General features: G+C 37.4%; 2 protein-coding genes across 5 annotated transcripts in view; both read right to left on the bottom strand.

Moving 5' to 3' along the window:
• Window positions 1-14,927: 14,927 nt before the first annotated feature.
• npr3 (natriuretic peptide receptor 3) lies at window positions 14,928-56,872 on the bottom strand. Of its 2 annotated transcripts, XM_062025390.1 has the most exons (8): window positions 56,101-56,872; window positions 44,027-44,149; window positions 41,705-41,880; window positions 33,289-33,424; window positions 28,234-28,328; window positions 27,171-27,288; window positions 25,852-25,936; window positions 14,928-16,998 (listed from the first exon to the last, which is right to left on the bottom strand). In XM_062025390.1, exons 1-8 carry the CDS (start codon window positions 56,783-56,785, stop codon window positions 16,887-16,889), a joined length of 1,530 nt encoding a protein of 509 aa, XP_061881374.1. In that variant the 5' UTR covers window positions 56,786-56,872; the 3' UTR covers window positions 14,928-16,886. The 2 variants fall into 2 exon arrangements, with proteins under 2 accessions (XP_061881374.1, XP_061881375.1); XM_062025391.1 differs by lacking the exon at window positions 44,027-44,149.
• Window positions 56,873-69,826: 12,954 nt separating this feature from the next.
• pdzd2 (PDZ domain containing 2) overlaps window positions 69,827-72,089 on the bottom strand; it is a 138,322-nt gene continuing 136,059 nt past the window's right edge. For all 3 annotated transcript variants that reach the window (XM_062025386.1, XM_062025387.1, XM_062025388.1), the window contains one exon: window positions 69,827-70,656. In XM_062025386.1, coding sequence (XP_061881370.1) covers window positions 70,490-70,656 — 167 coding nt within the window. In that variant the 3' untranslated portion in view covers window positions 69,827-70,489. The remainder of the gene's footprint in view (window positions 70,657-72,089) is intronic.

Below are 72,089 nucleotides of genomic sequence, written 5' to 3'. Positions count from 1 at the left end.
GTGTGTGCAAGTAATAACAACATGCAATATGTGGCTGGACTGGCATGCTGTATGTAAATGCTGTAGAGGACAATTACTGCAGTGCCATTAGGGCACGCCCTTTATTTAGTAGTTAGAGTCTAAATAGGATTTTTGTTTACCCTGGGAGTTATCTAGGAGAGACACTGAGTTCCAGAAGTCTCCTGGGAAAATCGGGGAGTCGGCATGTATGTAGCTGAGCCGCATCAGAGTGGTCAAGGAGCCGCATGCGGCTCCGGAGCCGCGGGTTGCCGACCCCTGGCCTAAAGGGTGAAGCAGTACACTGTCAACACCGTTTACGGTGGGGATGGTGTGCTGCTGACCTTGACTGTAGAAGTTGTGGATCGGTGGAGGGAATACTTCGAAGACCTCAATCCCACCTACATGTCTTCTTTTGAGGAAGCAGTGCCTGGGGAATCTCTTATTTCTGGGGCTGACGTTGCCAAGGTAGTTAAATAGCTCCTTGGTGGCAAGGCCCCGCGGGTGGATGAGATCTGTCCCGAGTTCCTGAAGGATCTGGATGCTGTAGGGCTGTCTTAGTTGACAGGACTTTGCAACATTGCGTAAATCAGACATCAGCGGCGGTACTTCTGGATTGGCAGGTGGTTCGGCGGTTGCTCTATTTAAAAAGGGGAACCGGAGAGTGTGCTCAAACTATCGTGGGATCACACTCCTCAGCCTTCCCGAAAAGGTCTATTCAGGTCTACTGGAGAGGAGGCTATGACGGATAGTCGAACCTCGGATTCAGTGTGGTTTTCGTCCTGGTCGTGGAACTGTGGACCAGCGCTATACTCTCGGCAGGGTCCTTGAGGGTGCAAGGGAGTTTGCCCAACCAGTCAACATGTGCTTTGTGAACTTGGAGAAGGCATTTGACTGTGTCCCTCGGGAAGTCCTGTGAGAAGTGCTCAGAGAGTATGGGGTATCGGACCGTCTGATTGTGGGGGCCCGCTCCCTGTATGATCGGCAGTAAGTCGGACCCGTTTCCAGTGAGGGTTGGACTTGGCCAGGGCTGCCCTTTGTCATCGATTCTGTTCATAAATCTTATGGACAGAATTTCTAGGGGATCCGGTTTGGTGGCTGCAGGATTAGGTCTCTGCTTTTTGCAGATGATGTGGTCCTGATGGCTTCATGTGGCCAGGATCTGAAGTGACTGCGATGAGAATCAGCATCTGCATTTCTGAGTCCATGGTCCTTGCATGGAAAAGTGTGGAGTGCCATCTTCGCTTTGGGGAGGAGATCTTGCCCCAATTGAAGGAGTTCAAGTATTCACGATTGAGGGAAGTGTGGATCGTGAGATCGACAGGCGAATCGGTGTGGCTTCTGCAGTAATGCGGACCCTGTACTGATTCGTCGTGGTGAAGAAGGAGCTGAGCCGGAAGGCTAAGATCTCAATTTACCGGCTGATCTATGTCCCTATCCTCAACTATGGTCATGATCTTTGGGTTATGACCGAAAAGGACAAGATCACGGGTACAATCAGCAGAAATTAGTTTCCTCCGTCAGGGGGCGGGGCTCTCCCTTAAAGATAAGGTGAGGAGCTCTGTCATCCGGGAGGAGCTCAAAGTAAAACTGCTGCTCCTCCACATGAAGGAGCTAGATGAGGTGGTTTAGACATCTGGTCAGGATGCCTCCCTGAGGAGGTGTTCAGGGCACGTACGATCGGTAGGAGCCCACAGGGAAGACCCAGGCCAGCCGGTAGACTATGTCCCACTTTCATTCAGACAACCCGTCGATTACGATCGACCCCTCGATCTTTGGGATCCTAACGGTCGATCGCGAAAATATTAGGGGGAAAAAAAGTATTAATATGACATCAGTGACCAACAGACCCGCAGACACAAATTTGAACTCTTGCGACAGGAAGCATACGAGACTCCGTGAACATTGCTCCAAAGTACGGATTTTGTGTTGATTTATTGTGCAGACAAAAGTAAACATTGACAGTAATATATGACAAAATAGGGCGGCAGCTAAAGAAGGACTTCTCCGTTTATCCCCTCTTTTACCACGCAGGAAACACCTGCCAGGTGAACAGCTGATTTTTACTACTTATGTCCCGGCAAGAAATCTGCGTTCAAAGAACTCCGCCTTATTCGTGATTCATAGAGCGTAAGACGACCATGTGACTCGCGCCCCATATGTCACCATAGGATGAGAAAATATACCACAGTACTCTGACTATAGTGGCCATAAATTGTTGGCTTCTACAGCTTCTTTGTATACACACACACACACACACACACATATATATATATATATATATATATATATATATATATATATATATATATATATATATATACCGTTCAAAAGTTTGAGGTCACCCAAAGAATTTTGTGGAATAGCCTTCATGTCTAAGAACAAGAATAGACTGTCGCGTTTCAGATGAAAGTTCTCTTTTTCTGGCCATTTTGAGCGTTTAATTGACCCCACAAATGTGATGCTCCAGAAACTCAATCTGCTCAAAGGAAGGTCAGTTTTGTAGCTTCTGTAACGAGCTAAACTGTTTTCAGATGTGTGAACATGATTGCACAAGGGTTTTCTAATCATCAATTAGCCTTCTGAGCCAATGAGCAAACACAATGTACCATTAGAACACTGGAGTGATAGTTGCTGGAAATGGGCCTCTATACACCTATGTAGATATTGCACCAAAAACCAGACATTTGCAGCCAGAATAGTCATTTACCACATTAGCAATGTATAGAGTGTATTTCTTTAAAGTTAAGACTAGTTTAAAGTTATCTTCATTGAAAAGTACAGTGCTTTTCCTTCAAAAATAAGGACATTTCAATGTGACCCCAAACTTTTGAACGGTAGTGTATATATATTAGTTGATGCGGGGTTAAATCTTGCTTTGGTTTTTGGCTGAGACCAGGGATCTGGGGCTGGAACAGGTTGGTGACCAGTGCATTGGCAGATGATTCAAAGAGGGCAAAAGAAATCAGTGGGGTGATTGCTACTTTTCTTACTGTCGACCCTTTTCTGACACTTGAGCCGCGCTACAAGATTCCTTCAGCGATACTGTAGTTCCTGTTTTGTACAACAAGACAAAAGCCCAATGAGAGACAGCAGTTTCCGTATCGCACTCACTGTTAATGCACCACAGAAGATGGCTGATTGATCAGATGCGATTATTTTATTTATTTATTTTTACACGCCGTTTTTGCTTGAGGGCAAGTATAAAGCTGCACCAGATACATTTAATTTAATTAAACTGCAGGCACATGATCTTTCCGTCTATTGTCGGTAATCCGTCTTTCATCTCTGTAAAAATAAAAATATTTTCTGTTTTTCTTCGCTTTTCCCGACCTACAATGTGTGTTAAAATTTTGATCCGTCTCTGCCATTAACTACTATTTTCCCATAATGAGTACGGTTTTTGATAATCCAGTGGTAAGCTTCATAATGCGCCACACATTTTCAATGGGAGACAGGTCTGGACTACAGGCAGGCCAGTCTAGTACCCGCACTCTTTTACTATGAAATTTCCAAAAACATTTTCAAATGTGGACTCGTCAGACCACAGAACACTTTTCCACTTTGCATCAGTCCATCTAAGATGAGCTTTGGGCCCAGCGAAGCCGGCTGTGTTTCTGGGTGTTGTTGATAAATGGCTTTGGCTTTGCATAGTAGAGTGTTAACTTGCACTTACAGATGTAGCGACCAACTGTAGTTACTGACAGTGGTTTTCTGAAGTGTTCCTGAGCCCATGTGGTGATATCCTTTACACACTGATGTCGCTTTTTGATGCAGTACCACCTGAGGGATCGAAGGTCACGGGCTTAGCTGCTTACGTGCAGTGATTTCTCCAGATTCTCTGAATCTTTTGATGATATTATGGACCGTAGATGGTGAAATCCCTAAATTCCTTGCAATAGCTGGTTGAGAAATGTTGTTCTTAAACTGTTGGACAATTTGCTCACGCATTTGTTGACAAAGTGGTGACCCTCGCCCCATCCTTGTTTGTGAATGACTGAGCATTTCATGGAATCTACTTTTATACCCAATCATGGCACCCACCTGTTCCCAATTTGCCTGTTCACCTGTGGGATGTTCCAAATAAGTGTTTGATGAGCATTCCTCAACTTTCTCAGTCTTTTTTGCCACTTGTGCCAGCTTTTTTGAAACATGTTGCAGGCATCAAATTCCAAATAAGCTAATATTTACAACAACAAAAAAAGTTTCTCAGTTCAAACATTAAATATCTTGTCTTTGCAGTCTATTCAATTGAATATAAGTTGAAAAGGATTTGCAAATCATTGTATTCTGTTTTTATTTACTATTTACACAACGTGACAACTTCACTGGTTTTGTATGTATGTATGCATATAAGAATGTGTATGTATGTATATATATATATATATATATATATATATATATATATATATATATATATATATATATATATATATATATATATATATATATATATATATATATATATATATATATATATATGTGTGTGTGTGTGTGTGTGTGTGTGTGTATACTTTAAGGAAAATATTAAGACATTAAAATAAACATATTTATTAGTTATATTTTGTGAATGGGACAACTAAAGTGTGGACATACTGTATATACAAATTATTTTTTAAAAGTTTAATTAACAATAAATACAAATAATTAACTGTTGGGGAAAAAAATATGATTAAAAAAATAACATAGAGAAAACATTTATTTACATAAATAAAATCTTGAATATCTTTTTTAAGTGGATAATATATGCCTTTTTGTTTGTGTCCAGACATTCGTGACTGCGCGTGCGTGTTTGGGTGTGTGTGTGTGTGTGTGTGTGTGTGTGTGTGTGTGTGTGTGTGTGTTTTATATGAACATTCTTCTAGTTTATGTAAACAACAATCTTCCTTACACTTTCAGAGTGTTACTGTAAAAGTAAACACGCATACACAGACACACGCACACACACACACACTCACACACACTTACAAACAGTGTGAGTGACGCACTTAACTTCCTGTTCCAGCTGCTCTTCTGCTAAGTAAAGTTCACAAGTTGTCTGCAAAGAAAAGACCTGATGTTTACTGCAAGTCAGCAAAATCATTGTTGACTTTTCCCACACTTGTACTCACTACTTCTACTACATACACTGTGTACTACTACTTGTACTTCTACTACATACACTGTGTACTACTACTTGTACTTCTACTACATACACTGTGTACTACTACTTGTACTTCTACTACATACTCTGTGTACTACTACTTGTACTTCTACTAAATACTCTGTGTACTACTACTTGTACTTCTACTACATACTCTGTCTACTACTACTACTTGTACTTCTACTACATACTCTGTCTACTACTACTACTACTTGTACTTCTACTACATACTCTGTCCACTACTACTTGTATTTCTACTACATACTCTGTCTACTACTACTTGTACTTCTACTACATACTTTTTTTACTACTCATTTTCTTCTACTACTTTTTTTTTTTTTACTATCTTCCACTTCTACTACTTATTTTTTACTACTTTCTTTCTTTACTTGTACTACTTATTTTTTTGGCACTAACTTTCTCCTACGACTACTTTTTTTACTACTCATTTTCTTCTACTACTTTTTTTTTTACTATCTTCCACTGCTACTACTTTTTTTTTACTACTTTCTTTCTTTACTTTTACAAATTTTTTTGGTACTAACTTTCTCCTACTACTACTTTTTTTACTACTCATTTTCTTCTACTTCTGCTAAATTCTTAAACACATTTTCCACATATACATAGCAAAGTAATACATTGTGGTACTTGACACACGCTACAGTTAGTATTATGGCATGCTAACATTAGAATGCTGGATTTTATTGGTATTTTTGCCAATTTAGCAGGTGTACACTTTGCTGTCATATATTTTGGTATTTCACTATCACAATGCTGTTAGCCTGCTGACTTTTTTTGTTCAGCTCATTTCCCTCATATTTGTTGTTACTTGATGCTATCTGGTCAGCATGCTAATAACTGTTAGCATTTCAGTTAGCAATTCAAAATTCACACCAAATTTCTCCGGAAATTGCGTTTTGCAGTTCTTTGAAAGAAGTGCATACATTGTACTGCTTTTGGAGGTGCAAACTACAAAAATGGCCGCTGCATCCTTTTGGTTTGTCAGTCTTGGGCCCTCAGTGGGAAAAGTTTCAAGTAGAGATGTCAGCCGATAAATGCTTTAAAAAATTTAATATCGGAAATGATCGTTATCGTTTTTTTTATTTTCGGTATCGTTATTTTTATTTTATTTTTTTTAATTAAATCAACATAAAAAACACATTTACACTCATTCACACAAAAGGGTTGTTTCTTTCTGTTATTAATATTCTGGTTCCTACATTATATATCAATATATATCAATACAGTCTGCAAGGGATACAGTCCGTAAGCACACATGATTGTGCGTGCTGCTGCTCCACTAATAGTACTAACCTTTAACAGTTAATTTTACTCATTTTCATTAATTACTAGTTTCTATGTAACTGTTTTTATATTGTTTTACTTTGTTTTTTATTCAAGAAAATGTTTTTAATTTATTTATCTTGGTTTTTTTTTTGTTTTTTTTTTTTAAAAGGACATTATCTTCACCATACCTGGTTGTCCAAATTAGGCATAATAATGTGTTAATTCCACGACTGTATATATCGGTATCGGTTGATATCGGTATCGGTAATTAAGAGTTAGACTATATCGGAATATCGGATATCGGCAAAAAAGCCATTATCGGACATCCCTAGTTCCAAGGATCCAAAACATTTGCAGTTGTTAATGTGCTGTAAATATTGTGTGGGTGAAAAGTACAAGTATTTGCAGTACTTGACTGTGTACACACTTCCTGCAGCCCGACCACGTTTCCTCTGCGAGCTTGTTGAAAGTTCCTTTTGTGCGCGGCTAAATGACATTCCTGTTGTCAGAGTAACTAATCAGCAAGTAACCCGGTGAGTATTATTGCACGGTTGCCATGGCAACCGCCGGTGCGGAGGCTCCGCGGCTGAAAACACCTCCTAAAAGTCCACAATGGGCACTTTCCCGTAGCGAGTGCTTATGAGCACAGTAAAAATGCAGGAGATCAAACACTTTGACACCCTGGCTGTACTGCAGTACTATTTGCCACTACTTCAATAGGGAACTTGGTAGTGTTGCACCGATACTACTTCTTCACATCCAATACGATACCAATACTGGAGCCTTGATTATTGGCTGATACCGAAATCATCCATCCATCCATCCATTTTCCACTGCTCCGATACAATATCATCGGGCATCGTAAATATGATATTTATTTATGAACCATTATTATTTATTATTTAGTAGTGGGGAATTAACTCATGCTGTCTTTAAGTTGAAGTGGAGTGGATTTTTTAATTTAAAATTTTTTTTTTTTTTTAATGGTGACACTTAGTAGTCACGATGACTCATGACATTAAGATCATGATGCAGTAAGTTGAACGATGCGGAAACGTTAGTTACTGGATACTTTCTAATATAGCTTGGAGACTTTGTATGTGTAAGTAATATGTAACTATAAGTAATACTTGTTTATATTGATAAATGTCACCTTTTGTTGTTCTGTCATTATTACCTACTCGTGCGCTATTGTGTGCTTAGCTGTTGTGTAGCTGCTAGCTCCTAGTAGCCTATAGCCTAGCATGTTTACCTTTTGTAAATGACTTTAATAAAATAGAAGAAATTGAGTGTTTATTGGAGGACATTTAGATATTAAATAGCTGTCCAGCTTTGCACAAGTAAACACTCTGCTTGTGTCGCACATGATATCACACACAAGTAAACACGCTGCAGGACTGCTTGTATCGCACATGATATCACACACAAGTAAACACTCTGCTTGTATCACACATGATTTCACACACAAGTAAACACTCTGCTTGTATCACACATGATATCACACACAAGTAAACACTCTGCAGAACTGCTTGTTTCGCACATGATATCACACACAAGTAAACACTCTGCAGGACCGCTTGGATCGCACATGATATCTCACACACAAGTAAACACTCTGCTTGTATCACACATGATATCACACACAAGTAAACACTCTGCAGGACTGCTTGTATCGCACATGATATCACACACAAGTAAACACGCTGCAGGAATGCTTGGATCGCACATGATATCTCACACACAAGTAAACACTGCTTGTATCACACATGATTTCACACACAAGTAAACATTCTGCTTGTATCACACATGATATCACACACAAGTAAACACTCTGCAGGACTGCTTGTATCGCACATGATATCACACACAAGTAAACACGCTGCAGGAATGCTTGGATCGCACATAATATCTCACACTCAAGTAAACCCTCTGCTTATATCACACATGATTTCACACACAAGTAAACACTCTGCTTGTATCACACACGATATCACACACAAGTAAACATGATGCAGGACTGCTTGTATCGCACATGATACCACACAAGTAAACATGCTGCAGGAGTGCTTGTATCGCACATGGTATCACACACAAGTAAACACTCTGTTTGTATCGCACATGATACCACACACAAGTAAAGACGCTGCAGGACTGCTTGTATCACACATGATATCACACACAAGTAAACATGCTGCAGGACTGCTTGTATCGCACATGATATCACACAAGTACACACGCTGCAGGACTGCTTGTATCGCACATGAAATCACGCGCAAGTAAACACTCTGCAGGACCTCTTGGATCGCACATGATATCACACACAAGTAAACACGCTGCAGGGCCGCTTGTATCGCACATGATATCACACACAAGTAAACACTGCTTGTATTGCACATGATATCACACACAAGTAAACACTGCTTGTATCGCACATGATATCACACACAAGTAAACACTCTGCTTGTATCGCACATGATATCACACACGTAAACACACTGCAGGACTGCTTGTATCACACATGATATCACACACAAGTAAACACTGTTTGTATCGCACATGATATCACACACAAGTAAACACTCTGCTTGTATCGCACATGATATCACACACAAGTAAACAGTCTGCTTGTATCGCACATGATATCACACGCAAGTAAATACTCTGCAGGACCGCTTGGATCGCACATGATATCACACACAAGTAAACACGCTGCAGGACTGCTTGTATCGTACATGATATCACACACAAGTAAACATGCTGCAGGACTGTTTGTATCGCACATGATATCACACACAAGTAAACACGCTGCAGGACTGCTTGTATCACACATGATATCACACAAGTAAACACGCTGCAGGGCTGCTTGTGTCGCACATGATATCTCACACACAAGTAAAGACTCTGCTTGTATCACACATGATATCACACACAAGTAAACACTCTACTTGTATCGCACATGATATCACACACAAGTAAACACGCTGCAGGACTGCTTGTATTGCACATGATATCACACACAAGTAAACACGCTGCAGGACTGCTTGTATTGCACATGATATCACACACAAGTAAACACTCTGCAGGACTGCTTGTATCGTGTGTACTATGTATTAGTACTATGTACTAGTACACAGTACTAGTACACAGGAGTACTAATGAAGGTGTTGAAGTTCGAGTTGGATGTTTAGTTAGTAGAAGTGTGTTGATGAGAAAAGTGTCCACCAGGAGATGAAAAGTTGATTGCAATGACGTCAGAGAGATTGTTGTGATGAAAAGTTGACACTTTGTTAGTAAACAAAGAATGTTTCCTTTCAGTGCTTCCTTCCCTCCTCTCATTAGCTCCTTCACCTCATTAGTTCCTTCCTCTCGTTAGTACCTTCCTCTCGTTAGTTCCTTCACCTCACACACGACCTTCTTGTCTGCTCACACACAACCTGGCTACAAACATTACAACATTTCCCTCAACTCATCAAGTTTGCAAACATAAAAGATCCTTCATGACTTCTTCTTCTCCTTTCCGTGCCGATTTTATTTTACAGAGAGAAAGTTCTACATGTTTGACTTTTCTTAAACTGCACTTTTTTGGAATTGCGTCTGTCCTTGACAATACTCAGGTCAAACAAGAAAACACACGTTTTTCTTTCTTTATGCATTCTAACTCATAAATAAAGGCTAGCAAGAGTCAGCTAACAATGGAGCTTTTTTATTATATATTATGTCTTTAATGTTTGATATAGATTATTATGTCTTTAATGTTTATTTATTCATTGTTTATTATATATTTTTATGTATTTAATGTTTATATTATTATGTCTGTAATGTTTGTATTATTATGTCTGTAATGTTTATATTATTATGTCTGTAATGTTTATTACATATTATTATGTGTATTATATATTATGTATTTAATGTTTATTTATATTATTATGTCGTTAATGTTTATTATATATTATTATGTTTATTATATATTGAGTATATAATGTTTATTTATATTATTATGTCGTTAATGTTTATTCCGCTCTTAATGTCAAATGGGTTGGATATGCTACCCTCATACTGGATGGTTGCCTTCATGTCGTCATGAAAAGATCTAATGAGGCTGCGGAGTCAAGCAAGGTTGCGTCCTTGCTCCTACCCTTTTCGGCATCTTCTTTGCCCTGCTCATCAATCATGCTTTTGGGACTGCAACAGAAGGGGTATATCTACGTACCAGATCTGACGGCCGACTTTTCAACCTAGCCCGTCTTAAAGCAAGGACCAAAGTCCGTGAGACAATCATTCGGGACATGCTTTTTGCTGATGATGCCGCCATCGTTTCACACACTGAACAAGAACTCCAGTGCCTTATGGACAGATTCTCCCAGGCCTGCAAAGACTTCGGGCTTACCATCAGCCTAAAAAAGACCAATGTGCTGAGTCAGGAAGTGGACACTCCACCAGCCATCACAATCGATGAGTACCAACTCAAAGTCGTACACCAATTTACATACCTGGGATCCACCATCAGTGACAATCTGTCCCTCGACGGTGAGATCAACAAACGTATTGGCAAAGCTGCCACAACCCTAGGGCGCCTCACGACCCGCGTCTGGGAGAACCGGAAGCTGACAACTCCTACCAAGATGGCAGTGTACAACGCCTGCATCGTCAGCACTCTTCTCTACGGCAGCGAAACATGGACAACATACTCCAAACAGGAGCGCAAACTGAACACCTTCCACATGCGCTGCCTTCGCCGCATCCTCGGCATCCATTGGAGTGACAAGGTGACGAATGCCCAGGTCCTCGAACGCGCTGGTCTTCCTACCATGTTCACGCTGCTCAGACAACGCAGGCTGCGTTGGCTCGGCCACGTGTGCCGTATGGAGGATGGACGTATCCCAAAGGACATCCTGTATGGCGAACTTGGCTCTGGCAAGAGATCTGTTGGCCGGCCAAAACTGCGCTTCAAAGATGTCTGCAAGCGGGACATGAAAGCCCTGGACATAAACACTGAACACTGGGAAGATGCAGCAGCTGACCGCAGCAAATGGCGCAGTGTCCTTCACAAACAGCTGAAGACTGGCGAGGAAAAGATCCATGCCACAGCCAATGAAAAAAGAACCAAGCGGAAGATACGCACTCCTGCAGTTGCGCCTTCCAGCTACATCTGCAGTAAATGCGGCCGTGTTTGCCTCTCCCACATCGGACTCATCAGCCACAGCAGGCGTTGTCGCTGAGTTTAAACTTGACCTCTGGACTGGCGCAGTTTCCATAGTCGTTACGACTGACGGAGGCCTGATGAATGTTTATTATATATTGTCTTTCTTTATTATATATCATTATGTCTTTAATGATTATTATATATTATGACTTTAATGTTTATTATATATTATTATGTTTTTAATGTTTATTATATATTTTTATGTATTTAATGTTTATTTATATTGAGTCTCTAATGTTTATTGTATATTATTATGTCTTTAATGTTTATTATATATTTTTATGTATTTAATGTTAATTTATATTATGTCTTTAATATTTATTATATACTACTTTGTTTTTAATGTTTATTATATATTATGTCTTTAATGTTTATTTATATTATGTCTAATATACATTATATATTATGTATTTAATGTTTATTTATATTATGTCTTTAATGTTTATATTAATATGTCTTTAATGTTTATTATATATTATTATGTTTATTATATATTATTATGTATTTAATGTTTATTTATATTATCATGTCTTTATAGTTTATTATATATTATTATGTTTATTATATATTATGTATTTAATGTTTATTTATATTATATCTAATGTTTATTATATATTATTATCTTTAATGTTTATTATATATTATGTCTTTAATGCTTATTATATATTATTATTGTCTATAATGCTTATTATATATTATGTCTTTAATGTTTATTTATATTATGTATTTAATGATAATTTATATTATTATGTCTTTGATGTTTATTTATACTATGTCGTTAATGTTTGTTATATATTATGTCTTTATTTATTATATATTATTATGTCTAATGTTTATTATGAATTATTATGTCTTTAATGTTTATTATATATTATGTATTTGTTTATTATATATTCAATGTTTATTATCTATTATGTACTTAATGTTTATATTATTTCTTTAATGTTTATTATATATCATTATGTTTATTATATATTATGTATTTAAAGTTTATTTATATTATGTCGTTAATGTTTATGTTATGTCTTTAATGTTTATTTGTATTATTATGTATTTGATGTTTATTTATTTTATCATATCTTTAATGTTTATTATATAGTATTATTTTTAATGTTTATTATATATTATGTCTTTAATGTTTATTATATATTATTATTTTTAATGTTTAGTATATATTATTATGTCTTTAATGTTTATTTATATTATGTATTTAATGTTAATTTATATTGTCTTTAATGTTTATTATATAGTGTTATGTATTTAATGTTTGATTATATTATGTCTTTAATGTTTATATTATTATGTCTTTAATGTTTATTATATATTATTATGTTTATTATATATTATTATGTATTTAATGTTTATTTATATTATTATGTCTTTAATGTTTATCATATATTATTATCTTTAATATCATTTATTATTATATGTCTTTAATGTTTATTATATATTATTATCTTTAATGCTTATTACCTATGTATTTAATGTTCATTTATATTATTATGTCTTTAATGTTTATTTATGTTATGTCGTTAATGTTTATTATATATTATGTATGTGTTTATTATATATTCAGTGTTTATGTATTTAATGTTTATATTATTATTTCTTTAATTTTTATTATATATATTATGTTTATTACATATTATTATGTATTTAAAGTTTATTTATATTATGTCATTAATTCTTATTATATATTATTATGTCTTTAATGTTTATTATATATTATCTTTAATGTTTATTATATATTATTATTATCTTTAATGTTTATTATATATTATGTCTTTAATGTTTATTTTTATGATGTATATAATGTTCATTTATATTATTGTCTTTAATGTTTATTCATATAATTATGTCGTTAATGTTTATTATATATCATGTCTTTGTTTATTATATATTATTATGTCCTTAATGTTTATTCATATTATTGTGTCTCTAATGTTTATCATATATTATGTATTTGTGTATTATATATTTCATCTTTATTATATATTATCATGTATTTAATGTTTATGTATATTATGTCGTTAATGTTTATTACATATTATGTCTTTGTTTATTATGTATTATTATGTCTTTAATGTTTGTTATAGATTATTATGTCTTTAATGTTTATTTATATTATTATGTCTTTAATGTTTATTATATATTAATATGTCTGTAATGTTGATTATATATTATTATGTCTATAATGTTTATGTATATTATGTATTTAATGTTTATTATATATTATGTCTTTAATGTTATTTTTTATTATGTCTTTAATGTTTATTATATATTGTTATGTATTTAATGTTTATTTATATTATGTGTAATGTTTATTTATATTATGTATTTAATGTTTATTATATATTATGTCTTTGTTTATTATATATTATGTCTTTAATGTTTATTTATATTATTATGTCTGTAATGTTTATTATATATTATGTATTTGTTTATTATATATTTAATGTTTATTATAAATTATCATGTATTTAATGTTCATTTATATTATGTCTTTAATGTTTATTATATTGTCTTTAATATTATTATGTAATATTATGTCTTTAATGTTTATTATATATTATGTTTTTAATGTTTATTTTTGTATTATGTCTGTTTATTTATATTATGTCTTTAATGTTTATTATATATTATGTATTGGATGTTTATAATATATGTCTTTAATGTTTATTTGTATTATGTCTAATGTTTATTTATATTATGTCTTTAATGTTTATTTGTATTATGTCTGTTTATAATATATGTCTTTAATGTTTATTTGTATTATGTCTAATGTTTATTTATATTATGTCTTTAATGTTTATTTGTATTATGTCTAATGTTTATTTATATTATGTCTTTAATGTTTATTATATATTATGTATTGGATGTTTATAATATATGTCTTTAATGTTTATTAATAATATTATAACTTTCATGTGTTTTATTTTGTTGTATCTGTATGCATGTACATATATTCATATATATATATATATATATTCATATATTGTAATTCAAACGGATGTTTTATTGTGAAGTTTGTGTATGAGTCTCTTGATGAAAGTCACGTGACAAAGATGATCATTGTTGATTATCATCACAAGAGGGCTTCTTCTCTTTTTGTTATCCTTTCTTCTGAGTTGTGTATTTTCAATGTCCTTCATATGTGTGTCTTTAAGCTGGCTGTTGCGCATCAACATCCCTTATTTTGCCAGCGCAGGCGGGATGTCGCAGCACTTTTATTGTGAAGGCCGGAAGTGTGCGCTCGGCCTTCCTTCCTACGAAGTCATCTTTGTATCGCAGTCCAACACAAACGAAGTATCAACTTTATTCCACCTTTGAGTGTACATTCAGGTGCTAGCTTCAAAATAAAACTAACATAAAAAACATATTTATAAAAAGAGAATTCACAAAATCAGCAGGAATGAAACATATAAAATAAAATAAAAACTCATGTTTGTGCTCCAGCATACAAATACAGTATTTCATGCAGTAACAGAGTGTAGTACTACAGTAGTACACCAGACTATTTTGGCACAGATTAAATATTTAAATAAACACCTTGGAACAAAACAATATACAGTAAATACTCGGAGTCTCCATTTTATTTGATTATATCAGCAGGAACCGTTTATAGTGTATGTTTGTATGTAGTGTGGAATGTTAGAAAAGGTCTTAACAAGTGAATTAAGTCAAACAGAGAACAAAAACTAACATATTTACTATTAACTGTCTGGAATGGACTTATGCTGTCTCTAAGTTGAACTGGGGTGGTGATTGTGTTTGAATTAAGTCAAACAGAGAAGAAAAACTAACATATTTATTATTTGCTGTCTGGAAGGACCTTATGCTGTCGTTAAGTTGAACTGGGGTGGTGATTTGTGTTTTCTTGAGTGACACCTAGCGGCCACAATAATCCAAGTTGGATGATGCGGACACTTCTGTTACTGCTGTTGTTGCAGGAATTGTTTATAGTGTATGTTTGTATGTAGTGTGGAATGTTAGAAAAGGTCTTAACAAGTGAATTAAGTCAAACAGAGAACAAAAACTAACATATTTATTATTAACTGTCTGGAATGGACTTATGCTGTCTTTAAGTTGAACTGGAGTGGTGATTGTGTTTGAATTAAGTCAAACAGAGAACAAAAACTAACATATTTATTATTAACTGTCTGGAATGGACTTATGCTGTCTTTAAGTTGAACTGGAGTGGTGATTGCGTTTGAATTAAGTCAAACAGAGAACAAAAACTAACATATTTATTATTAACTGTCTGGAATGGACTTATGCTGTCTTTTACTTGAACTGGAGTGGTGATTGCGTTTTCATTAGTGTCACCTAGCGGCCACAATAATCCAAGTTGGATGATGCGGACACTTTTGTTACTGCTGTTGTTGCAGGAATTGTTTACATTGTATGTTTGTATGTAGTGTGGAATGTTAGAAAAGGTCTTAACAAGTGAATTAAGTCAAACAGAGAACAAAAACTAACATATTTACTATTAACTGTCTGGAATGGATTTATGCTGTCTTTAAGTTGAACAGGAGTGGTTATTGTGTTTGAATTAAGTCAAAAAGAGAACAAAAACTAACATATTTATTATTAACAGTCTGGAATGGACTTATGCTGTCTTTAAGTTGAACAGGAGTGGTGATTGCGTTTTCTTGAGTGACACCTAGCGGCTACAATAATCTAAGTTGGATGATGCGGACACTTCTTTTACTGCTGTTGTTGCAGGAATTGTTTATAGTGTATGTAGTGTGGAATGTTAGAAAAGGTCTTAACAAGTGAATTAAGTCAAACGGAGAACAAAAACTAACATATTTATTATTAACCGTCTGGAATGCACTTATGCTGTCTTTAAGTTGAACTGGAGTGGTGATTGCGTTTTCTTGAGTGACACCACAATAATCCAAGTTGGATGATGCGGACACTTCTGTTACTGGACACTTTGCCTTGGAGACTTTTTGTACGCGTGAGTAATTATTTGATACTTGCTTATATAGCGACTAATGTCACCGATGATGTCTCGCGAGCTTAGCCGCGGTGTAGCTGCCAGCTCCTAGGAGCCTACAGCCTAGCATGTCAATGACTTTGGTAAAAAAATTTTTAAAAAAAAGAGTTCCTAAAACCCGCCAGCTTGTAGACAGTGTGTATATTAAAAGAGACAGCAGTGGTCAAAGAGTCGCTGGTGAGGAGAGAAACCAGAGCGCTGCCTGGAGACTCGCCTTGTGGTCCTGAGAGAAGTACGACAAGTCCAGCCGACGTTCACGCGGCTGAGAAGTGGGATCTGATGGAGTCCTCTCGCAGCTGCCGGTGCTTCCCCGCGCCACATTCCTCCGCCAGTGCGCGGCGCTCGATGCTTACCCGGTAGTTTTTCCTGCAGAAGACCGAGGTCAGGGTGTACATGGCACGACTTGCAAACACAACTCTGCCGCAGAAAGGTAAAATACTGAAAATATTCTTATAATATTACACACACAAAACAAGAAGGCATGGAAATAGTAACAAAATATATATAAGAAAGAAACTTTAGCAGGATTTATGATGCTGCAGAGGGCAATATCTGACTAAACCTCTTTAGCGCCGCCCTAGTGGCTCCTTGGAGCCAAAACATTCTCACATATTGTATGCTTTTCTACACCAAAATGCATCTATTTATTATTCAACTACTTCTTCTTCTTCTCCAGATTTTGGCGCGCTCTACCTTCCACATTTTTCACCCGATTCAACTGTTCGGGAATGGCGGGCTTTTCCTTGACAAATTCCAAAAATTCCCAGAATTCCAGGTTTTCCGGGACATTTTTCCCCATTCAAAATGAATCGGCCATTTTTCAAACTTCCACCATTCCCGCGGTTGGGAGAGTGGCAGTGCCAGCAACCTGAGGGGTTCCTGGTTCGATCCCCAGCTTCTACCAACCTCGTCACGTCCGTTGTGTCCTTGAGCAAGACACTTCACCCTTGCTCCTGATGGTGGTTAGGGCCACCATCAGTGTGTGAATGTGGAAATAGTGTCAAAGCGCTTTGAGTACCTTGAAGGTAGAAAAGCGCTACACAAGTATAACCCATTTACCATTTAATTATTTTTCCAAGTTCAAAAAAATTGCCAGGATTTTCCAGAATTCCTGCTTTTCCAAAGCCCCATTTCCACCCTTTTTTCTGGCGACTACTCCTTCCACATCTTTTAACCCACTTTAACTGTTCCACCATCAAAAAATTCCTCTTAATCAAACTTGTTTTTTGAACTGGAAAAATTCCCGATTTTCTCGAAATTCCAGGAATTCTGTAATACCATTTCTCAATTCAACATGTTACTACTTCAACATTTCTCCACCGATTTGAAACATTTCAACACCAACCATTTCAACTCATTCAGACCATTCAAGGTTTCTTTTTACCATTTTCAAAAAAAAAAATCCAGTTTTTTTCCCGAAATTCCCATTTTTTTCTGAAATTCCCATTGAAATCAAAGGGACATTTTTTAAAGTTCCACAATTCCCACATTTTTTATCTGATTCAAACTGTTCCAACTACAAAATATTCAGCCTATTCAGGAATCATGTGCTCTACTTCAACAATTAAAAAATTTTTCCCGGATTACCCATAATTCCTTTTTTTTGTTTTGCATTTTCCCCATTCAAAATGAATTGGCCATTTTTCAAACTTCCACATTCTTCAACCTATTCAAACCATTCCACCTTCAACACATTCCACTCATCCTGGAGATTCAAACTACCATTTTTCCGCATTCAACATATTTCCAGGAATTCCTGTTTTTTTGTTAACCTATTTCCACCGTTCTTAAGTTCAACTAACCTTTACACATTTTTAATCTTATTTCAACCGTTCCACTGTCAAAACATTTTTCTTAGCCAAGGCAAAAACCAAGTTGGTTAAGGAACTAGAAAAATTCCCGGTTTTCCCGAAAAACTGTTACTACTTCAACATTTCTTGACCGATTTAAACAATTCCAACACCAACCAATTCAGCTCATTCAGGACATTAATGCTCCTAATCATTTGGGGGGGGGGAAAAAATCCCGCTTTTGCCAAAAATTCCCACATTTCCAGGAAGTTCCCATTGAAATGAATTGGACATTTTTTCCAAGTTGCACAATTCCCACATTTTTCAACCTATTCAAACCATTCCAACATCAACACATTCCACTCATCCTGGACATTCAAACTAACACTTTCCCAAGGTCCAAACCAAATTCTGTTTTCCCTGGAAAGTCAAACTCTTCAACATTCAAACTATTTCAGCATTTAAACCATTTCTACATTCACCCTATGTTCCATTAGCATTTGAAGTTCAGCGTCAGCTTTTCAACATTCAAACTATTCTTACATTCATACTACATTCTGTCAGCATTTCTGTTCAACTTCAGCATTGGAGCATTCACACTCAATTCCTTCAGGAATTGCCTCTTCTAGTTCTTTTTAATATTGTTTCTGTAAGAGAACAAACATGACACAAACCTTCTTAATTGTTATAAATCCCACTGTTTATATGAAACATGCTTCACTGATGAGAGGATTTGGCCAACGCTGTTTTGTCCTACTAATTTGAACGCGCCGTAGTGTGTTTACATGTACAACTTTCTCCGACGCTGCCACAGAAAGACGTGTTTTATGCCACTCCTTCTTTGTCTCATTTTGTCCAACAAACGTTTTATGCTGTGCGTGAATGCACAAAGGTGATCTTTGTTGATGTTATTGACTTGTTGGAGTGCTATCCATCCATCCATCTTCAACCGCTTATCCGGAATCGGGTCGCGGGGACAACAGCTCCAGCAAAGACCCCCAGACTTCCCTCTCCAGAGCAACATTTGCGACTTCCTCCTGGGGAATTCCGAAGCGTTCCCAGGCCAGAGAGGAGATGTAATCCCCCCATCTGGTCCTTGGCCTGCCGCGGGGCCTCCTCCCAGTGGGATGTGCAACGAGGACCTCCCTAGGGAGACGCTCGTGAGGCATCCGCACGAGATGCCCGAACCACCTAAGCTGGCTCCTTTCCAAGCGAAGGAGCAGCGGCTCTACTCCGAGTCTCTCTCGGGTGACTGCACTTCTCACCCTATCTCTAAGGGAGATGCCAGCCACCCTTCTGAGGAAACTCATTTCGGCCGCTTGTATCTGCGATCTTATTCTTTCGGTCATTACCCACACTTCATGACCATAGGTGAGAGTAGGAATGTAGATAGCTCGGTAGACCGAGAGCTTTGCCTTCTGGCTCAGCTCCCGTTTCGTCACAACAGTGCGGCAGAGAGACTGCAATACTGCCCCAGCTGCTCCGATTCTCCGGCTGATTTCCTTCTCCGTCTTTCCCTCACTCGTGAACAAGACCCCGAGATACTTAAACTCCTCCACCTGGGACAGAGTCCTGTCCCCTACCCGGATTGTACAAACCATCGGTTTCCTGCTGAGAACCACGGCCTCAGATTTGGAGATGCTGATCCTCATTCCAGCCACTGAACACTCGGCTGCGAACCGATCCAGTGAGAGCTGAACGTCACGAACCGAAGGTGCCATCAGGACCACATCATCTGCAAACAGCAGTGACGCAACCTTTAGCCCCCCGAGACGTATACCCTCTCCGCCATGGCCACGACTCCGCCTAGAAATCCTGTCCATGAAAATCACAAACAGGATAGGTGACAGAGCGCAGCCCTGGCGGAGACCAACCCCCACTGGAAACGGATCCGACTTACATCCAAGCACCCGGACACAACTCTCGCTTTGGTTGTACAGAGATTGGATGGCCCTCAACAGGGTTCCCCTCACTCCGTACTCCCTCAGCACCTCCCACAAGATCTCCCGAGGGACGCGGTCATACGCCTTCTCCAAATCCACAAAACACATGTAGACTGGATAGGCATACTCCCAGGCCCTCTCCAGGATTCCCGCAAGTGTAAAGAGTTGGTCAGTTGTTCCACGACCAGGACGGAATCCACATTGCTCCTCTTGAATCTGAGGTTCGACTATCGGCCGGACCCTCCTTTCCAGTACCTTGGCGTAAACTTTCCCAGGGAGGCTGAGTGGTGTGATACCCCTGTAATTAGCACACACCCTCTGGTCCCCCCTTTTGAAAAGGGGAACCACCACCCCAGTCTGCCACTCCCTCGGCACTGTCCCAGACTTCCACGCAATGTTGAAAAGGCGTATCAACCAAGACAGCCCATCAACACCCAGAGCCTTCAGCATTTCTGGACGGATCTCGTCAACCCCCAGAGCTTTGCCACTGTGGAGTTGTCTAACTACCTCAGTGACTTCACTCCGAGAGATCGACGTCAATCCCCCATCATCCTCAGGCCCTGCTCCTATCAGGGAGGGTGTGTCTGATGTATTTGGGTTCAGGAGTTCCTCAAAGTGCTCTTTCCAACGCCCTACGACTTCCTCACTTGAAGTCAGCAAAGTCCCATCCTTGCCGTACACAGCTTGGATGGTTCCCTGCTTCCCCCTCCTGAGGTGCCGTATGGTCTTCCAGAACAGCTTTGGTGCCGCCCGATAGTCCTTCTCCATGGATTCCCCGAACTGCTCCCACACCCTCTGCTTAGCCTCGTCCACAGCTACGGCCGCTGCCCTTCGGGCCCGTCGGTACCTTGCAACTGCCTCCATAGGACTCCTTCTTCAGTCGGACGGTTTCCCTGACCACCACTGTCCACCAGGATGTTCGAGGGTTACCGCCCCTTGAGGCACCTAAGACCTTCTGGCCACAGCTCGCAGCTGCAGCTTTAGCAATAGAGGTTTTGAACATTGCCCATTCCTGTTCAATGTCCCCAACCTCCACAGGGATGGCAGAGAAGTCCCGCCGGAGGTGGGAGTTGAAGTCCTTCCGGACAGAGGACTCCTCCAAACGTTCCCAGTTCACCCGCACTACACGCTTGGGTTTGCCAGGTCTGTCCAGAGGTTTCCCCTGCCATCTAACCCAACTCACCACCAGATGGTGATCAGTTGACAGTTCAGCCCCTCTCTTCACCCGAGTGTCCAAAACATACGGCCTCAGATCAGCTGATACGATTACAAAATCGATCATTGATCTTTGGCCTAGGGTGCTCTGGTACCAGGTACACCTATGAGCATCCTTATGCTTGAACATGGTGTTTGTTATCGCAAGTCCGTGACTAGCACAGAAGTCCAATAACAATCCACCACTCAGGTTCAGATCAGGGAGACCATTCCTCCCAATCACGCCAGTCCAAGTATCACTGTCATTGCCCACGTGCGCGTTGAAGTCCCCCAGCAAGACTATGGAATCCCCTGCCGGCGCCCCATACAGGACCCCATGCAAGGTATCCAAGAAGGCTGAATACTCTGAACTCCTGTTTGGTGCATATGCACAAACAACAGTCAGAGTTTTCCCCCCTCCAACCCTAAGGCGAAGGGAGGCGACCCTCTTGTCCACTGGGGTGAACTCCAACGTACAGGCACTCAGCCGGGGACTCGTGAGTATCCCCACACTTGTGGTGCTAATTAGGCATAATTGGTCAGTGCATGACTGCAAGCTCATCGATGCTAACATGCTATTTAGGCTAGCTGTATGTACATATTGTATCATTATGCCTCGTTTGTAGGTATATTTGAGCTCATTTAATTTTCTTATATCCTCGTTGTGTTTAACTTGTACTTGCATGTCTCATGACACATTATCTGTATGTAGTATTGGCTGCATGTCTGATAGTTGTGTGTGTGCCATGTTGTTCCAGACCACAGCAAACGTTGAATCCATTAGAAGTCCTTTAAATTGGACACACCAAGTTTAACTTGGTCATTCTAAGCCAGTAATTTCCAGGAGTTATCTGTTTTACTAATATTTTTCAATGTTGTAAAAGTGTGGAATAAATATTACATTTCAACATTTCCATCAACAAAGTCATTTTGATAGTAGGCTAATATAAACACATCATGTGTTGCCTTCATTATAAGACTTGTGTAAGGCTTTTCATTTTTTTGTGCAGCTCCAGACAGACTTTCTTTTTTGTATTTTTGGTCCAACATGGTTCTTTCAACATTTTGAGTTGCCACAGATATTCTATCATGAAACACACAAATAAGTACTGTACCTTTAAGGAAGTGCTGCCAAACTACACTCGGCGAGGGACCTGATCTACTAAATGTCTGCGTCTACTAAAACGCGGGCAAACTGGATGGCACACGCAAGGCTGATGTACTAAACTTGTGAGCGGAGGATCCCATCTCCTTAACGAGCAGAAAGAAACATTTAGCACAGGGGTGTCAAAAGTGTGGCCCCGGAGCCATTTGCGGCCCCAACAACAGTGAAAATGTCAGAAAAAAAGAGCAGAAAATCAGAACGCATTGAGAAAAGGCTAAAATGTTTTAGTTACTGTATTTTCCGGACTACAGAGCGCACCGGTATTTAAGCCGCACCACTAAAGTTTAGGTAAAATAAATGTTTTCCCATATATTAGCCGGACTGGACTATAAGTCGCAGATATATACGTTGTGGAATGTGTTATATACACAGAAATATTCTGTAAATGTTTATTTATTTCCGAACGGTGTCTGTAACGCGGCAGTAAAACGGCCGATCAAACAAAACAGAAGTCATAGTCATGGACCCACTAGCCGCGCAAGCTAGCTCTCCAATCAGCTAAACAGACTCAATGACTCCACGGTGACGTTTTGGTGAATTTACTGAGGAATTTGTGAAAGTGAAACAATACAAAAAGAATGCCGTCGTAAGTTAATAATACTAACACAGACACTCGTAAACCTGTTAGCATGTTAGCTAATGCAAACGACGCTAGCTTGATTACATTACGGTAGCATGTACAAATATGCATGAAAACACTCCTACAGACATCACACATGGGACGCTTTAGTGAGTAAGAATTGTTTTAGTTATATTGTAAAACTTACAAACGTTGCTCGGAGTGATGAATGAAGAATCAATTTCAGTAGAAACGCTATGGACGGCTAGACGACTGACTTGTAGCTCCGGTTAAAAGCTCTTAACAGAAGGACACTACAGCACCTGCAGTGAGCGAACTCATCCAAAAGATGGCGCCATAGCACAAATAATATCACACCTAGTCAAGGTATTTGCTTGTTTTAAAAAAAAAATTAAACTGTTTTTATTGTGGTCATCAGCTGAGAAAAATTCTTAGATTATCCGCACTGTTTTATAAGCTGAAGGGTTCAGTCGCCGAAAAATAGTAGTATTTTTTACTTTGTACACAAAAATAGTACACACTATTTTATACTTTGTACATACTAATAGTACACACTATACTATACTTTGTACACCAAATTAGTACACACTATTTTATACTTTGTACATACTAATAGTACACACTATACTATACTTTGTACACCAAATTAGTACACACTATTTTATACTTTGTACATACTAATAGTACACACTATACTATACTTTGTACACACTAATAGTATACACTATACTATACTTTGTACACACTAATAGTACACACTATTATATACTTTGTACACACTAATAGTACACACTATTATATACTTTGTACCCACTAATAGTACACACTATTTTATACTTTTTACACACTAATAGTACACACAGTTATATATTTTGTACCCACTAATAGTACACATTTTATATTTAGTACACACTAATTGTACACACTATTTTATACTCTGTACACACTATTAGTACACACTATTATATATTTTGTACACACTAATTTATACTCTGTACACACTAATAGTACACGCTATTATATACTTTGTACACACTAATAGTACACACTATTTTATACTTTGTACACACTATTATATACTTTGTACACACTAATGGTACACACTATTATATACATTGTACACACTATTTTATACTTTGTACGCACTAATAGTACACACTATTTTACACTTTGTACACACTAATAGTGCACACTATTTTATACTTTGTACACACTAATAGTACACACTATTTTATACTCTGTACACACTAATAGTACACATTATTTTATACTCTCTACACACTAATAGTACACATTATTTTAAACTCTAATAGTACACACTATTTTATACTCTCTACACACTAATAGTATACACTATTTTACACTTTGTACACACTAATAGTACACACTACTTTATATGCTGTACACACTAATAGTACACGCTATTTTATACTTTGTACACGCTAATAGTACACTGTTATATACTTTGTACACACTAATGGTACACACTATTATATACTTTTCACACACTATTTTATAATTTATACACACTTATAGTACACACAATTTAAAACTCTCTACACACTAATAGTAAACACTATTTTACACTTTTTACACACTAATAGTACACACAATTTTATACTTTGTACACACTAATAGTACACACTATTTTAAACTCTCTACACACTAATAGTAAACACTATTTTACACTTTTTACACACTAATAGTACACACTATTTTATACTCTGTACACACTAATAGTACACACTATCTTATACTCAAAAATAGTACTGTGGATCAGACCCTGTAAGTATAAAATACACAAAACGTAAACCTAGCAGGGAAGAAGTAGTATTTCATATTCTTACCTGAAGAAGTAGTAAACTATGATCTAAGAAGTAGTATTTGATGTTCTTACCTGAAGAAGTAGTAAAATATGATCTAAGAAGTAGTATTTGATGTTCTTACCTGAAGAAGTACTAAACTATGATCCTAGAAGTAGTATTTGATGTTCTTACCTGAAGAAGTAGTAAACTATGATCTAGGAAGTAGTATTTGATGTTCTTACCTGAAGAAGTAGTAAACTATGATCTAGGAAGTAGTATTTGATGTTCTTACCTGAAGAAGTACTAAACTATGATCTAGGAAGTAGTATTTGATGTTCTTACCTGAGGAAGTAGTAAACTATGATCTAGGAAGTAGTATTTGATGTTCTTACCTGAAGAAGTAGTAAACTATGATCTAGGAAGTAGTATTTGATGTTCTTACCTGAAGAAGTAGTAAACTATGATCTAAGAAGTAGTATTTCATGTTCTTACCTGAAGAAGTAGTAAACTATGATCTAAGAAGTAGTATTTGATGTTCTTACCTGAAGAAGTAGTAAACTATGATCTAAGAAGTAGTATTTGATGTTCTTACCTGAAGAAGTAGTAAACCATGATCTAAGAAGTAGTATTTGATGTTCTTACCTGAAGAAGTAGTAAACTATGATCTAAGAAGTAGTATTTCATGTTCTTACCTGAAGAAGTAGTAAACTATGATCTAAGAAGTAGTATTTGATGTTCTTACCTGAAGAAGTAGTAAACTATGAGCATGACAGTTCCCAGAACAGTTCCCACGATGACGCCGGTCAAAGCTGACAATCTAAGTCCACCTGTGCAGAAAAACAATCAATGATCTCAGCAAACACACGCATGTTGACAAGGAGGAAGTAAATATTGACAAGAAGGAAGTAAATATTCACAATAAGGAAGTAAATATTGACCAGAAGGAAGTAAATATTGACAAAGAGGAAGTAAATATTGACAAGAAGGAAGTAAATATTCACAATAAGGAAGTAAATATTCACAATAAGGAAGTAAATATTTACAAGAAGGAGGTTAATATTTACAAGAAGGAAGTCAATATTTATAAGAAGGGAGTAAATATTGACAAGAAGGAAGTAAATATTGGTCATAAGGAAGTAAACAATGACCAGAAGAAAGTAAATATTGACAGGAAGGAAGTAAATATTGACAATAAAGAAGTAAATATTGACAAGAAAGGAGTAAATATCGACACTAAAGAAGTACATAATGACAAGAAGGAAGTAAATATTCACAAGAGAGAGGTAAATATTTACAAGAAAGAAGTAAATATTGACAAGAAAGAAGTAAAGGTTGACGAGGAAGAAAATATTGACAAGAATAAAGTAAATATTTACAAGAAGAAAGTAAATATTGACAAGAAAGAGTACATTTTGACAAGAAGGAAGTAAATATTGACAAGAAGGAAGTAAATATCGACACTAATGAAGTATATAATGACAAGAAGGAAGTAAATATTGACAAGAAGGAAGTAAATATTGACACTAATGAAGTATATAATGACAAGAAGGAAGTAAATAATGACTAGAAGGAAGTAAATATTGACAAGAGAGGTAAATATTTACAAGAAAGAAGTAAATATTGACAAGAAGGAAGTAAATATTTACAAAAAGGAAGTAAATACAGACAAGAAGAAAGTAAATATTTACAATAAATAATTAAATATTGACAAGAAGGAAGTAAATATTGACAAGAGAGGTAAATATTTACAAGAAAGAAGTAAATATTGACAAGAAGGAAGTAAATATTTACAAAAAGGAAGTAAATACAGACAAGAAGAAAGTAAATATTGACAAGAAGGAAGTAAATATTGACAAGAAGGAAGTAAATATTTACAAAAAGGAAGTAAATACAGACAAGAAGAAAGTAAATATTTACAATAAATAATTAAATATTGACAAGAAGGAAGTAAATACAGACAAGAAGAAAGTAAATATTTACAAGAAATAATTAAATATTGACAAGAAAGTAAATATAGACAAGAAGAAAGTAAATATTGACAAAAAGAAAGTAAATATTTACATGAAGTGTCTGAGATGTCAGGATGACTTCTCTGTATTTGTTCCAGAGTGAAGTGTTGATGTTTGAAGTTAGACAGCAGCTCCAAACTCTCATTTACACCAAAGTAATTGGCAACCACCTGCAATCAGACCATGCACACACACACACACACACACACACACACACACACACACACACACACACACACACACACACACACACACACACACACACACACACACACACACACACACACACACACACACACACACACACACACACACGTATAGACAAATATTTAATCCTAAATCTTTAATATTTATTCCTGAATCTTTAATCTTAAATATTGAATGAAAAATCTTGAATCCTAAATCCTCCAATGGAGACAAGCCAAGAGTTGTCATTGTTTATTGTTCATGTTCATCTAATCAAACATGACTTCATGTTTTAATACTTCATTCATCTTGTATTGGTACTAGGATCACAACAACATGCAAGAAATACTTCAATACCTGCTTTTTGCAGTATTGTCAGTACTGAATACTTCATTCATCTTCTATTGGTACTAGTATAGCAACAACATGCAAACAATACTTCAATACCTGCTTTTTGCAGTATTGTCAGTACTGAATACTTCATTCATCTTCTATTGGTACTAGTATAGCAACAACATGCAAACAATACTTCAATACCTGCTTTTTGCAGTATTGTCAGTACTGAATACTTCATTCATCTTCTATTGGTACTAGTATAGCAACAACATGCAAACAATACTTCAATACCTGCTTTTTGCAGTATTGTCAGTACTGAATACTTCATTCATCTTCTATTGGTACTAGTATAGCAACAACATGCAAGAAATACTTCAATACCTGCTTTTTGCAGTATTGTCAGTACTGAATACTTCATTCATCTTCTATTGGTACTAGTATAGCAACAACATGCAAACAATACTTCAATACCTGCTTTTTGCAGTATTGTCAGTACTTCCTAGAATCTTGCATGTAGTATTTGTGAATGAAGCATGACTACCAATGACTACTGTGAGAGGAAGTGATCAATATTGGATCTTTGTGCTGCTGACCTCATAAGTTCCTGCCTCAGCGTCCGTCATCGCCATCAAGGAGAAGTCGCCGTTTCTGTCCCCGTTGGCGTCCACGGACACCTGGCCAGCGATACCTGTGCATCACATGACAGACAGCCCTCGCTCATCACTGTTGCCATGACAACCACAACACTGTTGCCATGACAACCCATTGGTGACTCTCACACAGTCAGTGTGTCCAAACACTAACATGTTTAACACCAGTGTTAATTAAACACTACTATTGTTCACTACTTTTATACTACTGCAACTACTATTAACTGCTTGTATACTACAACTATTAATACTATTCACTACTTTCATACTACTATTAACTACTTTTATACAACTATTACTAGTATGAACTACTTTTATACTACTGCAACTACTATTAACTGCTTGTATACTACAACTATTAATACTATTCACTACTTTTCTACTACTATTAACTACTGTTATACAACTATTACTAGTATTAACTACTTTCATACTACAACAACTACTACTACTACTACTGTTCTACTACTACTATTAATAACTACTTTTAAACTACTGCTGCTACTACTACCACCACTACTCACTACTACTACTAACTACTTTCATCTTACTGCTACTACTAATACTATTCACTATTTTTTTACTACTAATATTATTAACTACTTTTATACTACTACTATTCACAACTTTTATACTATTACTGTTAATAAATAATACTACTACTACCACCACTACTACTATTACTATTCACTACTTTTATACTACTACTACTACTATTAACTTATTTCATACTACTGCTACTACTAATACCATTCACTACTTTTCTATTGATACTACTACTAATATCTACTTTTATACTACTAGTACTACTATTTACTCATTTTCTACTACTATTACTACTACTAGTATTAACAACTTTTATACTACTGCTACTACTACTATTCACTACTTTTTATTCCTACTATTATTATTAAACTACTTTTATACTACTACTACTATTTACTACTCCAACTACTATTACCTACTTTTATACTACCACCATTACTAAGACAATTCACAAATATTTTACTATTACTACTACTACTTTTTACTATTTTTCTACTACTACTGCTACTACTATTCACTACTTTTCTACTATTACTACTACTATTTACTAATTTTCTACTACTGCTACTATTATTATTCACAAATTTTCTACTATTACTACTACAACTATTCCCTACTTTTCTACAAACTGTACTATTACTACTTTTCTATTACATCCTTCTATTGACTACTTTCAATTTGTATTACTACTATTAACTAATGTTCTACTATTACTCCTATTTACTATTACTACTACTACTATTACTATGGTGACTACTATTTACTATTACTACTACTATTTACTACTAATTACTAGTACTACTACTATTCACTAATACTAATACTCTTTACTATTACTGGTACTACAACTATGTATTATTTACTACTACTTATACTATTTCATATGACTAGTATTATTACTTTTACAATTACTACTACTATTTACTATTACTAGTACTACTGCTATTTACTATTAGTAGTACTATTTACTATTACTACTCTTTATTACTAATAATATTTACTATTACTGCTACTACTACTTCTTACTATTACTATTGCCACTACTATTTACTATTCCCAGTACTACCAATCTTTAACTAGTACCACTACTATTTACTATTACTAGTACTACTAAGATATACTATTACTAATACCATGACAGTTTACTCTTACTTGTACTACTAATATTTACTATTACTAGTACAACTAATATTTACTATTACTAGTGCTACTAATATTTATGATTACCACTGCTGTTTACTATTACTAGTACTATTAATCTTTACTATTACTGGTGCCATTACTATTTACTATTACTACAACTACTAACGTGTACTATATAGTAATACCAATATTTATGAATGATAGTACTACTACAATTTACTATTACCAATCTTTACTACCACTACTATTTATTACTATAACACATCATTGTTAATATTACCAGTACCTCTACTATTTAATATTACTACAAATATTTACTACTACTAGTACCACTACTATTTACTATTACTAGTAGTACTAATCTGTACTGTTAGTAGTAACAGTGCTATTTTACCACTACAATTTTATATTACTAGTACTGCTAATATTTACTATTACTAGTACCACTCCTACTTACTATTACTAGTCCCACTGATCTTTAATATGAATAGTACCACTGCTATGTACTACTAATATTTGCTATTACTAGTACTATTAATATTTTATATTACTAGTATTGTAAATCTTTCATATTACTAGTACTACTACTTATTATTATTACTAGTACTACTAATATTTACTGTTACCCCTACTATTTACTATTGAATTTCCCCCAGGGATCAATAAAGTACTTTCTATTCTATTGTATTCTATTACTACTATTACTGACTCCTTTTCCAAAATGAACCCAGATGATTGATGAAGTGAAAGAAGTGAATAGTAGTAATAGAGAATAATAGTAGTAGAGAATATTAGTAGTGGTAGTTGTGAATATTAGTGGTAGTAGAGAGTAATAGTAGTAGTAGTAGAGAATAGTAGTAGTAGTCGTGAATGGTGGTGGTAGTAGTAGTAGTAGAAGAGAACAGTAGTAGTAGTCGTGAATAGTAGTAGTGGAGAATAGTAGTAGACGTGAATAGTAGTAGTAGTAGTAGTAGAGAATAGTAGTAGTAGTCGTGAACAGTAGTAGTAGAGAATAATAGTAGTAGTTGTGAATAGTAGTAGTAGAGAATAGTAGTAGTAATAGTAATACATAGTAGTAGTAGAAAATAGTAGTATTAGCGAATAGTAGTAGTAGTAGTCGTGAATAGTATTAGAAGTAATAGTAGAAAATAGTAGTAGTCATCGTGAATAATAGTAGTAGTAGTCGTGAATAGTAGTAGTAGTAGAAAATAGTAGTATTAGTAGTAGAGAATAGTAATAGTAGCTGTGATAGTAGTTGTGAATAGTAGTAGTAGTAGTAGTAGAAAATAGTAGTAATAGTAGTAGTCGTGAATACTAGTAGTAGTCATGAATAATAGTAGTAGTCGTGAATAGTAGTAGTATGGAATAGTAGTAGTAGTTGTGAATAGTAGTAGTAGTAGTTGTGAATAGTATTAGTAGTAGTTGTGAATAGTATTATTAGTAGTAGTCGTGAATAGTAGTATTAGTAGTAGCTGTGGATAGTAGTAGTAGTAGTAGTAGAGAATAGTAGTAGTAGTTGTGAATAGTAGTAGTAGAAAATAGTAGTAGTAGTAGTAGAAAATAGTAGTAGTGGCAAATGGTAGTAGTAGTCGTGAATAGTAGTAGTAGTAGCAGTAGTAGTAGTAGTACTAGTAGATGAGTACTATTGACTAAGATGCGGTGTTGAAAGTGTTGTAGTACCTTCAAAAGTGGTGTTCCACATGTGAGAATAATAGTCGTGAATAGTAGAATTAGTAGTAGTCGTCGTGAATAGTAGTATTAGTAGTAGTCGTGAATAGTAATATTAATCGTGAATAGTAGTATTAGTAGTAGTCGTGATTAGTAGTAGTTGTAGTAGATGAGTACTATTGACTAAGATGTAGGTGAAGAGTGTTGAAAGTGTAGTACCTTCAAAAGTGGTGTTCCACATGTGAGAATAATAGTAGTCGTGAATAGTAGTAGTCATCGTGAATAGTAGTAGTAGTCGTGAATAGTAGTAGTAGTAGTACTAGTACTAGTAGATGAGTACTATTGACTAAGATGCGGTGTTGAAAGTGTTGTAGTACCTTCAAAAGTGGTGTTCCACATGTGAGAATAATAGTAGTCGTGAATAGTAGTAGTCATCGTGAATAGTAGTAGTAGTCGTCAATAGTAGTAGTAGTAGTACTAGTACTAGTAGATGAGTACTATTGACTAAGATGCGGTGTTGAAAGTGTTGTAGTACCTTCAAAAGTGGTGTTCCACATGTGAGAATAATAGTAGTCGTGAATAGTAGTAGTCATCGTGAATAGTAGTAGTAGTCGTCAATAGTAGTAGTAGTAGTACTAGTACTAGTAGATGAGTACTATTGACTAAGATGCGGTGTTGAAAGTGTTGTAGTACCTTCAAAAGTGGTGTTCCACATGTGAGAATAATAGTAGTCGTGAATAGTAGTAGTCATCGTGAATAGTAGTAGTAGTCGTCAATAGTAGTAGTAGTAGTACTAGTACTAGTAGATGAGTACTATTGACTAAGATGCGGTGTTGAAAGTGTTGTAGTACCTTCAAAAGTGGTGTTCCACATGTGAGAATAATAGTAGTCGTGAATAGTAGTAGTCATCGTGAATAGTAGTAGTAGTCGTCAATAGTAGTAGTAGTAGTACTAGTACTAGTAGATGAGTACTATTGACTAAGATGCGGTGTTGAAAGTGTTGTAGTACCTTCAAAAGTGGTGTTCCACATGTGAGAATAATAGTAGTCGTGAATAGTAGTAGTCATCGTGAATAGTAGTAGTAGTCGTCAATAGTAGTAGTAGTAGTACTAGTACTAGTAGATGAGTACTATTGACTAAGATGCGGTGTTGAAAGTGTTGTAGTACCTTCAAAAGTGGTGTTCCACATGTGAGAATAATAGTAGTCGTGAATAGTAGTAGTCATCGTGAATAGTAGTAGTAGTCGTCAATAGTAGTAGTAGTAGTACTAGTACTAGTAGATGAGTACTATTGACTAAGATGCGGTGTTGAAAGTGTTGTAGTACCTTCAAAAGTGGTGTTCCACATGTGAGAATAATAGTAGTCGTGAATAGTAGTAGTCATCGTGAATAGTAGTAGTAGTCGTCAATAGTAGTAGTAGTAGTACTAGTACTAGTAGATGAGTACTATTGACTAAGATGCGGTGTTGAAAGTGTTGTAGTACCTTCAAAAGTGGTGTTCCACATGTGAGAATAATAGTAGTCGTGAATAGTAGTAGTCATCGTGAATAGTAGTAGTAGTCGTCAATAGTAGTAGTAGTAGTACTAGTACTAGTAGATGAGTACTATTGACTAAGATACGGTGTTGAAAGTGTTGTAGTACCTTCAAAAGTGGTGTTCCACATGTGAGATATGATTTGTGTTCCATTCTTCTTAGTGTAACCTTGCTTCATGGCGGCATGCAGAGCCACGGCGTAAAGCAGCAAAGCATCGTGGAATCCTTCCACAAACATGTTGACCTGATAATATCATATCATCTATCATATCATATATTATGTATCATATCATATCATTTATCATATATTATATATCATATCATATATTATATCTCATATCATATCATTTATCATATATTATATATCATATCATATATTGTATCTCATATATCATATCATATATTATATATCATATATTATATCTCATATCATATCTCATACATCATATCATATATTATATCTCATATCATATCTCATACATCATATCATATATCATATCTCATATCATATAATATCAATATCATATCATATACCATATCTCATATAAATTATTATATATCATATCTATATCAAATATATCATATATAATTTATCATATATCATATCTTATAATTTATCATATATCATTTATATCATATCTCATAACTAATATAATTTATTATATATATCATATCATATATAATATCACTTATCATATATAATATAATTTATCATATATCATATCATATATCATATAATTTATCTTATACCATATATAATGTATCATATAATTTATCTTATACCATATATCATGTATCATATATAATAATTTATCATAAATCATATATCATATCATATATCATCTATCATATATCATATCATTTATCATACAGTATATCATTATATCATATATCACATCTCATATATCATACAATTTATTATACATCATATCATATGTAATATCATGTCATATATCATATCATATCATATCATATATCATATAATTTATCATATATCATATAAGTTTTCTTATATCATTTATCATATCATATATCACCCTAGAGGGGGGGGTTACCCACATATGCGGTCCTCTCCAAGGTTTCTCATAGTCATTCACCGACGTCCCACTGGGGTGAGTTTTTCCTTGCCCGTATGTGGGCTCTGTACCGAGGATGTCGTTGTGGCTTGTGCAGCCCTTTGATACACTTGTGATTTAGGGCTATATAAATAAACATTGATTGATTGATCATACACCATAGCATTTATCATATCATATCATTTATCATATATGTTATATATATCATATCATAACATATCATATATAATGTATCATATATCATATATTCTATATCATATCATATAATATCATACATCATATCATACATCACATCCTATAATATATCATATAATTTATCATATATCATATCCTATCATTTATCATATATCATATCATATCATATATAATATACCATGTCATATATCATATCTCATATAACATAATATATCATATATCATACATCTTATTATATATCCTATCATATAGCATATCATACAGTATATCATATCATATATTATATACCATATCATGTATCATATCAATGATCATGTATCATATATCATACTTTAGTGTTGTAAGTGATGCCAAGTAAGTCTTGATGTTATCAATATTTACAGTAAATACTTCAAATATAAAATGTACATTTCTTTCTGACATATTTATATCAAAATACGAGGACATCTGTATGTATACAGTGTATGTGTGTGTCTGTGTGTGTATATACGTGTGTCTGTGTGTGTATATGCGTGTGTCTGTGTGTGTATATGCGTGTGTCTGTGTGTATATGCGTGTGTTTGTGTGTGTATACGTGTGTCTGTATGTGTATATTTGTGTGTCTGAATGTGTATATACGTGTGTGTCTGTACGTGTATATGTGTGTGTCTGTAAGTGTATATGTGTGTGTATTTGTGTGTGTCTAAACGTGTAGAAGTGTGTGTCTTAATGTGTATAAGTGTGTGTCTTAATGTGTATAAGTGTGTGTCTGTACGTGTAATTGCGTGTGTCTGAATGTGTATTTGTGTGTGTCTGTATGTGTATATGCGTGTGTCTGTATGTGTATACGCGTGTGTCTGTGTGTGTATACGTGTGTGTCTATACGTGTATACGTGTGTCTGTTTGTGTATATGTGTGTGTCTGTATGTGTGTGTGACTGCATGTGTCTTTAAGTATATATGTGTGTCTGAATGTGTATGTTTATGTGTGCCTGTATGTGTATACGTGTGTGTCTATGTGTATATACTGTATGGGTTTGTCTGTACGTGTAATTGCGTGTGCCTGAGTGTGTATTCGTGTGTGTCTGAATGTGTATATGTGTGTCTGAGTGTGTATGTGTGTGTGTGTATATGCGTGTGTCTGTGTGTATAGGTGTGTGTCTAAACGTGTATATGTGTGTGTCTGAATGTGTATATGCGTGTGTCTGTGTGTATATCCGTGTGTCAGTGTGTGTCTATACGTGTATACGTGTGTCTGTTTGTGTATATGTGTGTGTCTGTATGTGTGTGTGTCTGCATGTGTATAAGCATGTGTCTAAGTATATGTGTGTGTATTTGTGTGTGTCTTAATGTGTATGCATATGTGTGTCTGTAAGTGTAAATGTGTGTGTCTGTATGTGTATATACTGTATGTGTTTGTCTGTACGTGTAATTGCGTGTGCCTGAGTGTGTATTTGAGTTTGTCTGAATGTGTATATGTGTGTCTGAGTGTGTATATGTGTGTGTGTATATGCGTGTGTCTGTGTGTATAGGTGTGTGTCTAAACGTGTAGATGTGTGTGTCTGTGTGTGTATATGCGTGTGTCAGTGTGTGTCTATACGTGTATACGTGTGTCTGTTTGTGTATATGTGTGTGTCTGTATGTGTGTGTGTCTGCATGTGTATAAGCATGTGTCTAAGTATATGTGTGTGTCTTAATGTGTATGCATATGTGTGTCTGTAAGTGTAAATGTGTGTGTCTGTATGTGTATATACTGTATGTGTTTGTCTGTACGTGTAATTGCGTGTGCCTGAGTGTGTATTTGAGTTTGTCTGAATGTGTATATGTGTGTCTGAGTGTGTATATGTGTGTGTGTATATGCGTGTGTCTGTGTGTATAGGTGTGTGTCTAAACGTGTAGATGTATGTGTCTGAATGTGTACATGTGTGTGTCTGTACGTGTAATTGCGTGTGTTTGAATGTGTATTTGTGTGTGTCTGTATGTGTATATGCGTGTCTGTGTGTGTATATATGTGTGTCTGTGTGTGTAATACGCGTGTGTCTGTGTGTGTATATGTGTGTGTCTCAATGTGTATGTTAATGTGTGTCTGTGTGTGTATATGTATATGTGTGTGTCTGTATGTGTATATACTGTATGTGTTTGTCTGTACGTGTAATTGCGTGTGCCTGAGTGTGTATTTGTGTGTGTCTGAATTTGTATATGTGTGTCTGAGTGTGTATATGTGTGTGTGTATATGCGTGTGTCTGTGTGTATAGGTGTGTGTCTGTATGTGTATATGTGTGTGTATACGTGTATATATGTGTGAGTCAATGTGTCTAGGTGTGTGTCTGTATGTATGTACGTGTGTCTGTACGTGTATATGTGTGTCTGCATGTGTATATGCGTGTGTCTGTATGTGTAAATGTGTGTCTGAGTGTGTAAATGTGTGTGTCTGTATGTGTATATATATGTGTGTGTCTGTACGTGTATATGCGTGTGTCTGTGTGTGTAAATGTGTGTCTGTATGTGTATGTGTGTGTCTGTACGTGTATATGCCTGTGTCTGTGTGTATACGTGTGTGTCTGTATGTGTATATGCGTGTGTCTGAATGTGTATATGTGTGTGTTTGTGTGTGTAATTGTGTGTCTGTACGTGTATATGCGTGTGTCTGTGTGTGTAAATGTGTGTCTGTATGTGTATGTGTGTGTCTGTACGTGTATATGCGTGTGTCTGAATGTGTATATGTGTGTGTTTGTGTGTGTAATTGTGTGTCTGTACGTGTATAGGTGTGTGAGACTGAATGTTTATATGTGTGTCTGAATGTGTATATGTATGTGTTTGTGTGTGTAATTGTGTGTCTGTACGTGTATAGTTGTGTGAGACTGAATGTTTATATGTGTGTGTCTGTGTATGTGCGTGTGTCTGTAAGTGTATATGTGTGTCGGCATGTGTATACGTGTGTGTCCGCATGTGTATATGCGTGTGTCTGTGAGTATGTATGTGTGTACGCGTGTGTCTGAATGTGTATAATTGTGTATATGTGTGTGTCTCAACGTGTGTATACATGTGTGTGTCTGTACATGAATATGCGTGAGTCTGTGTGTGCAAAAGTGTGTCTGTGTGTATATGTGTGTGTCTGCATGTGTATATGTGTGTGTCTGAAAGTGTATATGCGTGTGTAAATGCGTGTGTCTGTGTGTATACGTGTGTGATTGTATATGTATAGGCGTGTGTCTGTGTGTTTCTCTGTGTATATGCGTGTGTCTGTGTGTGTATATGCGTGTCTGTGTGTGTATATGCGTGTGTCTGTGTGTGTATATGCGTGTGTCACAACGTTTATATGTGTGTGTCTGTGTATATGCGTGTTAATACTGTAATACACTTGAATATATATATATCATTAATATTAATACTGTAATACACTTTAGTATATATATATATATATATATATATATATATATATATATAATGAATATTAATACTGTAATACACTTTAATATATATATATGAATATCATTAATATTAATACTGTAATACACTTTAGTATATTTATCATTAATATTAATACTGTAATACACTTTAGTGTGTATATATACACAGTATATATACATATACATATTAAAAACTGCATATATTATGTGACCGGGCCGGCACGCTGTATATATACACACACACGCTGTATATACACTGTATATATACACACTAAAGTATATACATATAAAATTAATATTAATATTGTAATACACTTTAGTATGAATATATCTTTAATATTAATACTGTAATACACTTTAGTATATATATATATATATATATATATATATATATATATATATATATATATATATATATATATATATATATATATATATATATATATACACACTACCGTTCAAAAGTTTGGGGTCACATTGAAATGTCCTTATTTTTGAAGGAAAAGCACTGTACTTTTCAATGAAGATAACTTTAAATTAGTCTTAACTTTAAAGAAATACACTCTATACATTGCTAATGTGGTAAATGACTATTCTAGCTGCAAATGTCTGCTTTTTGGTGCAATATCTACATAGGTGTATAGAGGCCCATTTCCAGCAACTATCACTCCAGTGTTCTAATGGTACAATGTGTTTGCTCATTGGCTCAGAAGGCTAATTGATGATTAGAAAACCCTTGTGCAATCATGTTCACACATCTGAAAACAGTTTAGCTCGTTACAGAAGCTACAAAACTGACCTTCCTTTGAGCAGATTGAGTTTCTGGAGCATCACATTTGTGGGGTCAATTAAACGCTCAAAATGGCCAGAAAAAGAGAACTTTCATCTGAAACTCGACAGTCTATTCTTGTTCTTAGAAATGAAGGCTATTCCACAAAATTGTTTGGGTGACCCCAAACTTTTGAACGGTAGTGTATATATATATATACACTTTAGTACACATTTATATATATCATTAATATTAATACTGTAATACACTTTAGTATGAATATATCACTAATACTAATACTGATGATAAATAAAATATATATGAATATAATAATAAAAATGTATGATAATATATATGAAAATAATAATATATATGTACGATAATAATTTAAAGAATAGAATATATATGTATAATAATATATATATATATATATGATAATATATATAAATATAATAATATATATGTATGATGATAATATATATAAATATAATATTATATATGCATGATGATAATAAAATATACATGAATATAATAATATATGTGTATGATGATAATAAAATATATATGAATATAATATATATGTACGACATACTTGCCAACCCTCCCGATTTTCCAGGGAGACTCACGAATTTCAGTGCCCCTCCCGAAAATCTCCCGGGGCAACCATTCTCCCGAATTTCTCCCGATTTTCACCCGGACAACAATATTGGGGGCGTGCCTTAGAACAGGGGTCACCAACCTTTTTGAAACCAAGAGCTACTTCTTGGGTACTGATTAATGCGGAGGGCTACCAGTTTGATAAATAAATTGCCAGAAATAGCCAATTTGCTCAATTTACCTTTAACTCTATGTTATTATTAATAATTAATGATATTTATCTTTGTGGAAACACTGATCATCTTAATGATTTCTCACAATAAATATATATAGAAACAGATAAATATCAATATGCAACACTTTATTTTTATATTTTCTCTAAGTGCACATTTTTCAAATTGAACATTTTCAAATGATAACTTCTAAGACAGTCTTGTGAAATCACAATATCCCATTTTAACTAGCTAGCCACTAACATTTTTGAACAAATCATGAATTACTTTGCACCATGTTTGTACAAATAATAACTCATGTAAAATACAAAAGTCAACTCTCAAATGTTTAAATAAATCATGTCACACTTTGAACTGGACACCAAATCTGTTATCTGTTTCTTTGTCAGTTAGTGAAGACCAAGTCTTTAAAATATTTTCTTGGATTTTCAAATTCCATTTGAGTTTTGTCTCTCTTAGAATTAAAAATGTCGACCAAAGCGAGACCAGCTTGCTAGTAAATAAATACAATTTAAAAAATAGAGGCAGCTCACTGGTAAGTGCTGCTATTTGAGCTATTTTTAGAACAGGCCAGCGGGCTACTCATCTGGTCCTTACGGGCTACCTGGTGCCCGTGGGCATCGCGTTGGTGACCCCTGCCTTAAAGGCACTGCCTTTAGCGTCCTCTACAACCTGTCGTCATGTCCGCTTTTCCTCCATACAAACAGCGTGCCGGCCCAGTCACATAATATATGCAGTTTTTAAAACACACACAAGTGAATGTAAGCATACTTGGTCAACAGCCATACAGGTCACACTGAGGGTGATCGTATAAACAACTTTAACACTGTTACAAATATGCGCCACATTGTGAACTCACACCAAACAAGAATGACAAACACATTTCGGGAGAACATCCGCACCGTAACACAACGTAAACACAACAGACAAATACCCAGAACCCCTTGCAGCACTAACTCTTGCGGGACGCTACAATATATACCCCCTGCTACCAGCAAACCCCGCCCACCTCAACCCCGCCGCCGCCCCCATCTCTCGAATTCGGAGGTCTCAAGGTTGGCAAGTATGATGTACGATAATAAAATTAGAGATGTCCGATAATGGCTTTTTTTACCGATATCCGATATTGTCCAACTGTTAATTACAGATACTGATATCAACCGATACTGATGTATACAGTCGTGGAATTAACACATTATTATGCCTAGTTTTGTTGTGATGCACCGCTGGGTGCATTAAACAATGTCACAAGGTTTTCCAAAATAAATCAACTCAAGTTCTGGAAAGAAATGCCAACATGGCACTGCCATATTTATTATTGAAGTCACAAAGTGCATTATTTTTTTTAACATGCCTCAAAACAATAACAGTGCAATACTTTTTCATAACATGGTCACTACTGCCTAGTTTCTCTTGTTATATTCTTATTTTACGGTTATATTTTTATTCTCATTGTTGCTTTTTATTTTTATTCTTATTGTAATATTTTTCTATTCTGTTTCCATTTATACCCCCATTATTTACTTTTTACTTTTTAAATTCGATCTCAATTTTGTACTCTGCTGCTGGAATTTAAATTTTCCCGAGGGAACTCTCCTGAAGGAATCAATAAAATACTATCCATCCATCCATCCATCCATCCATCTATCCAAACAGCAGCTAGGAATTTTGGACATGCTCTCCCTGAGAGACTAGGAGGAGGTTGTGTATGGGTGGGGGTAGGAGGTAGCAGCGGGGTTTATATTGTAGCGTCCCGGAAGAGTTAGTACTGCAAGGGATTCTGGGTATTTGTTCTGTTGTGCTTATGTTGTGTTACGGTGCGGATGTTCTCTCGAAATGTGTTTGTCATTCTTGTTTGGTGTGGGTTCACAGTGTGGCGCATATTTGTAACAGTGTTAAAGTTGTTTATACGGCCACCCTCAGTGTGACCTGTATGGCTGGTGATCAAGTATGCCTTGCATTAATTTGTGATGAGAACAGCCGGTAGATATTATGTGACTCGGACGGCACGCACGCAAAGGTTTATTGGTGCTCTGTACCTCTCCCTACGTCCGTGTACACAGCGGCAGCCCGATATTATCGGACATCCCTAAATAAAATATATATATGTATGATGATAATAAAATATATATGAATATAATAATATATATGTATGATGATAATAAAATAAATAAAATAGACAGCTGAGATAGGCTCCAGTACCCCCCGCGACAAGGGACAAGTGGTAGAAAATGGATGGATGGAAAATATATATATGTTTACGTACAGTTGCACAGTCGCTGCAGTGTGTGAGTCCGAGTCCTTGGCTGGCCTTCTTCATTTCCACAGAGAAGTTTTCAAAGTCGGGCTTGAGCGTCCTCAGCAGCGTCACCGTGTTCAAATATGCGAAGGCTTGTCGAGCGTCGTCGTCCATCTTGTCTCCTCGCCGCCACGAACCGTTGCCTGGCAACACACCACATGACCACATGAGGATATTGAGTAATTACACTTTTAATACTTTACTTTAATACAACTTTTACATCAACAATAAATCAACTTTAAAAATCTACTTTGAACTTTTAAAGTAAACTTTTTTGTAAATGAACTTTTTAAAATAACATTTCATCAACTTTTTAAAATCTACATTAAATCAATATTAAGTAAACTTTTTAAAATTAACATTAAATAAACATTTCATCATCTTTTTAAAATATTTTTTTAAATGAACATTAAATGTACTTCTTAAAGTCAACATTAAATCCATATTTAATCAACTTTTTAAATCAACATTAAATCATAATTAAGACATTTTTTTAACATGAACATTAAATCAACTTTAATTCAACAACAAATCAACTTTTTTTTAAATTTACTTTTTTAAATGAACATTAAATCTACTTCTTACAGCCAACATTAAATCAATATTAAATCCATATTTGATCAACTTTTTAAATCAACATTAAATCATAATTAAATAATGTTTTTAATATCAACATTAAATAAATCAACTTTTTTTTAATTTACTTTTTTAAATGAACATTAAATCAACTTAATATGATATCTACTTTTTTTAAATAAACTTTTTAAAATTAACATTAAATCAACTTTTTTTTCAATCAACATTAAATCAAAATTTGTAATTACTATTGAATCAACTTTTAAAAAATTGACATTAAATCAATATTAAATCAACTCTTTAAAATTAACATTAAATCAACTTATTAAAATCAACATTTCATCAACTTTTTTTAAATTAGCTTTTTTAATTGAACATTAAATCAACTTTTTAAATTAACATTAAATCAACTTTCTAAAATCAATATTTCATCAACTTTTTTAAATTAACATTAAATCAACTTTTCAAAATCGACATTAAATCCATTTTAAATCAACTTTTTAAAATCAACATTAAATCCACTTTTTTTAAATAAACTTTTTTAAATGAACATTAAATCAACTTTGTAAAATGACTTTTAAATGAACATTAAATCAACTTTTATATGAACATTAAATCAACTTTTTTTTAAATACATTAAATTTACTTTTTAAATGAACATTAAATCAACTTTTTAAAATCGACATTAAATCAATATTAAATCAACTTTTTAAAATAAACATTATATGAATACAATATAAATCAACTTTTTAAATGAAAGTTAAATCAACATTAAATCAACTTTAAAAATTTTTTTTTTACATTAAATCAAGTTTTTCAATTCAACATTAAATCAACTTTTTAAATGAACATTGAATCAACTTTTTAAAATCAACATTAAATCAGTATTAAATCAACTTTTTTAAATGAACATAAAATCAACTTCTTAAAAATTTAGTTTTTTTAATCAAAATTAAATCATCTTTTTAAATTAACATTTCATCAACTTTTTAAAATTAACATTAAATCAACTTTTTAAAAACAACTTTTTTAAATTAACATTAAATCAACCTTTTTATCTCAACATTTCATCAACTTTTTAAAAGCAACTTTTTTTAAATTAAATTTTTAAAAAATTAAATCAACTTTTTAAATTAACATTGAATCAATATTACATCAAGTTGTTTAAATCAACAATAAATCAACTTTTTAAATAAACAATAATTCAACTTTTTTGATTCAACAAAAAAATTTACTTTTTTAAATGAACTTATTTTAAATTTAAATTTTTAAATGAACAATACATCCACTTCAATATTATATCTACTTTTTAAATACACTTTTTAAAATCAAATCAATTGAATCAACTTTGTAAAATTATATTTTTAAATCAACGTTAAATTAACTTTAAAATCTCCATTAAATCCATTTTTAAATCAACTAATTTACATCAACGTTCAATGATGATGAAAAGATGATGGCATGATGATGGCATGATGATGACATGATGATGGCATGGTGATGATGACATGGTGATGGCATGATGACGGCATGATGACATGGTGATGATGACATGATGATGGCATGATGATGACATGATGATGGCATGATGACGACATGATGATGGCATGATGATGACATGGTGATGGCATGATGATGACATGGTGATGACATTATAATGGCATGATGATGACATTATGATGATGATGTCATGATGATGACATGATTATTCACCGTAAGAGGAGGCGTTGAAGAGTTCGATGTTAAAGAACATGTGAGTTCCGCTGGTCAGACGTCTCCTGTGAGCAGCTAGCATTATTTCTCTGATACTGTTGGCGTCCATGCAGAAGATGATGACTGCAGCAAGAGACAAGACATGATCGTGTCATGCTAACAACATACATCACGACAACATATGATCGTGTCATGCTAACATCATACATCATGACATGATCGTGTCATGTTAACATCATACATCATGACATGACATCATTGTGTCATGCTAACAACATACATCACGGCAAGACATGATCGTGTCATGTTAACATCATACATCATGACATGACATCATTGTGTCATGCTAACAACATACATCACAGCAAGACATGATCATGTCAGGCTAACAACATACATCACGACATGATGTCATGCTAACAACATACATCACGACAAGACATGATCATGTCATGCCGACATCATACATCACAACATGATAATGTCATGCTAACAACATACATCACGACAAGACATGATCATGTCATGCCAACATCATACATCACGACATGATGTCATGCTAACAACATACATCACGACAAGACATGATCATGTCATGCCAACATCATACATCACGACATGATGTCATGCTAACAACATACATCACGGCAAGACATGATCATGTCATGCCAAAATCACGACATGATGTCATGCTAACAACATACATCACGGCAAGACATGATCATGTCATGCCAACATCATACATCACGACATGATGTCATGCTAACAACATACATCACGACAAGACATGATCATGCCAACATCATACATCACGACATGATGTCATGCTAACAACATACTTCACGACAAGACATGATCATGTCATGCCAACATCACACATCACGACATGTCATGCTAACAACATACATCACGACATGACATGATCATGTCATGCCAACATCATACTTCACAACATGATGTCATGCTAACAACATACATCACGGCAAGACATGATCATGTCATGCCAACATCATACTTCACAACATGATGTCATGCTAACAACATACATCACGGCAAGACATGATCATGTCATGCCAACATCATACATCACGACATGATAATGTCATGCTAACAACATACATCACGACAAGACATGATCATGTCATGCTACATTGTTTTTTATGCAAACACAAAATATTTCAAAGTGCAATATTTGATGTGATGTAATTGGAGACTTAAATATGTCAATAATTCATAACAGCAAAGATTTTATTTTATTATTTTATTTTTTTGAGCAATGACTAAAAAAACACAAAAATTCTCAGGGACCCGAAAAGGTCCCTCACTCGTAAAAGTGATAAAAAATAAGTCATAAATGATTTTTTTTTTTTACCTTCAACACTTAAGTGTTGAGATCAACTTCAGATTTATCCGTCGATTATAAGTTTTTATTATTATTATTTATTTTTTGACATTTTTGGTTTTTATGGCAAACACAAAATATGATATATTTTTCCCAAAAAATATTTCAAGGTGTAATATTTGATGTGAAGTAATTGGAGCCTTAAATAGGTCAATAATTCATAAAAACAAAGATTTTACGTCAATTTTTTTTTTTTGAGCAATGATTGTTAACATTAAAATTCTCAGGGACCCAAAAGGGTCCCCCACTCATAAAGTGTTAAAAATAAGTCATAAATTATTTTTATTTGACGTATGTTTTTAGCATGACACAATGATGTCATGATGTACGTTGCATTATTGGCTTTATTTTAACAAAAAATCTACAATAAAAATGTGTTTCTTATTGCAATAAAAGAACATTTAACATACTAGACAACTTGTCTTTTAGTAGTAAGTAAACAAACAAAGGCTCCTAATTAGTCTGCTGACGTATGCAGTAACATATTGTGTCATTTTATTTTGTCAACATTATTCAACTGCTTGTTCATTTCCTGTTAATATCTGCTTACTTCCTGTTTCAACGTGTTCCATCTACACTTCTGTTAAAATGTAATAATCACTTATTCTTCTGTTGTTTGATACTTTACATTAGTTTTGGATGATACCACACATTTAGGTATCGATCCGATACCAAGTAGTTACAGTATCATACATTGGTCATATTCAAAGTCCTCATGTGTCCAGGGACATATTTCCCGAGTTTATAAACATAATATGAATTTTTTTTAAAGGAAAAAAAGATTTTGTGACAATAAAAAATATTGATGTAATCATAGTAGTATCGAGTAGACACGCTCTTGTACTTGGTATCATTACAATGGATGTTAGGTGTAGCTCCACCCTTTTGTTTACATTCAGAGGTGCTTGCTTGCTGTTAGCGGTTAGCTATTGTATCCTCCTACGGTGTGTAGTGAAGCATGTTTAGCTATTCCTCGTCCTGCAGTGATAATGGTACTTGGAAGAAACTTACTCTATTCGTCGCCATGGAGGCGAGGATGAGTGATTAAGGTCCCTTCTACACTAAGCCGGATAAGGTTATCCAGGGTAAATCCCAACTAATCTTATCCGTGTCCACACACACACACACAGAAACACACAAACAATGGTCGTTTAAAGGCCATTTAAACGGGGATAGCAGATCCATTCTATGTGTCATACTTGATCATTTCGCGATATTGCCATATTTTTGCTTAAAAGGATTTAGTAGAGAACATCGACGATAAAGTTCGCAACTTCTGGTCGCTGATAAAAAAAAGCCTTGCCTGTACCGGAAGTAGCGTGACGTCACAGGTTGAAAGGCTCCTCACATTTCCCCATTGTTTACACCAGCAGCGAGAGCGATTCGGACCAAGAAAGCGACGATTACCCCATTAATTTGAGCGAGGATGAAAGATTCGTGGATGAGGAACGTTAGAGTGAAGGACTAGAGTGCAGTGCAGGACGCATCTTTTTCCGCTCTGACCGTAACTTAGGTACAAGCTGGCTCATTGGATTCCACACTCTCTCCTTTTTCTATTGTGGATCACGGATTTGTATTTTAAACCACCTCGGATACTATATCCTCTTGAAAATGAGAGTCGAGAACGCGAAATGGACATTCACAGTGACTTTTATCTCCACGACAATACATCGGTGAAGCACTTTAGCTACGAAGCTAATGTGATAGCATCGTGCTTAACTGCAGATAGAAACAAAATAAATAAGCCCCTGACTGGAAGGATAGACAGAAGATCAACAATACTATTAAACCATGGACATGTAAATACACGGTTAATGCTTTCCAGCCTGGCGAAGCTTAACAATGCTGTTGCTAACGACACCATTGAAGCTAACTTAGCTACGGGACCTCACAGAGCTATGATAAAAACATTAGCTCTCCACCTACGCCAGCCAGCCCTCATCTGCTCATCAACACCCGTGCTCACCTGCGTTCCAGCGATCGACGGTGCGACAAAGGACTTCACCCGCTCATCGATGCGGTCGGCAGCTAGCGTCGGATAGCGCGTCTGCTATCCGACTCAAAGTCCTCCTGGTTGTGTTGCTGCAGCCAGCCGCTAATACACCGATCCCACATACAGCTTTCTTCTTTGCAGTCTTCATTGTTCATTAAACAAAAATGGAAAAGATTCACCAACACAGATGTCCAGAATACTGTGGAATTTTGAGATGAAAACAGAACTTTTTTGTATTGGATTCAATGGTGTCCGAATACTTCCGTTTAACTAGTGACGTCACGCGCATACGTCATCATACATAGACGTTTTCAACCGGAAGTTTAGCGGGAAATTTAAAATTGCACTTTATAAGTTAACCCAGCCGTATCGGCATGTGTTGCAATGTTAAGATTTCATCATTGATATATAAACTATCAGACTGCGTGGTCGGTAGTAGTGGCTTTCAGTAGGCCTTTAAAACTGTCGGATTCAGACACTCGGCACCATCTTAAAAGTACGGTGGCTTCCCGGGACCCCCGGCCAGAGGTCCAGGGCACAGATAGCAGGGCCATCAAAATTTCTGCGGGAATTTTCTAGTTTTTAAGTTATCGTGCCGTGATTTTACCAGTCCGGCCCACTTGGGAGTAGATTTCTCTCTCCATGTGGGCCCCGATCTAAAATGAGTTGGACACCCCAGATCTGAAAGGATCATTGATGACGTCACGCATAAGCCTCTTCTTTGTGGCGACGGCGAGTGAAAAAGCCCAAAAAGGTGGCGGCGGCGTTAATGAGCAAGATTCCGAGCGCGGCTGGAACATTCCTCACCGTCGTGTGACTGAAGTCCTGGCCGGGACAAACTTCACCTCAGTGCCGGACTGCGCGGCACCTTTAATTAGGGCCAGACGTCCACACACTGCTGGCCCTGTGTGCGCTCGCTCGCCACGCGCGCCAACGCAAGCAAGGCTTTTTTTTTTTTTTTTTTTGCAAGCTTCCACCTTTCTCTCCTCTCCCGCTTCTCCCGCGCGACGGTCCAAAGTAGGCGGAAGGTTTCCGGCGCAAGGACGGCACGTCAACTAAAACGTCGCTGGATTCCCGGGGGCGCACTGGAAAAAAAAAAACAGAGGCGCCGCAAACCTTATAAACCAAGGGTGTCAAACTCATTTTAGATCGGGGGCCACATGGAGAAAAATCTACTGCTCAGTGGCCTAGTGGTTAGAGTGTCCGCCCTGAGACTGGTAGGTTGTGAGTTCAAACCCCGGCCGAGTCATACCAAAGACTATAAAAATGGGACCCATTACCTCCCTGCTTGGCACTCAGCATCAAGGCTTGGAAATGGGGGTTAAATCACCAAAAATTATTCCCGGGCGTGACCACCGCTGCTGCTCACTGCTCCCCTCACCTCCCAGGGGTGAACAAGGGGATGGGTCAAATGCAGAGGACAAATATCACCACACCTAGTGTGTGTGTGTGACAATCATGGGTACTTAGGTGGGTGCCATGATTGGGTATAAAAGCAGCTTCCATGAAATGCTCAGTCATTCACAAACAAGGATGGGGCGAGGGTCACCACTTTGTCAACAAATGCCTGAGCAAATTGTTGAACAGTTTAAGAACAACATTTCTCAACCAGCTATTGCAAGGAATTTAGGGATTTCACCATCTACGCTCCGTAATATCATCAAAAGGTTCAGAGAATCTGGAAATATCACTGCATGTAAGCGATGATATTACTGACCTTAAATCCCTCAGGCAGTACTGTATCAAAAAGTGACATCAGTGTGTAAAGGATATCACCACATGGGCTCAGGAACACTTCTGTTAGTAGAAGGTCGTGGACATAATCTGACTAGTTGTTCAACTTTGACATTCAACTTAGACCCGGAGATGGCCAGAAAGACACGGAACCCCCCCCCCCCCCGTTTTTTTAACCCTTTGTGAGGATGATGATGAATTGTTGATGTAAAGGGGAATATATATAAACATCCCATATGACCATATCACACCAATTCTCAAATCCCTTCACTGGCTTCCTGTTCCACTCAGGATTGAATACAAAGTCTCCCTACCAACCCACCAGTGTCTCCATGGAAATGCCCCCCTCTACCTCAAAGAACTACTCACCCCCAAATCCTCCACACGACACCTCCGCTCCGGACAGGCCAACCTCCTCCAACCTCCGAGGACAAAGCTACGAACAATGGGAGACCGGGCTTTCTGCTCCGCCGCTCCCAGTCTGTGGAACACTCTCCCTGACCACCTGAGGGCACCACAGACTGTGGATGCTTTTAAAAAAGGCTTAAAAACCCTTCTTTTTAAAAAAAAAAAAACAACCTTTTTTTAGATATACCGTATTTCCTTGAATAGCCGCAGGGGCGCTAATTAATTTAAAACCTCTTCTCACTCCTGCGGTTACCAAAACCATGCGGAATGAGCAAGCATGCTCTAATTATTTTAAAACCTCTTCTCACTCCGGCGCATACCTTATCATTAAAAACACATTTAATAAAAAAAACCTTATTATGATCTTACCTTTACTTGTAGATGGGTCCATGTGCAGCTGCTTCTGATCAAAGGCAGTCTTTCTCATCTTTCTTCAATTTTAAAAGTCTCTGGAGATATTCCTTTAATTATTACCTCCTGCTTCGATTGAAAGTCCAGTTTAGAAAACGGTTTTATTTTAGATATGTAATCCTCCATGTTAAAAGTGCAAGCAAACAATTGCTGCATGCTTGCTGCTTGTTGTCTTCTTCTGCAGTACCTGTCTCCTGCAGTACTGGTAGTCGCAAGAAGGATCACTAGCGCCCTCTACCACCTGGAGGCGGGAGTCATTTAATGACTCATATTTGACCCGGCGGAAGTGCCAAGCATGCGCTAATTATTTTGCGAAACGAGTTTGACCCGGCTGTAATTCTAGGCAGGCGAATACTATATTCCCGGCGCCAATTCAAGGAAATACGGTATGCATACTAGTTCTAGCTATTAGGCTGTTCTAGTTTTTATTTGTATTTATTTTGATTATCTTTTTTTTTAATACACTGTAGCACTTTGAGGTTGTTTACTCAATGTAAAGTGCTTTTTACAAATAAAATCTATTTTTATTATTATCCCATCAGTCGTTATCCCAGTGAGAGCAGACATTGTACAGTAAGTGATTGTTGTATTATGTTTTTTCTCTTTCATCAAGTCTGCCATGATTAGCAGTGTTGTTGTTGAAGGAAAAGTGAACGTTGTGATGCGTCTGTGAAATTAATACACCTAAAATGATCCAAATAGGTCAATATCACATGTTATTATGAATGTGACGGATACTACATTACATATATACCTACAGTGTGAATATAAAACCTAGATCAGGGGTCGGCAATCCGCGGCTCCGGAGCTGCATGCGGCTCTTTGACCACTCTGATGCGGCTCAGCTGCATACTTACCGACCCTCCCGGTTTTCCCAGTATACTTAACGACACCCCCGATTTTCCCAGGAGACTTATGGATCTCAGTGCCTCTCCAAGAAATCTCCCAGGGCAAAAATTATCCTATTTTCACTCTAATTACTTAATCAAGGGCGTGCCCTAATGGCACTGTATTAATTGTCCTCTCTAGCATTTACAAACAGCGTGCCAGTCCGACCACATGTTATATGTTGCTTTTACTTGCACACGTAAGCGACAGCAAGGCATACTTGCTCAACAGCCACACAGCTTACACTTACGGTGGCCGTATAAAACAACTTTAACACTGTTACGTTACAAATATGCGCCACACTGTGAACCCACACCAAAAAAGAATGACAATAACATTTCTGGAGAACATCCGCACCGTAACACAACACAACAAATACCCAGAATCCCAAGCAGCCCTAACTCTTCCGGTCTACATTATACACCCCCGCTACCACCAAACCCCCCCACACATCAACCCCCCCCCCCTCTCCGTGCGTCGGTTGAGCGGAAGAGTTAGGGCTGCATGGGATTCTGGGTATTTGTTGTGTTGTGTTTATGTTGTGTTACAGTGCAGATGTTCTCCAGAAATGTGTTTGTCATTCTTTTTTGGCGTGGGTTCAAAGTGTGGCGCATATTTGTAACGTAACAGTGTTAAAGTTGTTTTTGTACGGCTAACGTCAGTGTAAGCTGTGTGGCTGATGAACAAGTATGCCTTGCTGGCACTTACGTGATCAAGCAAAAGCTGCATTCAACATGTGGCCAAGCAGGTACGCTGTTTGGGCAGGCTGGGGAGGGCGCTAAAAGCAGTGCCAGCATGTCCTGAAATTTGGGAGTCTCCCGGAAAATTGAGAGGGTTGGCAAAAAAGACGCTATCAAGCGCCATTCAATTAAAAGTCGCGGGCCGCACTAACATTAAATTTCCTTATTAAGATGCGTGCCGGTGCGTGTGTCAGAGACCCCTGGTTAACATAGCGCAAAGCAATTTAAGCTTTGTATGCAGTGTTTTTCATTTTAAATTTTCAAAATTTTTTTGTGGGTCCCATTGTTTTCTTTAATTTGTGAAACTTTCCAAAATGGCTCTTTGAGTGGTAAAGGTTGCCGACCCCTGACCTATATGGAGGTTTTTGAAGGATTTTAGAGCGCTTCATAGGCTAAAAAGATCAGCTTTCATTAGCTCTGTCGATAGCTGACTCTTGCTCACCTTTATTTATGATTTAGAATGTATAAAAAAAAGAAGGCATATGTGTTCTTGTCTTACATTAAGATTGTGAACGATAGACACGATTCCAAAACAGGTTACTGGATCGACCAGGAATCGTAACGAAGAGGAATCGTGATTATCATGAAATACATTTTTTCCTGCCAGCTCCACCGTACATGTCAACTAGTGATGTCACCATGTGAAAATGTCACATCTCAGTATTGTTGAATGTGCTCACAATGAAATCTTTGAACCATTTTATTTCATCCATCCATTCATCCATCTTCTTCCGCTTAGCAGAGGTCGGGTCGCGGGGGCAGCAGCCTAAGCAGGGAAGCCCAGACTTCCCTCTCCCCAGCCACTTCGTCCATCTCCTCCCGGGGGATCCCGAGGCGTTCCCAGGTCAGCCGGGAGAGATAATCTTCCCAACGTGTCCTGGGTCTTCCATGTGGCCTCCTACCGGTCGGACGTGCCCGAAACAACTCCCTAGGGAGGCGTTCAAGTGGCATCTTGACCAGATGCCCGAACCACCTCATCTGGCTCCTCTCCATGTGAAGGAGCAGCGGCATTACTTTGAGCTCCTCCCTGATGACAGAGCTTCTCACCCTATCTCTAAGGGAGAGCCCCGCCACCCGGCGGAGGAAACTAATTTCGTCCGTTTGCACCCGTGATCTTGTCCTTTCGGTCATAACCCAAAGCTCATGACCATAGGTGAGGATGGAAACATAGATCGACCGGTAAATTGAGAGCTTTGCCTTCCGGCTCAGCTCCTTCTTCACCACAACGGATCGATACAGCGTCCGCATTACTGAAGACGCCGCACCGATCCGCCTGTCGATCTCACGATGCACTCTTCCCTCACTCGTGAACAAGACTCCGAGGTACTTGAACTCCTCCACTTTTTAATCAATTAATTAAAAAAAAAAAATCACACAAAAATTCTTGGGGACCCAATGCTAAAGCTGCGAGCTGTGGCCAGAAGGTCTTAGGTGCCTCAAGGGGCGGTAACCCTCGAACACCCTGGTGGACAGTGGTGGTCAGGGAAGCCGTCCGACTGAAGAAGGAGTCCTACCGGGGTATGTTATCCCAGGGGACTCCGGAGGCAGTTGCAAGGTACCGACGGGCCCGAAGGGCAGCGGCCGTGGCTGTGGACGAGGCTAAGCAGAGGGTGTGGGAGCAGTTCGGGGAATCCATGGAGAAGGACTATCGGGCGGCACCAAAGCTGTTCTGGAAGACCATACGGCACCTCAGGAGGGGGAAGCAGGGAACCATCCAAGCTGTGTACGGCAGGGATGGGACTTTGCTGACTTCAAGTGAGGAAGTCGTAGGGCGTTGGAAAGAGCACTTTGAGGAACTCCTGAACCCAAATACATCAGACACACCCTCCCTGATAGGAGCAGGGCCTGAGGATGATGGGGGATCGACGTCGATCTCTCGGGGTGAAGTCACTGAGGTAGTTAGACAACTCCACAGTGGCAAAGCTCCGGGGGTTGACGAGATCCGTCCAGAAATGCTGAAGGCTCTGGGTGTTGATGGGCTGTCTTGGTTGATACGCCTTTTCAACATTGCGTGGAAGTCTGGGACAGTGCCGAGGGAGTGGCAGATTGGGGTGGTGGTTCCCCTTTTCAAAAAGGGGGACCAGAGGGTGTGTGCTAATTACAGGGGTATCACACTACTCAGCCTCCCTGGGAAAGTTTACGCCAAGGTACTGGAAAGGAGGGTCCGGCCGATGGTCGAACCTCAGATTCAAGAGGAGCAATGTGGATTCCGTCCTGGTCGTGGAACAACTGACCAACTCTTTACGCTTGCGGGAATCCTGGAGAGGGCCTGGGAGTATGCCTATCCAGTCTACATGTGTTTTGTGGATTTGGAGAAGGCGTATGACCGCGTCCCTCGGGAGATCTTGTGGGAGGTGCTGAGGGAGTACGGAGTGAGGGGAACCCTGCTGAGGGCCATCCAATCTCTGTACAACCAAAGCGAGAGTTGTGTCCGGGTGCTTGGATGTAAGTCGGATCCGTTTCCAGTGGGGGTTGGTCTCCGCCAGGGCTGCGCTCTGTCACCTATCCTGTTTGTGATTTTCATGGACAGGATTTCTAGGCGGAGTCGTGGCCATGGCGGAGAGGGTATACGTCTCGGGGGGCTAAAGGTTGCGTCACTGCTGTTTGCAGATGATGTGGTCCTGATGGCACCTTCGGTTCGTGACCTTCAGCTCTCACTGGATCGGTTCGCAGCCGAGTGTTCAGCGGCTGGAATGAGGATCAGCATCTCCAAATCTGAGGCCATGGTTCTCAGCAGGAAACCGATGGTTTGTACAGTCCGGGTAGGGGACAGGACTCTGTCCCAGGTGGAGGAGTTTAAGTATCTCGGGGTCTTGTTCACGAGTGAGGGAAAGATGGAGAAGGAAATCAGCCGGAGAATCGGAGCAGCTGGGGCAGTATTGCAGTCTCTCTGCCGCACTGTTGTGACGAAACGGGAGCTGAGCCAGAAGGCAAAGCTCTCGGTCTACCGAGCTATCTACATTCCTACTCTCACCTATGGTCATGAAGTGTGGGTAATGACCGAAAGAATAAGATCGCGGATACAAGCGGCCGAAATGAGTTTCCTCAGAAGGGTGGCTGGCATCTCCCTTAGAGATAGGGTGAGAAGTGCAGTCACCCGAGAGAGACTCGGAGTAGAGCCGCTGCTCCTTCGCTTGGAAAGGAGCCAGCTCAGGTGGTTCGGGCATCTCGTGCGGATGCCTCACGAGCGTCTCCCTAGGGAGGTCCTCGTTGCACGTCCCACTGGGAGGAGGCCCCCCGGCAGGCCAAAGACCGGATGGGGGGATTACATCTCCTCTCTGGCCTGGGAACGCTTCGGGATTCCCCAGGAGGAAGTCGCAAATGTTGCTCTGGAGAGGGAAGTCTGGGGGTCTTTGCTGGAGCTGCTGTCCCCGCGACCCGATTCCGGATAAGCGGTTGAAGATGGATGGATGGAATCACACTAAAACTATTGGGGACCCAAAAGGGTCCCACTCATAAAAGTGTTCAAAATAAGTTATAGTTATTATTTTTGGGGGATTATTGTTTAATACGTTCAATGCTTAAATCTCTAGATCAACATCAGATCAGATAAAATGTGCAAAATGTTCCCCATAGATGTGGAGCAAAGTAAAAAGGTCACAAATTTTCTAGCAACTTTGATTTGTTATTTTTTTTAAGCAATTAATTTAAAAAAAAAAATTACACTAAAATTCTTGGGGACCCAAAAGGCTCCCACTCATAAAAGTGTTCAAAATAAGTTATATATATTTTTTAAAATTATTATTATTATTGTTTAATACGTTCGGTGCTTAAATCTCTAGATCAACATCAGATACGATAAAACATGTGCAAAATGTTCCCCATAGAAGTGGAGCAAAGTAAAAAGGTCGCAAATTTATAACATTGATTTTGATTTATTATTATTTTTTAAGCAATTAATTTAGAAAAAAATCACACAAAAATTCTTGGGGACCCAAAAGAGTCCCACTCATAAAAGTGTTCAAAATAAGTTATAATTATAATTTTTTTGATTATTGTTTAGTACATTCAATGCTTAAATCTCTAGATCAACATCAGATCAGATAAAATGTGCAAAATGTTCCCCATAGAAGTGGAGCAAAGTAAAAAGGTCACAAATTTATAACATTGATTTTGATTTATTATTATTTTTTAAGCAATTAATTTAGAAAAAAATCACACAAAAATTCTTGGGGACCCAAAAGAGTCCCACTCATAAAAGTGTTCAAAATAAGTTATAATTATAATTTTTTTGATTATTGTTTAGTACATTCAATGCTTAAATCTCTAGATCCACATCAGATCAGATGAAATGTGCAAAATGTTCCCCATAGAAGTGGAGCAAAGTAAAAAGGTCACAAATTTATTGATTTTGATTCATTATTATATTTTTAAAAAATGGCCGTTTTAATTGAAACTTTGTTGCAACTTTGTAATATTTTATATTATTGTGAGAATCCAATTAAAAAAAACAACAACCTCGGCCGGTCTTGGGGTCAGAAGAAGAAGGTCTCCCTACCTTGGGTGTCCAACATGTTCTGGACGACGTCTTCCGGGTCCAGGTGGTCTCGGCGGGCCACCGAGTAGGTCTGCATGCTGACGTCGTCCATGAGGTGGTAGATGCCCTCCACCGTGAAGTAGCAGTCCCGGTCCACCTTGTCGTCCTCGTAGACCAGCAGGGCGCCGGTCCAGGAGAACATGGTGAAGATGGCGCGGAAGACCTCGGCCATCTTGCTGTAGGACGGAGCGATGCGCGTCAGGTGCGAGAACTCGCCCGTCTTGTCCCGGAAGGCGGCGGCCAGGGCGCCCGCCGTGATCACCGGGATGTTCCAGTGCGACGCCAGCCGCACCACCGCCGCCGCCTCGTACTCGCACACCGGACCCAGGATCAGGTCCGGCCTGGCGGCGCAAGAGCGCTCCAGCAGGCGGAAGACGGCGTCGTTGGCGCAGTCCGAGTCGTCGAAGCGGACGTCGAAGCGGACGCCGGAGAAAGGCGCGCCGGGCGCCTGCAGCCTCGCCTGCGCGTAAAGAACCGCCGGCGCCACCCGCGCGTACGAGAAGAGGTAGGAGTCGTTCCGGGGCAGGAAGACCACGACTTGGACGTCCTCGTCGGCCGAGAGCGACCCGGCGAGGAGCGACAAGAAGACGGAGAAGAAGAAGACGCGCGCCGCGCGGCGGCTCGTGACGTCACAGTCGTCCCGCATCTTCCTCTTCGAAACGGAACCGAAGACTTTCCAACTTCCCGCCGCGTGTCGCCAGCGAGTGTCCTGGACCTGCTCGCAGCTCACACTTTAAAGGGTCTTCTGGGAGCTACGTCATCAGGACACGCCCCCCCCCGTCGCGACCGATACGGCCCGCCGATCCATTGCCGACGCTACTCACTGAGCATGCGCACTCATGCCCCATCAACGCTCCAGGTTTCCTCCAACAAAACGTTGATGTATTGTGGGTAAGGATGTCCGATAATGGCTTTTTGCCGATATCCGATATTGTCCAACTCTTAATTACCGATACCGATATCAACCGATACCGATATATACAGTCGTGGAATTAACACATTATTATGCCTAATTTGGACAACCAGGTAATGTTCTTTTAAACAAAAATTAATACAATAAAATAAGATAAATAAATTAAAAACATTTTCTAGAATCAAAAAGAAAGTAAAACAATATAAAAACAGTTACCTAGAAACTAGTAATTAATGAAAATGAGTAAAATTAACTGTTAAAGGTTAGTACTATTAGTGGACCAGCAGCACGCACAATCATGTGTGCTTACGGACTGTATCCCTTGCAGACTGTATTGATATATATTGATATATAATGTAGGAACCACAATATTAATAACAGAAAGAAACAACCCTTTTGTGTGAATGAGTGTGAATGAGTGTAAAGGGGGGAGGTTTTTTTGGGGGGGTTGGTGCACTAATTGTAAGTGTATCTTGTGTTTTTTTATGTTAAATCAATTTAAAAAAAAAATAAAAAATTTAAAAAACGATACCGATAAAAAAAAAAAATGATACAGATAATTTACGATATTACATTTTAAAGCAATTATCGGACATCTCTAATTGTGGGTATTTTGAGCGGTTTTCACAACAAAAACGGTATGAATGCTGGATTATGTCTAGACCAGGTGTGTCCACACTGCGGCCAGGGTGGGGGAAGGGGGGGGGGCAAACGTGTGGCCCAGCCCAGCAGGCACAAGACATTGAAACAACCTTGAGAACTTGTTGAATTAGCATACTTGCCAACCTTGAGACCTCCGATACCGGGAGGTGGGGGGGTGGGGGGCGTGGTTAAGAGGGGAATATATTTAAACTAGAATTCACCAACTCAAGTATTTCATATAAATATGTGTTTGTGTGTGTGTATATGTATGAAATACTTGACTTTCAGTGAATTCTAGCTATATATATATTTATTTATTTTATTATACATATAAATAAAAGAAATACTTGAATTTCAGTGTTCTGGAGGTTATCCAGTAGATGGCAGTATTGTCCTGTGTAAGAGTGTCACAACATTGCTGTTTACGGCAGAAGAACTGCTTTACGGTAGACTAAACGTGACTGCTGTTGTTGTGTGTTGTTACCGCGCTTGGAGGACGTTAATGAAACTGCCTAACAATAAACCCACATAAGAAACCAAGAACTCGCCCTCGATCATTCTACAGTTATGACGTCATTGGGCAGGCAAGCTGTTTATATTGTGGGAAAGCGGACGTGAGAACAGGCTGTCCCCACTCAGGTCCGCATTGAGCTGGAGGGGGCGTGGCCTCCAGCTCCGGCTGAATACCGGGAGTTTGTCGGGAGAACATTTCTGCTGGGAGGTTATCGGGAGAGGCGCTGAATACCGGGAGTCTCCCGGTAAAAACGGGAGGGTTGGCAAGTATGTGAATTAGGTCGCCTGACGTTGAGCAACTCAAATACAACGTTGAAACAACACCAACGTTTATTCAATGTCAAGTTCTGACGTTGATTAGACCGTTGAAATGTGGTCATTTCCCAACCAATATTCTACAACACAAATACAACGTTGAAACAACATGCTTTTTAACAACGTTTATTCAATGTCAGGTTGTGACGTTGATTTGACCATTGAATTTTGGTAATTTTCCAAAGGGACAAGCGGTAGAAAATGGATGGATGGATATTCTACAACACAAACACAACGTTGAAACAACATGCATTTTGACAATGTTTATTCAATGTTGGGTTCTGACGTTGATTTGACCGTTGAAATTTGGTAATTTCTCAACCAATATTCTACAACACAAACACAAACATTGAAACAACATGCTTTTTGACAACATTTAATCAATGTTGGGTTCTGACGTTGATTTGACCGTTGAAATTTGGTCATTTCCTAACCAATATTCTACAACTCAAAACCATTGTTAAAACATGCTTTTTAACGTTTAATCAATGTTGGGTTGTGACGTTGATTTGACATTGAAATTTGGTCATTTCCCAACCAATATTCTACAACACAAATACAACGTTGAAACAACATGCATTTTGACAATGTTTATTCAATGTTGGGTTCTGACGTTGATTTGACCGTTGAAATTTGGTAATTTCTCAACCAATATTCTACAACACAAATACAACGTTGAAACAACATGCTTTTTAACAACGTTTATTCAATGTCAAGTTGTGACGTTGATTTGACCATTGAATTTTGGTAATTTTCCAAAGGGACAAGCGGTAGAAAATGGATGGATGGATATTCTACAACACAAACACAACGTTGAAACAACATGCATTTTGACAATGTTTATTCAATGTTGGGTTCTGACGTTGATTTGACAGTTGAAATTTGGTAATTTCTCAACCAATATTCTACAACACAAACACAACATTGAAACAACATGCTTTTTGACAACATTTAATCAATGTTGGGTTCTGACGTTGATTTGACCGTTGAAATTTGGTCATTTCCTAACCAATATTCTACAACTCAAAACCATTGTTAAAACATGCTTTTTAACGTTTAATCAATGTTGGGTTGTGACGTTGATTTGACATTGAAATTTGGTCATTTCCCAACCAATATTCTACAACACAAATACAACGTTGAAACAACATACTTTGTAACAACGTTTATTCAATGTCAGGTTGTGACGTTGATTTGACCATTGAAATTCGGTCATTTTCCAACCAATATTGTACAACACAAATACAACGTTGAAACAACATGCATTTTAACAGCGTTTAATCAATTTTGGTTATTAAAAATTTGGTCATTTTCCCAAACAACAACGTGGATCTAACGTTGGACATCAACGTCGTCTCAATTTACAAATACAACTATTTTGTAACGTTGTTTGGAAGTCTGTTTTAAAGGACATGTACGTATGTACAACGTTGTATCAATGTCTTGTGCCTGCTGGGACTGCTACATTTTTAACGGCCCGTAACACATTTGAAAAACACTACTAAAAAAAATAGCAAACATGCAAAATATAACAAGAAAAAGTTTCAACATTGACTCTAAATAGAATTTGTAATCCCGGTAGGAACTGCGTGTGAATGCCTTATGTATGAAAAGCCGCTGATACGCGTGAGTGGAAGTGAAATGTTTTAAAGTCCAGGGTAAGTGGAGAGTGTAGATGTTGGAACGGTTCAAATCGGATGACAAGTGTGGGATATGGAGGAGATTGTATATTCCTGGAAATTCTGTGAAAATTTGGAATTTTGGGAAATGGAAAACATGGTTTGTCTTTGCTGTCCAGGGTGAGAAGTGTGTGTGGAGGGTTGAAAGGTTTGAATCGGGTACAAAAATGGCCAAGAAATGTGTGAAATTTGGGCGTTGTAGAACTTTGAATACGTCCATTCATTTGAATGGGAATTTCCGGGAAATTTGGGAATTTCGTGAAAACAGAACATTTTTGAAAAAATAGATAATATCACAAGTGTCTTAGATGATATGAATGTGGTTGGTGTTGGAATTTTTCAAATCGGTTGAGAAATGTTGAGGCAGTTACAGTTTGAATTGAAAATTGGGGTTTCATATTTCCTGGAATTTCAGGAAAACCGAAAAAAAAAAGATAACTTTTGTTGTCCCAAATAAGAGGAAAGTTTCGATGGTGGTTGTAATTGGGTGAAAAATGTGGACTGACAAGAGGTGAAAACAGGGCTTTGGAAAACCGGGAATTCTGGAAAAATACTGAAATTTTTTGGAAATTGGAAAATGGTAGTTTGATTGTCCAAGGTGAGTGGAAAGTGTTGAAAGTGGAACGGTTCCAATCGGGTGAAAAATGGGGGAGTTGTGCAAGCTTGAAAAAAGACCCATTTATTTTTAATGGGAAAAAGTCCTGGAAAACTGGGAAATTCTGGGTAATCCGGGATATTTTTTTATACTTCAATGGTTCCCATCAGATGACAACAGTGGGCGGGCTGTGGAATAAGAAGTGGAACAACAAATAGATGATTCTTTTGTGCTTAATGTCTGGGCATTCACACAACAAAGCTGCTGTGAACAGTAGGAAGGGGTTACCTGACGCCTGAAACATTTGTGGGGGGTAGGGGTGTGTACTTTTCACTTTAGCCACCGGAATGCAGTAGAGTGTTGAATATCTTAAAACGTGTTTTGTTGCAATTCCAACTTTGACCACAGCGTCAGTTGCTAAATTGAGCGGCACTTTCCATCATTTTCAGTAGACTGCATTGCAAAAGGATTAGCTCCTCCCCGAACCCCTCATCCTCTCGCGCGAAATCAACCCAGGAATCTCTACTGTAGGCTGTTTTTTTTATTTTTTTTAACTATAATTCAAATTTAAAACTGCAAAAAAAATCTGAAGTTGATTTTAAAATGTAGGTTTTGAAAGTAGAACTAATGAATATTCATATTTTTAACACTTTTATAATTTTTTTTTTTTTTTACTTTCCTTTGACTCATTTTCTGTTTTGGTTTGTCTGCAGAACTTGAACTTGGGACGAAGATGACAAAGACCTTCCTGAAGCCCTGACCTCAACCCCACTGAACTGCACGGAAACCTTTCAAGGAAGTGAGGGCTCGATGATATCTACTCTGCAAACACAACAGACCAATCAATCAACAAAAGCCCAATCAATTGATTAGACCTAATAGGTTAGACCTAATTGATTAGACTTAATTGCTTAAAACTAGTTGATGAGACCTAATAGATTAGACCTAATTGATGTGACCTGACTGATTAGAGCAAATTGATTAGACCCAATTGATTAAAAGCTAATTGATTAGACCACATTATTTAGAACGTGTAGATTAGATATAATAGATGACACCTAATTGATTAGACCTAATGGATATGACCTAATTGATTAGAGCTAATAGATGAAACCTAACTGATGAGACCTAGATGATTAGACCTAATTGATTAGAGCTAATAGATGACCCTTATTGATTAGACCTAATTGATGAGACCTAATTCATTAGAACATATAGATTAATCCTAGTTGATGAGAAATAATTGATTAGACCTAATAGATGAGACCTAATTAATTACACCCAATAAATAAGACCAAATTGATGAGACCTAATTAATTAGACCTAATTGATAAGACCTAATTAATAAGAACAAGTAGATTAAACCTAATTGATGAGACCTAATTGAGTATACATAAATAATTATACCTAATAAGACCTAATTAATTAAACCTAATTAATTGGAACGAATTGATGAGACCTAGTTGATTAGACCTAATTAATTAGAAGGAATAGATGACATCTAATTATTGAGATTTAATAGATTGTACCTAATTGATGAGAGGTAATTCATTAGACCTAATTGAGGAGACCTTATTGATTAGAGCTAAATGATGGGACCGAATAGATTAGACCTAATTAATTAGACCTTAAAGATGAGCTCTAATAGATGAGACCTAATTAATTAGAATAGATGAGACCTAATAGATTAGACCTAATTAATTAAATTTAAAAGATTAGCTCTAATAGATGAGACCTAATTAATTAGAATTGATGAGACCTAATAGATTAGATCTAAATGATGAGAATTTATTCATGAGAGCTAATAGATGAGACCTAATTGATTAAAACTGATAGATTAGCGCTAATAGATGAGCTGTAATAGATGAGAGCTAATAGATGAGAGCTAATGGGTCATGACGAGAGTAGACAAGTTCACGAAGACACATTCCTAAAAATGACTTCAAGTTTTGTTGGAAAAACTGGAGAGTCCCTCAAGAACTATATTTCACGGCGGAAGGATACGTGCTGTACCAAGTACCTCCTGACCGCGCTACTGCGCATACAAGTAAATACTGTTACTGCACGTTGTGTATGAAACAAAGTGTACTCGAAGGACCTGCAGACATGATTTCCTGACAAATACTTTACTGTGGCTCCCTCTTGTGGCCAAACCAAATGATCAGTAAATGAAGATGTAATACATTTACTTACTTAGTGTACTTGTACATGTGTACATGATTGCCTGATAAATACTTTACTGTGGCTCCCTCTTGTGGCCAAACCGAATGATCAGTAAATGAAGATGTAATACATTTACTTACTTAGTGTACTTGTACTACTTGTACATGTGTACATGATTGCCTGACAAATACTTTATTGTGGCTCCCTCTTGTGGCCAAAACCGAACAACGCAACTTCTAATCACTTCAAATGATCGGTGTATGAAGATATTTACTTAGTGTACTTGTACACGTTTACTGTAGTAGTATTATAGTGTAGTTTTTTACTGGTAGTACTGAATCATTAGGTCTTTATAAATGTAACATTGAAGATAAAAATGGTATATTTTGACAGTGTTAATAGGAAATGATCAATAATATTTCAGCTTGCTCACAGGAAGTTGCTCTTTGTGTTTGCATCATTACTCATTTTACTTCTCTTTCTACTTGGATTCAAGATTGTCATTTATTTCCCTATCAAATATAATTATAAACTACTTACCATCACTTTAATATTTAACTATTATAACTTTAATATTTAATTATTAATTATAACTTTAATATTTAACTATTAATTATAACTTCAGACTACTTATATCACTTTAATATTTAATTATAACTTTAAACTATTTACCACCACTTTAATATTTAACTGTAACTTTAATATTTAACTATTAATGATAACTTTAAACAATTTACCATCACTTTAATATTTAACTATTAATTATAACTTTAACATTTAACTATTGATTATAACTTTAAACTATTTACCACCATTTTAATATTTAACTATTAACTATGCCTTAAAATATTGAACTATTAATTATACATTTAATTATTAATTATAACTTTAATATTTATTATTAATTATAACTTTAATATTTAACTATTAATTATAACTTTAAAGTATTTACCATCACTTTAATACTTAACTATTAATTATAACTTTATATTTAACTATTAATTATAACTTTAAACTTCTTACAATCACTTTAATATTTAACTATAACTTTAAACTAATTACCCCCACTTTAATATTTAACTATTAATTATAACTTTAAACTACTTACCACCACTTGAATATTTAACTATTTACTAAAACTGTAATATTTAACTATTAATTATGAATGTAATATTTAACTATTAATTATAACTTTAATATTTAACTATTAATTATAACTTTAAACTGTTTACAATAGGGAGGTGTTTAGGGCACGCCTGGCCGGTAGGAGGCCACAGGGAAGACCCAGGACATGTTGGGAAGACTATGTGGGCTCTGTACCGAGGATGTCGCTGTGGCTTGTGCAGCCCTTTGAGACACTTGTGATTTAGGGCTATATAAATAAACATTGATTGATTGATTGATATGTCTCCCGGCTGGCCTGGGAACGCCCCGGGATCCCCTGGGAAGAGCTGGAAGATGTGGCTGGGGAGAGGGAAGTCTGGGCTTCCCTGCTTAGGCTGCTGCCCCCGCGACCCAACCTCGGATAAGCGGAAGCAGATGGATGGATGGACAGACAATCACTTTAATATTTAACTATTAATTATTACTTTAATATTTATCTATTAATTATAACTTTAAACTATTTACCATCACTCTAATATTTAACTATTATTATAACATTAACATTTAACTAACTATCACTTTAATATTTAACTATAAACTATCACTTTAATACTTGACTATTAATTATAACTTTAATATTTAACTATTATTATAACTTTAACATGTACTATCACTTTAATATTTAAATACAACTTGAATACATTATTATTTAACTATCACTTTACTTTTTTAACCATTTAAAGGAGCCATATGTAGGAATGTGGCCAGAAATGGTACTGCAATCACGGTCAAAATTCAGTCGTCCCCTCCCCCTCTTCATGACTGAGGTTGCCAGATACGAATCTGAATCCTACTCCAAAGAACTTCAAATGGCAATGGACGCTGTAGGTTTCGCTGGTTTATGCTTCTTGCAAGATGGTTTACTAAGTAGTTATGCCACATTTGACTGATGTCCATTAGTATTTGTAAAGTTACGCGGCAATATTTTCGTCAGGAGTAGGGACAGATTGTTGGCATTAGCTTGCTCAAATGTCTAGTTTGACCGCCCTGTCAGTTGGATGACATGTAAATACAGGCTAACGGGCTTATATTTAGCCTGTATGTCCACGTCTCCATTTCCATTTATTACAAGTAAGAAGAAAAGGTAAATGCCTGACTTACCTATCAAGGAGGGACTTAGCAAGTTTGGCGTCAGATGAAAAAAAAATCTTCAATGGCCTCCATCTTTCAAAGGCGTCCTGATACAAATCCTGGTTTTGTTCCTGGCTTTGTCATGAATAAATTGAGAATGGTAACTTTTAGATGTACTAAGGTCTGACATGTTTAGTAACTTTACCAGTGGCAGTCGCCAGACCAAGATGACGTAACTGACAACCTGGATGTGACACACTCACACACAGTACTTTCTCATTGGTCAAACGGTGGAGGGCGGGGCATCGAGATGAAAACAATATTAAGATTTCGGGGCTGTAAATCTAATTTTGAAATGAGCATATGAACTATTGTTATCAGTTATAGAGGTGTTGGAAAAAAAGATGATTTATTAATAATGTCTTTTGACACACATCAGGGCCATTAAATTATTACATATGGCTCCTTTAACTATAACTTTAATACTTAACTATTAATTATAACTTTGGGACAAGCGAATGGATGGATGGATATTTAACTATAATATGTAACTTTAATATTTGACTATTACTTTAATATTTAACTATTAATTATAACTTTAATATTTAACTATAAATTATAACTTTAATATTTGACTATTACTTTAATATTTAACTATTAATTATAACTTTAATATTTTAACTACTAACTATAACTTTAATATTTAACTATAAATTATAACTTTAATATTTAACTATCACTTTAATATTTAACTATTAATTATAACTTTAATATTTAACTATGAATTATAAATTTAATATTTGACTATTACTTTAATATTTAACTATTAATTATAACTTTAATATTTAACTATCACTTCAATATTTAACTATTAATTATAACTTTAATATTTAACTATTAATTATAACTTTAATATTTAAGTATTACTTTAATATTTTAACTACTAACTATAACTTTAATATTTAACTATAAATTATAACTTTAATATTTAACTAACACTTTAATATTTAACTATTATTATAACTTTAATATTTAATTATCACTTTAATATTTAACTATAAATTATAACTTTAATATTTGACTATTACTTTAATATTTAACTATTAATTATAACTTTGATATTTAACCATCACTTCAATATTTAACTATTAATTATAACTTTAATATTTAATTATTAATTATAACTTTAATATTTAACTATTAATTATAACTTTAATATTTAAGTATCACTTTAATATTTTAACTACTAACTATAACTTGAATATTTAACTATAAATTATAACTTCAATATTTAACTATTAATTATAATTTAAATATGTAATTATCTTTTTAATATTTAACTGTAAATTATAACTTTAATACTTATCGCTTTAATATTTAAATATAACCTTAATATTTAACTATTGCTTTACTTAAATATTTAACCATTAACTATAACTTTAATATTTAACTATAACTTTAATTTTCAACCATTAGCTAGAACTTTAATATTTAACTATAACTTTAATATTTAACCATTAGCTATAACTTTAATATTTAACTACTATCACTTTTAATATTTAATAATTGTAACTTATTGTACAGAATAACTTGTAATCTATTGTAACTATCAATTTTAACTTATCGCAACTATTATTTGTAACTTATTGTAACTATTAATTATACCTCATTTTAACTACTATTGTAAATATTATTGTAACTCATCGACCCGGACTTGGGGACTGAATCCAGGTGTGTCGCATCTTCTTGGTGTCAGCCTCAAGGTCACACTGTCAGAAATTCCCGATCTTCGTAATGTCAGCCTCTAGGGGACTGAATCCAGGTATGTCCCATCTTCTTGGTGTCAGTCTCTAGAGGACTGAATCCAGGTGTGTACCCAACCTCTTGGACTCAGCCTCTAGGTCACACCATCAGGTATGTCCCATCCTCTTGGAGTCAGCCTCTAGGTCACACCATCAGGTATGTCCCATCCTCTCGGAGTTAGTCTCTAGAGGACTGAATCCAGGTGTGTACCCAACCTCTTGGAGTCAGCCTCTAGCTCACACTATCGGGTATGTCCCATCCTCTTGGAGTCAGCCTCTAGGTCACACCATCAGGTATGTCCCATCCTCTCGGAGTTAGTCTCTAGAGGACTGAATCCAGGTGTGTACCCAACCTCTTGGAGTCAGCCTCTAGCTCACACTATCGGGTATGTCCCATCTTCTTGGAGTCAGTCTCTGGGGGACTGAATCAAGGTTGTGTGCCATCTTCTTGGAGTCAGCCTCTAAGTCACACCACCAGGTATGTCCCATCTTCTTGGAGTCAGCCTCTAGGTCACACCATCAGGTATGTCCCATATTCTTGGAGTCAGTCTCTAGGGGACTGAATCCAGGTGTGTACCCAACCTCTTGGACTCAGCCTCTAGGTCACACCATCAGGTATGTCCCATCCTCTTGGAGTCAGCCTCTAGGTCACACCATCAGGTATGTCCCATCCTCTCGGAGTTAGTCTCTAGAGGACTGAATCCAGGTGTGTACCCAACCTCTTGGAGTCAGCCTCTAGGTCACACCATCAGGTATGTCCCATCCTCTTGGAGTCAGCCTCTAGGTCACACCATCAGGTATGTCCCATCCTCTCGGAGTTAGTCTCTAGAGGACTGAATCCAGGTGTGTACCCAACCTCTTGGAGTCAGCCTCTAGCTCACACTATCGGGTATGTCCCATCCTCTTGGAGTCAGTCTCTAGAGGACTGAATCCAGGTGTGTACCCAACCTCTTGGAGTCAGCCTCTAGGTCACACCATCAGGTATGTCCCATCCTCTTGGAGTCAGCCTCTAGGTCACACTGTCAGAAATGCCCGATCTTCTTGGTGTCAGCCTCTAGGGGACTGAATTCAGGTATGTCTCATCTTCTTGGTGTCAGCCTCTAGAGGACTGAATCCAGGTGTGTACCCAACCTCTTGGAGTCAGCCTCTAGGTCACACCATCAGGTATGTCCCATCCTCTTGGAGTCAGCCTCTAGGTCACACTGTCAGAAATGCCCGATCTTCTTGGTGTCAGCCTCTAGGGGACTGAATTCAGGTATGTCTCATCTTCTTGGTGTCAGCCTCTTGGTCACTCTTTCCAGGTGTGTCCCTTCTTCTTGGTGTCAGCCTATAGAAGACTGATTCCAGGTATGCCTTATCTTCCTGGTGTCAGCCACTTAGCAATTCATTCCAGGTGTCTCACATCTTCTTGGTGTCAGCCTCTAGAAGACTGAATCCAGGTATGCTCTATCATGTCAGCCTCTAGGTCACTAATTCCAGGTGTGTCCCATCCTCTTGGAGTCAGCCTCTAGGTCACACTGTCAGGTATGTCCCATCTTCTTTGAGTCAGCCTCTAGGTCACACTGTCAGGAATGCCCCATCTTTTTGGAGTCAGTCTCTAGGGGACTGAAACCAGGTATGTCCCATCTTCTTGGAGTCAGCCTCTAGGTCACACTGTCAGGAATGCCCCATCTTCTTGGAGTCAGTATCTAGGGGACTGAATCCAGGTGTGTCCCATCTTCTTAAAGTCAGCCTCTAAGTCACACCATCAGGTATGTCCCATATTCTTGGAGTCAGTCTCTAGGGGACACCCATCTTTTTGGAGTCAGCCTCTAAGTCACAGTCAGGAATGGTCCATCTTCTTGGAGTCAGTCTCTAGGGGACTGAATCCAGGTGTGTCCCATCTTCTTGGAGTCAGCCTCAAGGTCACACCATCAGGTATGTCCCATCTTCTTGGAGTAGATCTCTAGGGGACTGAATCCAGGTGTGTCCCATCTTCTTGGAGTCAGCCTCAAGATCACACCATCAGGTATGTCCCATATTCTTGGAGTCAGTCTCTAGGGGACTGAATCCAGGTGTGTCCCATCTTCTTGAAGTCAGCCTCTAGGTCACACCATCAGGTATGTCCCATCTTGTTGGAGTCAGTCTCTGGGGGACTGAATCAAGGTGTGTGCCATCTTCTTGGAGTCAGCCTCTAAGTCCCACCATCAGGTATGTCCCATCTTCTTGGAGTCAGCCTCTAGGTCACACCATCAGGTATGTCCCATATTCTTGGAGTCAGCCTCTAGGTCACACCATCAGGTATGTCCCATATTCTTGGAGTCAGTCTCTAGGGGACTGAATCCAGGTGTGTCCCATCTTCTTGGAGTCAGCCTCTAGGTCACACCATCAGGTATGTCCCATCTTCTTGGAGTCAGTCTCTGGGGGACTGAATCAAGGTGTGTGCCATCTTCTTGGAGTCAGCCTCTAAGTCACACCACCAGGTATGTCCCATCTTCTTGGAGTCAGCCTCTAGGTCACACCATCAGGTATGTCCCATATTCTTGGAGTCAGTCTCTAGGGGACTGAATCCAGGTGTGTCCCATCTTCTTGGAGTCAGCCTCTAGGTCACACCATCAGGTATGTTCCATCTTCTTGGAGTCAGTCTCTAGGTCACACCATCAGGTATGTCCAATATTCTTGGAGCCAGTCTCTAGGTCTTGTGCCAGCTGTTCAGCTCCCTCCACAGCAAGTCCGTGTAGTTGGAGGTCGCCTGCAACGATGTCGAGCCATCGGGTGCAGGGTTTGCCTCGTGGTCTTCTCAAGCTTGCGGCACTCGGGTCACACTGGAGAATGGCTACGGTCGGATGGTCAGGAGGAAGGCGGAGGACATGGCCTCTCTTGGGTCTGGTCTAGACGTGGCGAAGGGGGCTTGCGCGTTACAATGACCTTGGAGAGCGATACCGTCTGGAGCTCGCTCCTGGTCGGGTCTCCAGGGTAGGTCCCAGACAAACAATGACCACCAACGTGTTGGTACATTATGAGGTGGCAACCCCACCAACCCAGGAGAAACCCCTTTGTTACGAAACCGACTTTCATTCCACGTTTACTTTATAAATTAAGGGCGGTTTTCCATCGAACGTTCACTCTGTGTGAGAAATGGGATGAGGAGCAAGTGAAAAGAATTTGAGGATGATCAGGATCACCGTCTGGATTCAGGACTTTACAAATGGAGATGATTACATTTGTGGGGGGAGTAGGAAACCATTGCAATAATAAATCAGTCTTGTGGGTCCAATTATTGTCTTTGCAAATCTTTGAAAATATCTTCCATAAAATCCTTCCACTCCTTTAAATAAATCACAACAAACATTAGCGTAACACTAAAAAACTTGACGACAACGTTGTATGTTGATGTCATAACTGTACAGCATTAAGATGTCACTTCAACACAACAAAAGTACAACTGTGTAAGACAAGATGGTGATCTCTTCCCTGAAGCTCGGCTGATCTTCTCCTCAGCACTTTAGTTCTCCTACAGTTCTTCCCTGAGCTTGCGGACGGTCAGGTGATTCAGACCGTCGCTAGTCGCCTTGATGATCCTCCAGGCATCGTGATGCATGAGACCCTCCAGGGAACTCCCATTTATTGACAAGACCTCGTCCCCAATCTCCATCAGACCGGACAGCTCAGCAGCGCCCCCTGTGGTGGGAAAGCATAGAGACCGTCGACTAAGTCAAATTCCTCTTCATAACAACACACAATAACCTTCATTGTTTTTGCATCGGACATAGAGATCGTCGACTAAGTTTTTAAACAAACTTGGCCAGTAAGTCGGATTCCGATCCTGATGCTTATTTCATCATTTCATTTCTGCAAATGCAATTTTAATAAGTCAGGATTTTCTACTTTTGAGTTGATCTTGCTTTGGTAAGTTTCCTTTTACGGTTCAGTTTTATAATTTCTGTGGCCTTTGCGGGACCACATGTAATCTGCCATGTCTGTTTGTTCCATCTGCTGCCAGTTTTACACATGCAACCATTTTTTTTTACAAGTGTGCTTTTATTCTGAAGGCCTGACATTATAGAATGTTACATCGATGTTTCCTGAGGGTTGCCAAGTGGACCGGAAGGGTTGCAGCTGCTGGGGATTGTTAATGTAACGGAGGCCAGCTAGCTTAGCTGCACGCTAGAACATTGAGACACGTAAAGTACGTGCCTGACTCCTCTCAATGGGGAGGAGCAGGGACTCTAGTCAGAGTCCAACCCGGATGATGAAGCTTCTTAGGCTATGTCTACACTAAGCCGGATAACCCCTTAAACAAATAATTATTTAGCCTAAGCATCGTGTCAGCCACTAAACCTTAAGGTTTAAGGTAACCCTCCTTGGATAATTTTTTACACGGGTAAGTGCCCCGTGTATTTCTTGAATCTCCGGCTCGTAGCTTTGTATGGACTCATCGATTGTTCACAAACTGAGTTCGGAGAGGAAGTGACGCCAGAAAGACCGCGCCCCACACAGGAAATGACGTCGGAAAGAACGCGCCACAGCCAGCTTCATAGCAACCTGGTCCCACTCGGAGGTAAACATTAGAAATATGGAGGCGAGTCATCCAGACGTGCCCGTGTTTTTCCTTCTTCTACATGTACAGACGCTTGTGGACATCACACATGAATACCTTAAGAGAAAGCGATTGCAGCTATTTGGGATACAACACTTCTCAGACGGCAAGAGAACTTTCCAATGTCCAGGTCAGCTGTGATTCTACTTACCGAAAAACTTAGTCCATTTGTTGAAGGAGAGACAACGAGAATTAGAGCTACCGTGGATGTGATAAAAAAGGTAGTGTGTGCTTTGTATTACCTGGCCGTCGAGTGAGGACTACGGAAAACGGCGAATGCTTTTAGACTGGCAAAGCAGACCGTATCAGTTATTGTCCGCCATGTATGTCGCGGACTCAACGTCTAGGTCCAGAGTACCGTATTTCCTTGAATAGCCGCAGGGGCGCTAATTAATTTAAAACCTCTTCTCACTCCTGCGGTTACCAAAACCATGCGGAATGGGCAAGCATGCGCTAATTATTTTAAAACCTCTTCTCACTCCGGCGCTTACCTTATCATGAAAAGCACATTTAA

The sequence above is a fragment of the Entelurus aequoreus genome, linkage group LG17 (assembly GCF_033978785.1).
Source record: "Entelurus aequoreus isolate RoL-2023_Sb linkage group LG17, RoL_Eaeq_v1.1, whole genome shotgun sequence".
NCBI lineage: Eukaryota > Metazoa > Chordata > Actinopteri > Syngnathiformes > Syngnathidae > Entelurus > Entelurus aequoreus.
The sequence above is the reverse complement of the archived record's forward strand: the minus strand, read 5'-3'. Positions and strand labels throughout refer to the sequence as shown.

Excerpts from the sequence above, each read along its gene's own strand:
- npr3 (XM_062025390.1), bottom strand. The coding sequence starts at position 56,785 with ATGCGGGACGACTGTGACGTCACGAGCCGCCGCGCGGCGCGCGTCTTC. Across the intron at positions 27,289-28,233 it reads CTGAGGCAGGAACTTATGAG|GTGGTTGCCAATTACTTTGG; the intron begins GTCAGCAGCACA and ends GTCTGATTGCAG. Across the intron at positions 25,937-27,170 it reads TGACATCTCAGACACTTCAT|GTGGACTTAGATTGTCAGCT; the intron begins GTAAATATTTAC and ends TTTTCTGCACAG.